Genomic DNA, 72,089 nt, shown 5'->3' with positions numbered 1-72,089 from the left:
CCGGCGTGGAAATAATAATAATAAAAAAAAAAAAAAAAAAAAAAAGGTAAAAATCAAAGCCCTTAGCGAGTTTATTATCCTTAAAAAAAAAAAGTTTCCTGCCATTTTTTCGCCCGCCGAAATGAATAATTCACAAGAGACGGGATGAAAACAACAACCAGCCTCCGGACTGACGTGGGCGCGACAGAACGGCGACCTCTGCTTCTCTGACGGCTGATTGGTCGGTTTCCGGAAGCCTTTCGCCCGGTAAAAGGGAGTTTTACCGCCGATTGTTCGACACCGACCTGCCGCCCTGAATCCAGAGGTAAAAGTTAGCCTTTCTCCCGCTGAAACATCTGCTCAGGGAATTCAAGGGATTCTCTGAAGTCCGGCAATCGTCATGGCGACGCTGCTCATCCGCCATCGCGCTTTACGGCGCGGAAAATAGGGGGCCTCTCCGACCGACATGTGCGACGGCGAGCCTTCCCCCCTCGCTCTTCCACCCTTGAGCGTGAGATGTTCCCGAAGTCTTAATTTCCAGCAGACTCCCGACGCCCGGAAAAAAAAAAAAAAAAAATCCCCCTCCCGACAGCGAACGAGCCCCGAGGACCCCGGGATTTAAAGTGCGCCTGACTTTTAATGACTTTGCGAGACACTTCTTTTTAAGTTCACCGAGTTGCGCGCCACGTGACCTCCAGAGCGGCCGCCCGCGGGGGGGCTCGGCGTGCGGGAAGCGCGAGAAGTCGACGCCGAGAAGGCCCGGGAACTGGAAATCAGAGGAGATCTCCATCAGGAGCAAGTTCCTCGGCGTGATGCTGCGACTGTTTTCGGCAGAAACGACTCGTTTTAGCTCGGAGGCTAAAATCGACCCAGATCAGACGCTGGAACCGTCGCCCCCGGAGTTTCCGCGAGAACTCCGACGCACATCGGAAACAGGACGGCGATTTATACGAGCTAATCAGACGGATGGCGAGCGGTGACGGCGGCGGGGGGAGGGAAGGGGGGGGGGGTTCTGGAATCCGCCGTGTTTTCATGTCGACGCCGGCGTGCAGCCCGTTCGCGGCGCCGCAGATGACTCGTCACGACGGTAGCGGTTAGCCCGGTTCGTCGCGCCGCGGCACATTGACTCCCGGTGAGTGTATTTATCTGGCGCCAATGTTGTACCCCCAAAGCTGCACATTGGGAGCGGGACTAGCGGTGCGAATAATCAACAAGGGATATTTAACCGAGCTGCTAATTGAAGCAGAGAAGTAAATATCATTCCCCATAACTTTATGTCTCCATTAATGGCAAATTATACATGGTCTTGCTGTGAGGGTTTGGAACAAGTCCATGTGTCGCAACAGCTAGAACTGCTTGTTTGTTGATGTGTGTGTGTGTGTGCATGTGTGTGTGTGTGTGTGCGCGCTGCAGGTCACCATCTGCTGGTAAACAGTCAGAAGGAACGTAGCTGAAAATGAAACTGACTTGCTGACATCGCTGCCCACTTCCATCTGCCTCGGCTTGTAAGGAGGTGTCAAAAGTCTGGTTCTCGCGCCGCGCACCTCTGAAACAGAAATTAACAACCCGATCCAGTCACGGGCGAAATACCAGACCCTCAACTCCCTTACATTTACCTTTGGATCCAAACAAGGGCTCAGTGCGCATCAAAAATAAACTTTTCCAGAGTCTACATCGGTATGACACCTCCTCTGCCGGCGTGCCGCATAACTTAGCAAGGCAGAGTTTTCTTATTTTTGAAAGAGCGCCGTGAACGGTGACGGCGGGAGGACTGCCGCATCAGCTCCGCGTCAAGACTCGGCGCCTACACCTGCAGGATAACCGTGAGGAAGAAGCCGAGGCCGTTCCAGAAATCTTATTTGTTTTTCCTGCGTTTGTATCTGCGGGCGTTTTGGTTTGATCCGATCCGAACTACAACCCGGTAAATAGGAGCGAGACATTCGGTGTCCAGGGGCGATGCAAACAGTCGACCGGCGGATCGCGCGACACGAAACTTCTGTCGCGTCTCGGCCGGCCGCCCCCACAAGGCGATGGCATTTGAAGCGCCTGGAAACGGAGAGATTTGAAAACGCCTCTGTCTCCATAGAGACGGGGGAAGGGATACAGTTGGAAAACAGGCATGCATACTAAGGTTCCAATCAATTGCCAAGATGAGGCGGGTCGACCAAAACAACGATGTCAGACGTACTCGGGGGTGCTCGGAGCGTTTGGACCACCACGATTCCAGGTCTACATCCTTTTGGGGGCCACTCCAGGACCGACAAAGTCCATGCACGAACTCGTTCTTAATGTTCGTTCAGACTCCAGAGTACTCAAGAGTACTCCGACGGGTCAAACTCCCAGGGTACCATCTCTTGCAGGGTACCGACCTTGTCATTTCACTCCAAACGGTAACTCCGTCTTGCCATCAGTACGTACAAATCTTGCCGTTGTTGATGTTTATACCCGCTGCGGTCCCAGTAATGCCCTTCCGGACGGGAAGTGTCTAGTGTCTCGTGACACAATCGCAGTGTGCACGGTGTTTCTGGTGGTTCCTACGGTCTAGTCTGGTGCAAGGAGGTCTTTTTTCGAACCGGTTTGAAAAAAGGAGCGAACACCCAGTTTCACTTTATCTCCAGGCGACTCGTTTTGTATCGAGTGCCGTCTTATTCGAAAGGCGGCGAAGGAGAAACGGTTCCCGTCGATGTTTATCCAAACTCTTGTGCCGCTAAACGTCTTGACATCCGCCTTTTTTAACCCAAAGTGGCCCGAGTCTGCTGAAATCTCGGCGGGGTTATTTCAGCCTCCTCCCTGGATACCCATTAATGCGGGTCTATCAATCTTGGGAAAGGTTTCTGCGCGGGGTTTCGGAGTTTGACTCCTTGCAGTCGCCGCCGCCCGGGTCGGCAACCTTTTGATCGACTCGGCTCGGGGGAGGACGACTCCGATTGGCGGGACGGGGCAGGATTCATTAACATGCACAAGATTAAGTCTGTTACGGGTTCTAAATGTCAGAGTCAACGTCTTTACGGTTAATTACCGACCGGGACGCCCTCCGCCCGCTCCATTGTTGACCGAAATGTCACTCCTCCCTCCGCCGGCGCGACAGAAAACAAAACCGCGCCTGAGATGACCGGGAAGCGCGAAAGGCAAAGCCGGTCCGGAGACGTCCGACCCAGCGATCTTGTTTTCGGCGTTTTCTTTTTTATCATTATTCATTTCCAGAGGAGGCCTCCGCCGCCCTGCAGGCCCAGACACGTCACGCCGCTTAAGTGGAAATCTCAGACACCTCGGAGAAGCCCGGGCTCTTATCAGACTTTAAATAATTAGGTTCACGTTCGGGGGGCTCCCCGAGGAAATTTCACAAGTGCCAGAGCCAGACTTCCCTGAATGACTGATCAGTTATTCCATCAGAACTCCTCCGCCGCAGACGCCGGTTCGCGTTTCGTATCCGGCCGTTCCGCCCTGCTTCATCTTGCATGGCGAGGGCCGTCCTTTCACGGCGTCTTCTCCGCAAACGCGGTGCTTTTCTGGAGCTTCTCGGGCTGTTTGGAACCCCGGCTGGGATCCACGCGGGCCTGTTTGTGGGATGAAAGACTGGATTCATTAAAAAGCCCTAAATGCTTGTTGAGGGGAGACATCACATTCAGCAAAACATTCCCGTCGCTCCGTGATGTTTGTGTATTCGTTGTTTTGCGCTTTCCTTTGGGGACGTGGAACCGGTTTGCTGAAACAAATCGGGGAATTAATGTCTCCTCGCCGTCTGAGAGCCAGAAATCCGACCGAATCTGTCTTCCGGAGCTGCGATAGCTTTCTCATTACGCCCGGAAAAGTCCGCCGCGCAGCCGCGGCGGCCTTGAGTTCAAGCTAACAGAAAAACCATGATTCTCCGTCCGGCCGTGGCACGGCGACATTAGCGGCCGTCCGTCAGCCGGAACCGGCGGGGTGTTTGCGCCGCCGGTACATCCTGTACACTCCCGTGCCTTAAAAACTCTATCAGTTACTCAGCGGTTATTAAAATGTCACGGCGCCGTGGAAATGGATCTGCAATCGGAGGCTCGGCGTGAGGGATGGAGCGGCGGCGGGGCGAGGAACGCTAGCGCTAAAACTTTTAGCAACTTCGCGGGAAGTTTACGGAAGGGGACGTCAATTGACATCGGGGAGTCCTTCCTGGGTTGGGTTTTTTGGGGTGTCCTGTCATGCTGGCTTCCAGGTCTGGATCTTCTCCCTGGAACAAGATGTTCTGCCGGCGCCTGGACGCTAACCACCTAGCGTCTCCCGCGAACTCGGACGTCCATTAAAACGCCATAAAACTGCAAAAAAGGGCCGATCCCGGCGAAAAACTGGAAAGCGTTTGCTGCTAAATTTACTTTTGAGAAAAAGCCAGAGTAAAACGAGTAATTCTTCCCCCGCCAGTGTTTTATCATTACAAATAATAATAGTGTTTTTACTGCTGTATTACTGTGATTACTCCGGTTTACTGCAGTACATATTTCCAGCTGAGCTTATTTAAACCACTTTAGCACACTGGGGTCGCTTCAAAAGGAGCCCTATCAGACTCCATAAAGTGTGTTTGGAGGGCCTACGCCGACGTTCATTCCTTCAACAGCCCTGAAAGGCCCTGCCATGAGCTCAAAATCATCTGGGAGAGTTTTAAAAACCCTTTCGCCGGCTTAGAAATTACAGCCCTCTCTTACCGATAATCAGTTTAGAAATCGTGGAGGATGTAGAGACGGCAATGTGAGGCGAGATCGCTCCTGCAGTGGTGTTAAATGTAGCCCGTAACCGGGGCAACGCCAGGCAATCAGCTTCTTTTAGGGGCGCAAGGACAGGCCGGCTCAAGTTTCATGGTAGAACTAGCCTCTTCCGGAAGGACTTTTTAGCATTCCCGCCGGCAGTAAGGGACCAGGGAGACGAGACTGACTGCCATCCTCAAAAACAAGCCGCTGGAGAAGAAGAAGAAGAAGAAGAAGAAGAAGAAGAAGAAGAAGAAGAAGAAGAGGAGGAGAACATGGACAGACTATCAGATGGGTTGGCATGTTCTTATCTTCTCCCTGCACGCCGTTAGCCATTCGCTAACTCTTGTTCACCCTGAAAAGCCCTCTGAGGCGTAGCAGGCCAGAAGAGCTCTGGCGCTCCATTTCTACATCCGTTTAGTTGCAAGAAAACATCTGAAAGTGACCACAATAGTTCTTGACTTGGCAACTGGACCCGCATTTCTTCCCTAGAAGATGTTTGACCTCTGATCCGTGAGGGTTCTTCAGTTCTGACGACCTGTTGGGAGTTTCCGAATGCTACACAGTGATCCCTCGCTAGAACGCGGTTTACTTTTCACGGTTTCGCTACTTCACGGATCTGCATGGTGCATTGTGTTCTGCATTCTGATTGGCTAAAAGGTCACTCCGCTTCTTCTCCACCTGTGCGTCAATAACGTTGCAGTTTAATATGTACACGTACGTAAAACAGCTTGACAAATTTACATGACGTACGTGCAAATTCTCTCGCAATTTCCAGTTTCTCTAAAACCCATAATGTTGACAAAACGCTCTGGAGCGACAAAAGGGCCCAAGAGGCAGCGGAAGATGCTATCTATGGCAGATAAAGTTAAACTTCTGGACATGCTAAGGGAAGCTAAAAGCTATGCGGCTGTAGGTCGGTATTACGGAATGAATGAATCTTCCGTTCGTTCCATAAAGAAGGAAGAAAAAAACATAAGGACGACAGCGGCGATAAGTTTTAATAAGGATGCGAAAAGGGTCGCAACTGTCCGCAACAAGACCATGCTAAGGATGGAGTCTGGATTAGCTCTGTGGATTAACGACTGCATTAATTGTATGATAATTGTAAAAAAAAAAAAAAAAAGGTTTCTACTTCACGGATTTTGCCTATCACGGGTTCTTTTTGGAACGTAACAAGGGTATACTGTACACTACGCTTTACTCCCTGTAGATCTGAACTGAAGAAGCCTCTCGGATCAGGGGTTAAAACGTCTTGAAGTGAAGAAATCCAGGTCCGGTTGCCAAGACAAGAAGATTTCGACAAGAATTCACCTTGATGATGCCTGAGGACCTCCTCAGACGAGACCACGATAGTTCCACTGTCAGGTCACGGACGTCCACTATCGCACAAACTGGAGCTCAGATGGTTCTTGGAGCTCAGGTCCACGCTAACCTGGCTCCTCTGCTGTCCAAAGGCAGCGAAGACGAAAAAAACGAGAAGGTTCTTGGAACCGCGAAAAGTTCCTCCAGCGCCAAAGGGGCTGACGTGAATTTATGGAAACCGAAACATCACCCGGCGCTCGTCGCGCTCCGCTAAAGAGACACACTCGAGAATACACAATGTTCTGTGTTTACGTAAATCTGCGGGAGGAGCGGCCCTAATCCGAGTCTAATTCTTCTTTTGCACGGCGCCGGATGAGCCGCTCCCGCCGCGGCGACTCGACCAGAAGCCGCCGCGCCCTCGTCCCGATCGTGACTAGCATAGGAATCAAACCGAAACAATTCCGGGGGAATAACAATGCGAGCGCGACCGCGTCTGTCGGCTCGAATTTCGCTCGAGTGCAGCATTTCAGTAAATGCACTTAGTTAAATCGCCTGGCTGCAGACTGCTAAGACTCTTGTGTGTCATAAAACCTAAGCGCGGAAAGGAACGCTCTGAAGGGGGGGAAGGAAAATGCGAGCGACGCGCTGACGGCGGCGCCGGGCGAACGTCGCGGCCGGCATTAATGTATTCAAAAAAGAAACAGCGCGGTGATTTAATGCGCCGCAGCCGATGGCCGCGGAGAGGTGGCCGGCGCTCCGGCGGGCAGGTGAGGGGAGGGAATAATCTCGGCGGCGGCGGCGAGATCGATGGGCGGCTGTCAAGGCTGGGAAACAAGCGGCGCGGCGAGTAAACAGCGAGGGGGGAAAAGACATGAGCGGGATTAGAGGGCCCGGTCCACGCCGGTATTAAAGAAGGAATTCAGCCCGAAAGAGCCGCGTACAAGGGGATTAAGTAAAAACATTAAACTCCACATACTGCTAATACTTCACGGGAATAAAAGGAGCGAGGCATCAAGAGGGATAATACCGCGACCGCAGAGCTCGGGACCGGAGGAAAACATAAAGGGACACGGATCTGGAGGAAGCCGAATGAAAAGAAAATCAAGGGGGGGAAACAACAGACGGCTGGAACGCTCAATATCAAGTCTCGGCGCTAATCGTGCTTCTAGCAATTACCCAGAAACAGTAATCTTTGAAATATTATGATGTAAGCTCCCCGAGCGTTTGCGGCGGAGCGGGTGGACCTATAAAAACGACTGCGACGTTTAATTCGTTCGCTCATTATCTACAGCTATGGCGGCGACCTCGGGGCGAGGGGCGGGGTTTAAACCCCAGGACGGGAAGCGTTCCCGAGGTCGGAGTTCTCTCGATGACCCAAGTGACCGAAGACCCGTCGCCCCCCCCCATGCGGGCATACAACTCTTGAGGAACCCTGTGCAGATACAGGAAGCTACATGTAAACTCCACGTAGAAGCGAGGCCTCTGGGAATCCGACCGGGGAGCTTCTTGCTGCGAGCGCTAACCGCCGCGCCGCCGTCAAAGAAAACAATTAACCTCCGATATCGTTTCCTCTCCGCGGCGAGAGGCTTTAAACCTACGTAATCAGAGACAACAAGGGAGCGGCCTCAGGACGTCCACCTGCGGTGACCCCGAGTCCTTGCGCGAGGACGCCGGGCTTCGCGGCCTCTGCGTTCTGTACTCGCTGTGGCGCCCTCGGTGCGCCGGAGCTGCAAGACAATAGCTTGAGGAGATAATCGAGTCTGAGTGGATTTAAGCCTTTCTCTTCTGAACTGTTGGACAAAGGAAGGCCAGACGCTAAGAGACGGAAATGAGTTGGACCGAAGCTTACGTAAGCTAGTTGTCATGGCGATTGACCGGCGGCGGTTAAGTTCATGACTGACACGCTACGAGCAGGTCATGTTAAAAATCGATAAACCTTCTACAGGTTTCTTTTTTCTGCTTATAATTCTGTGTAATTTTTTGGTTCTTTTGTATCTGGACGGCGCAGCAGATTCACTCAGACATGGATGATCAAACTCAGCGAGGTCAAGCCGATTGGCAGGACATCTACAGATATATTCTTGTCCAAACTTGTCCTGGCGACTGGAAATTTTCTTCTCGAAGACGTTCCTCCTCTCTAGTTTGACAAAGACGCCGTCTTTGAGTCCCCTCTCAAAGCATCTGTCTTCTCAGAATATGAACTTTGTTGTCTCCAACGGAGGACCCTTGTCCTTCAGGTGGCCGTGGACCACGGGATCCTGACTTGAGGAGGTGGCTCTCCTGTGTTGGTCCAGGGTTTTGTCTGTCCAGTGTCAAGGTCTTCACAATCCTTGTTGCCCTTTACAGCATACCGCTCATCCGCCATCTTGCGTCTGTCCTAGAACTAAAGAAGCCGAGGGGAAGAAGAGGCGTGAAAACAAGCACTCCAGGTGCCACGGCAGGATCTGACAAGGAGGGACCAAGACATGTATGACCGAGAACCTTTACAGCGTGTAAAGGGGTGCTGCCGGATCCGAAGAGCGGCCTCAGGACGGACGTCTCCTGGTCGAGGAACACTGCCCGGTGAAGCTCGAAAGCCGGAGGCATCTCGGACGGGGACCCGAAGGACCGCGGAAGGAAAAGTCAGACCGAAAACGAGGACGAGTTAGCAGCAGCTGTCCAAAACAGACTGGGACTGGATTATACCAGCAGGTCCAACGCAACTTCGCTCAGTCACTCAATATTTATCTTGACGGCGGCCTGATAAACTCGCGCCTCCCATAATTGAGGCAAAACGGCAGCGCGAGCTTGTCGCCTGCAAAACATCTCAAACGCAGGGACGATCCCAGGCAAGTCGTTTTGTTCGGCGCGGCGGTCGACGGCGTGACAATAACAGTCAACGGCATATTTGTTTATGTTTATGACATAAAGCATGGGGTGTATTAGTCTGCGGGGTGTTACAGATAGCAAGGATGTGTGTGTGTGTGTGTGTGTGTGTGTGTGTGTGTGCGCGCAGGCATACGTGTTCGCCTGTCATCGGAACTGTTGTACCAGCTGATGAAATACTGATGTGCCAGACAGGAGACATCATGTCAACTGTGGAGACACAGCTGTCACTGCACAGACCCATTGGAAGAAGAAGAAAAAAAAAAAACAAAAACCAGATACTGGAGATTGTTTTCACGCTTTAGAAATGTATGAAACTCCACGGAGCAATTTCCTTTGAAATTATTTGTTTTTTTCCCCCCAATAAAAGGTGAGTGAGTCCTTGTGCTTCGCCGCCGCTCGGGGAGAAATGAGGAGGTTTTCAGAAATTATCGTGACAGCAGGGTTTTCCGCCGCATACTAACGAAGCAAACAAAAGCACCGCCGGCGCCGACGACGACGACGGGACCGTCGATCCAGAAGGTGGCGGGACGTGACGGGGCCGGACCCCCGACCAAACGCGACCTCCGGGACCCCAAGACCCGAGACAAGTCCGCCTTTGAGAAAGTGACACCAGAAGGGATGGAAGAGTCGGCCTTGATGGGACGGTAGCGATCACAGGGAGTTGCTGAAAGATAAAGAGAGAGAGCTACAAAGTCCCTTTGACGGCTTGTAAAGATCAATCAGCTGTTAAATGGCCGCTACCCGCCATCGTTTTTCACTTCCGACGTTGTTCCGCATACCGGCTTTCAAATAACGTCCGGGTCACGAATTAGCATCGGGTCTGGCGGTTCACAGTGCAGCCGCGGGCCGACGGACAATAGCCGGGTCCGTGCGGTATGTTTCTGGCATGGCACTTTTTTGCGGTTCAATCACCCCTGAAAGCACTTGAGTGGACGTTGTGAGAGTGAAATCGGAGGGTGTGTGAGCAGGTGGGAAAAAGAAAGGAAAACCAAGAACGAGAGAACCCGCAATCGCGGGGGGTTCCTCGGGTGAACCTCGCCTGATAAAGCCTTTCGCTCCATTTGTTGCGCTTACGATGGCAATGCATAAATGGGGATTTCTGTGCCGGCGCTAGCCAGCTGGCTAACGGTCACGCGTGGTCCTGAGGCAGGAAGTGCAAAATCGCAGTACTCCCAAAAACAAGATCAGTAGGAGGAACCCTCTCGGGACAAGGAGGAGGCGACGCAACTTATATAGCGCGTTCAACACCTAGCATAGCATTCCCTAAGGAGCAAAGCCGGAGCAGAGTTTCACGTCTAAAACAGCCGTCCGTCGCACTTCCCTACGAAAGACCCTTTCCGTTCCAGTAGGACAAAAAGGGAGGGAAACAGTCCATAACTCCTCTCATCGCAACCCGAGGTCATCTTCACAGGTGTGTCCTTTTGTCCACGAAAACAGAGAAGATGGTTTAAAAAAAAAAAAAAAAAAATCTCTCTTAACAGCTTGCACTTTGATAGATGATGTTCATACTTGTTCAATACGCTACTTTTCACCCTCCTGGCTGGAATCCTTTGTAATTTAGTGCTGCTGGGAACACGCTGTTCTGTCTGAACCTGGATCTGACACTCGCGGAAACCCGGATCGATATGTGAGAAGCTGCGGCGTGGAGAACCGACCGGCCGGCCTTTCCGGCAGGACGCCCGGGTTTTATCCCGTGTGAGAGTGTGTGTTATTCTGAGGTCGTCTGATCGTCACACCAACGCCTGCCGGAGAGCAGATGATCTGCTAAGGGCGGCGCGGCGGCTCGCGCTAACAGTCCAGACGTGCAGAAGGCTGGACATTGTCCCAAATTGTATACGACGCTGGAATCGGTACCTCAGCGCCGATGGGACTGTAGCCTAGGAGCATGGTTTACATCCCCGGTGGTTTCTGGATCGATGTGTTTGAGGAATAAAGTTGAAGCCTGCCTTCGTCATCTTTCCTCATCCTGCCACATTGGTGAGCTTGTTTTGAACACATTGGTGAGCTTGTTTTGAACGTGTCCGTACCTACTCCGGAGACATTGCCCAAACTCCCACGGCCGGACGCTCTTGCAGGAAGCTTCCGGAGTTCTGTCAGAGCGACATGGCCTTCTGGCTCCGGCATGTTGAAGCATTTTTTTTTCACCTCAGGGAGAACATCTAGATACCTTTTGGTTCACCGTGCAGCTGTCGAACACGACAGATACATTGCCCTCAAACTCCTGCTCTGGAGGTACAGACTCCCCGCCGTGGAGCTCGTGGACGGCGCGCTATCGCTGCTAGGCTCCGACGAAGGCGGCTTCCTTTTCCGGCACGTCTTCCTGCGCCAGCTCGCATCTTCTTTCGCCCGTTTCGGCAAAGCTCCTCAGGTGGTGTCAGAGGTCTAGTCGGCACTTGCAAGATCATCGGGTGTGAAAGAGCATACAACTCTCAGACCAACAGCTCGTACAAACGCCGCGCTCTCGGACGGCAACCGAGTGGACCGTTTACCTTGGGTTACGCTTGGGTTGCCTCCTGCCCCTCAGGAGTACCTTGACGCACAGCTGGCCGAGCTGGTTCCCGAGGGAATTTCAGCTCGAGGGCTCTCCTCCACCCCGTCCGGCTGCTCATCCTTCTCTCCAACAGCGCTCTGGTTCCAAGCCACTCGTTGTGTTTGTAGGGTGATGCTCACCACTCACTTCTCCAACCGCCAAACCATTCAAAGTCCTTCAACGTGGTTCAACGTGCTGTTTCTCCTGCTGTTCTTATGGGTTTCCAAGAGTCCCTTCTGGGGACACTAGCAGCAGTGCCTGTTCCCCCAAAAAGGACAGGAGCTGTGTTTCCTTGTCAGATAGTTTAAGCCCACCTTCGTCTCCATCATGTTTCCTCATTCTGATGGACCCGAGGGGAACCCCTTCGGTCACCTGGTCACCCCGGGATGACCTGCAGTCCACCTGCAACCCTGAGTGCAGGGTAATCGGTGGAGATAATGAATGGACGAATGAATACGTGAATAAAAAGGAGAGCTCACGTAAGCCAGTTGAACTAATAATCCTGCCTTTTTTCCTGACAAAGGATGATAAAGAGTGCTGTAGTTTTGTGCTCAGATGTTGCCGCTAACAACCAATTTGCGGCCCACTCGCTAACCCCTGCCTTTTCCCCCCGACTCGAATGAAAGGCCGCTTTCAGTCCGGCGTCTCCCTGATTCCGGGCCAAAGCGGCACAATTCTTCCCCGCCGTCAAACGGCGGTCCATTAGGTGTTCTGCGAAGGCTGCTGGCCCCAGTCACCAATTCAGAAACACAAAACCCCAACCACAAAGAAGTGCTGCTGGACGGAGCACTTTTAGAACAAACCCCTGGAAGCTCAGGAGCCGCCGAGCTGGAGGAGGTGCCCTCCTCCGCCGCCGATCGATGGAGGAGGTATTTCAGAGGAGGCGGGCTTTTTGTTGCGCCTCGGGGGGGATTACAGAGGCGCTGAGGACCCCCGTTGCTTACCGGGCAAAACACGAGGGGTCCCGGGGGCCGCCGTCCCCTCCGACGGCCCGGACGAGCGAGCGCCTGCAGGCGGGTGGCCGGGTGAAGCTTCCTTTCACGGCGCAACACATTTGTCCGGGCTTCCGGAGAGCACGATTTGCCGGGAGATGAAGGAGAGGGAAAAAAAAAAAAAACACAACAAACTTTCCTCGGTTCTGTTCTTCTGCCAAGACAACAGAGTGCTACACCTTTCAGTAAAGACCAGGGATCAACGCTCGGCGCCGCCAAGCTGGCGGGGTTGCCAGGTCCCCGAGGCAGCTTCCAGCCCAATTACAAATTAAAACCGGCGGATTTTCTGTCCGAAGAAAAAAAAAAAAAAAAAAAAAAAAACAACACGGAAGACGAGACCTCGACAGGAGCCGGCGGAAAAAATATGGACAAAAAAAAAAAAAAAAAGACCGTCCTCCAACGCTTCGGGAAACAACAGCAGCCCGCAACGAATCAGCAAATGACCACTTTGGAAAGTCTCATAAAGGGATAGGAAACAAATTCACTGCGAGTTCTCCATCTTTCAATACGCTGAGCGATAACAACAGTGTGTGTGTGTGTGTGTGTTGGAGACAGAGCACTCTGCTAACATCTGATTAATTACCGTTAGCCGGACAGCAGCTGTGAAATCGGTGCACTTCTAGTCCAGTCCCTTTCAAAACCAAATTCCCGGGTCCACTTCCGGCGCTGCCTCGGGCGGCTGCCTGCCAGAGTTGCTCCTCACCGAGCGTCTCTCTCGTAAATCTTCTACTTTTCTTTTTAATTTTTATCCACTCTTCTCCTTAGTGACAATTTAGTTAAGGTTTTTGCCTCAGCACTAGATGATGTTCCATTCGCTCTTTCTTGTTTTCGCGGTGTTTGGAGCACTTTTTTCGAGCCGGATCCCGGTCCTGGCGGAGCGGCGCCATGGCGCAATGGCGCAATGGCTCAATTGTTTACACCCGGGACCAGCTGATGGAGCTTCGACACAGCGGCGAGATGGGGGAGAGGCACGAAATCCCTAAGGAGCTACGGAGGAAATACCGGGGCTGCAGGGCCGGGAGGAGACGGTGGGTGAGGAAGAGGAGATACAGACCGTATCTCCCCTCCATTGTGATGGGAAACGTGAGATCGCTGGGCAACAAGTTGGAGGAGCTTACAGCGCTCACACGGAGCGACGGTGTGTTTCGTGAGGCCTCGGTGTTGTCCTTCACTGAGACTTGGCTAAACAACAACATACCGGACTCTGTGGTGAGTTTACCCGGCTTTCAGTTGGTGCGAGGGGACCGGAGTTGTGCCGGCAGCGGCAAGAAGAAGGGAGGAGGTGTCGCTGTGTTTGTAAACAACAAGTGGTGCAACCCCGGACACGTTACGGTGAAGGAGCGTGTTTGCTGCCCGGACATCGAACTGTTGGCGGTGAGTCTCCGGCCATACTATCTGCCCAGAGAGTTTTCCCATGCAATCATGATCACTGTTTACATCCCACCGTCGGCCGATGCACCGCGGGCTAATGACGTCATCAGCTCCGCGGTCGCGAGACTCCAGACCCGGCACCCCAGTGCCTTCATAGCCATCTCTGGGGATTTCAACCACGCCACCCTGTCATCATCTCTGCCCACTTTCAAACAGTTTGTGGACTGCAAGACAAGAGACAATAAAACTCTGGACCTGCTGTACGCCAATGCCAAGGACGCATACAGCTGTACAGCTCTCCCTGCTCTGGGCAGGTCAGACCACAACCTGGTCCACTTGAAGCCTCGCTATGTCCCTGAGGTCCAGCGGCAACCTGTGATCACCAGAACTGTCCGGAGGTGGTCACAGGAGGCAGAACTGACTCTTCAGGGATGCTTCGAGACGACGGACTGGGTTGTGCTCTGCGAAGACCAGGGAGATGACGTCAGGAAACTCTCCGACTGTATAACTGACTATGTTAACTTCTGCACGGACAACATCATCCCCACCAAGACTGTGCGTTGTTTCTCAAACAACAAACCCTGGGTGACTAAGGACATTAAGGACACGCTGAACAGGAAGAAGGCGGCATTCAGGAGTGGAGACAAAGAGGAACTGAAGAAGGTGCAGGCGGAGCTGAGGGAGAAGATCGCAGAGGGGAAGGACAGTTACAGGAGGAAGCTGGAGAGCAAACTCCAGCAGAACAACATGAGGGAGGTGTGGAGTGGGTTGAAAACCATCACTGGCCATGGAAAACAAGCAAGCCAGGTGATGATGGAAGGAGACCTGCAGGAGGCAAACAAACTAAACCTGTTTTTTAACAGATTTGATGAAGGTGCCTCCGCCCACCCTCCCCCCAGCTCCTCTCAGGACTTTCCTTCCCCTGTGCCCTCACCCCTCACTCTAAGGAGCTTTCCCCCTCCCCCACGCACCTCTCCTGCTTCCCTGGACGACGTCTCGTTAACACCTCAGCCCTCCTGCCCCCCAATAGGACTCTCTCCACCCCCTCCTGTTGCCTTCACCGCTGAGGAGGTGAGAAGAGAGTTCAGCCGCCTTCGTCCCAGGAAAGCCGCCGGCCCTGACGGCCTTAGCCCCAGAGTGCTGAAAGGATGTGCCTCTCAGCTGTGTGGGATCTTCTCACATCTCTTCAACCTGAGCCTGACCCAGACGGTTGTCCCTGACCGGTGGAAAACCTCATGTCTGGTTCCAGTGCCCAAGGTGAAGCATCCCAGCACACACAGCGACTACAGACCAGTGGCCCTGACATCACACGTCATGAAGTCGCTGGAGAGGCTCGTCCTGAGGCACCTTCGCACAGTCGTCGGACCTTCGCTGGACCCCCTGCAGTTCGCATACCAGCCCCGGATAGGAGTGGAAGACGCCATCATCTATCTGCTGCACAGAATCTACACACACCTGGAGGAGGCAGGAAGCACTGTGAGAGTCATGTTCTTTGACTTCTCCAGTGCTTTTAACACCATTCGACCTGCCCTGCTGAACAGGAAGCTTCTGGACATGCAGGTAGATGCTCCACTCGCGGCCTGGATCAACAACTACCTCACAGGCCGGCCGCAGTACGTGAGGCTGGGGAACATCACGTCGGACACCATTGTGAGCAGCACGGGGGCGCCACAGGGGACGGTCCTGTCTCCCTTCCTGTTCACGCTCTACACCTCAGACTTCAGGTTCTCCTCGCAGTCCTGCCACCTGCAGAAATTCTCAGATGACTCTGCCATCGTGGGCTGCATCAACGGAGGCCAGGAGGAGGAGTACAGGAGCGTGGTGGACAGGTTTGTGGAGTGGTGTGGACTGAACCACCTCCAGCTCAATGTCACAAAGACAAAGGAGCTGGTGGTGGATTTCAGGAAACAGAGGACCCATCCGACCCCAGTCACCATCAGGGGTACAGAGGTGGACATTGTGGACAGTTATAAGTACCTGGGTGTCCACTTGGACAATAAACTGGACTGGACTATCAACACCAACGCCAGCTTCAAGAAGGGTCAGAGCCGCCTGTTCTTCCTCAGGAGGCTCAGATCTTTCAACGTCTGCAGGACCATGCTGCAGATGTTCTACCACTCGGTGGTGTCCAGCGTCATCTTCTACGCTGTTGTGTGCTGGGGCAGCAGGCTCAAGACAGCTGATGCGAACAGACTCAACAAGCTCATCAGGAGAGCTGGGTCTGTCCTGGGCGTGGAGCTGGAGTCTGTGGTGCAGGTGTCAGAGAGGAGGATGCTGAAGAAGCTCCTCAGCATCATGGACAACATCCATCACCCCCTGCATGCCACACTGACGTCCTGTAAGAGCTCTTTCAGCCGTAGACTGATACCACCGAGGAGCTCCACTGAACGCCACAGGAGGTCTTTCCTCCCCGAGGCGATCAGACTTTTTAATTCCTCTCCATTCAGCCGCCGGCAACCATAACAACCTATCTTTAACTTAAAAACAAACAAAATGTGCAATATCTCATTTCTGTGCAATATTCGGAACTGTGCATTATTTCATCTCATAACAGCTACACTGTGCAATATTTCATCTCATCTCATAACTGCTACATTATAATGTTAAGACACTTATAGGTTTATCACTGCTAACTAAGACACTTTATAGTTTCACTGAAACACTTTATAGTTTATAGTTTATTTTTATTTCTAATTCTGCCTTTCTTTTATTATTTATTACTGTTTTATATTCTGTAACTCTGGCACTGCAATTTCCTTCGGGATTAATAAAGTTGTTCTGATTCTTATTCTTATTCTTATTCATTACTGGCACCGACATTTGCTTGCAGAGCAAACAGAACCTCTGGACGTTGTGGGAGGCTGGTGCTTCGGCCAGTTTCATGCGGGGGGTTCGTTCCAGGAGCGGACAAAACTCACGCTTTGGAAACCCGAGAACGTCGCGCCAAAACTGGTCGACAGCTAGCTAACTCATTTAGGACTTCCTTGTCCCTCCGGGAGTCGGCGCGACCCTTCCGGTCTTTGGCTGAGGCTACGGGTAAACTTTGGCTGCTGCAGATCCACAAACTCTGATTTTGCTTACTGATGCAAAATGTAGCCGGTGCGCCGCCACCAGAACCCAAAGCTTGTTTCCTTGAAACCCCGCCGCTCGTTCTCTCAAACGCCGCGACTTCACCGGGAAGCGGTCGGAGCTCCACGACGGGGTCGGCGACCCGACGGGACCCGATGGGAGATGATCCGGGAGGGTGAGATCACACCCGGACGGACGCCGTGCGAAAAGGTCACGGCATCATCGCGCCGGAAACATCCCGGGCACAAACGCGCCCGGCCCGTCTCCGGGCAGAAGGTCTTAATGACACGGCGCCCCGAATTATGGACTACCCCCGCCAGCGGATCCGGGGCTAAACGGTTCACTGACTCCGCCGCCACCTTTTAATCTGTGCTGTGTCGTTTCCCGCAGACAAAATCTGCCCGAGCGGCGGCGGGAATTACATTTCACGCGCGCGCAAACGAAGGAAAAATAAAATGTCAACACGCGGCATCCCCACTCCGCCGCCTCCTCCTCCTCCTCCTCCTTCTTCTTCTTCTCCTTCTTCACGCTCCGGCGCCGGCCCGGCGTGGGCAGCGTCTTTTCCCCGTCTGGTTTCGTCCTCGCACCTCCGATCATCAGTGGTCCGTTAGCGCCGCGTTTCGCCGCCCGCGCAGGAACGGCGGTTTCAGAAGTTCCTTCCCCAGATGCAACGCGGGAGGCTTCACCTCGTCGGTAACTGGAAAAATCTGTAAAAGCGGAGAGTCGGCTAGCGGGTGGCGGCGGCGGCGGCGGGGGAGGAGGGAGGGGGTCCGCCGAAGCGGGGAGGCCTGAGGACATCTTGAGGACATCTGCCCGGCTCGGGCAGCTTCAGGCACGGTGAGGAGCAGAAGGGAAAAAAAAAAAACAAGGTCCAGGGTAAGAGCGGCTCGCCGAGGTGACCGTATCGTTTTCTACGACCGGAGAGCGAAAAGCGAGAAAACAAGCCGTACATGACTAATTCATGGAGATGGCGGAAGAATTAAAAACGAAAGCCAAAACAAGAAATCATTGGGAATTGACGTTATTTGGAGAGGAAGGCGGGGGGGGGGGGGGGCGAACGGCCCCGGGCGCCGATTGGCGATCGAGAACGGACGGTCTGCGGGATCGTCAGCGTTTCCGCGCGGTTCGATTAGCGCCGCTTCCGGTGACTTTAGGCGTTCGGAGAGAATCAAATAAAATCCCCAAAATACCCCGCCGTACGTCACGCTCCGACATAACAAGCCCTCGGATGTTCCCTCCCGTCCAGTAGCACTACCGGCGCCGCTACTGAGCGGGCCGATTAGCGCGGCGACCCGAGGCTCAATCGGCGGCGTCCCGACGTCCGACGGCCATCCGGAGCGGCGGGTCGCGGCATCTTACTCCGGGATTTCACGGCGAAGAGGCGGATTGGGAGAAGCCCCCCCTTCTTTCCCCCGTGAGAAAGGTATTTAACCTCTAACTACTTCCCTTAATGTCACCTCCGCGCAGACGCCGGCCGCAACCGGACGCGGGAGGAAGGCGGTTTGAACCTGTGGGGCAACACTGCCCCCTGCTGGACGCTGAGGGAACTGCGCGGCCTGGAGAGCAGACGTTTAAGTGTCCGCAGACGTTGTTTTACGCCCCCGAAAAATAAAAATAACACAGCTCAGTAGGGTTTAAGCTCCGCCTCCGAACAGGAAGGCTCAAGGAACCCCCTGGTGGCGACGAGCGGGACGACGAATGGACCGACCTCACGCGTCGCTTCAACGCCGTCGTTCGGGTTTTTATTGGTCTGCCCCGTTTTTTACGGGGTGACTTTGGATCACTTTCACCGTCAGCGATTCATTGCTGGAACCCGGAGACCGAAGGTTATAGAAGACGATCGCTGGACGCCGGAGAGGAAACGGCATGAACAGTAGCCAGAAATCAATAGGGATTAATGAATTCATTTAACAGGCCAGGAGATCAGCGAGACCTTTGGACGCCGTCTAAACACATCTACTATAATTAAAAATAAATAAAGGGTTTTTTTTTCCCCGGCCGGTGGATGTCGACGGAATAAATAAACAGCGGCGTCCACGTGGAGACGTGAAGTTTCCTCCCGAGCGCTCGCAGATGGTTCGCGACGTGATAAAGCGGCGTTAAAGCCTCGCCGCCTGTCGCTTCTTCACGCCATCCCGGCTGAGAGGCGGCACCTTTGCACCGGAGATGACAAGGCAGGACGGAGCTTCTCGGGAAGCGAGTGGTCGGCGGCGCCGGCCAGAAGAAAACGCCGCCGCCGACAAGCACCGACCGCCGGCCAGGCGCAACATCTGCAGCTAAATCTGGAAGCGCTTCTCGGACAGGACGAGGCCATCCGTCAGGGCGGGGGATGCAAAGTGCACTTCCTGGAAGGACGGCGTGGAGAGATCGGCCGAGCGTCAGATTCACAAGTGGCTGATGATTTATATTTGAAAAGAAACGTCCCGCGTTTCGCGGTCGACCTCCAGACGCCGATCCTTGTCTGCTAAATCTCTCGCCGGTTGTTCGTCCACTTTAACAATTCCATTGCTCTATTTTCTCCGTCATCAGGATCGCGGGGAGAAAAAAAAAAAAGAAAGAAAAAGAAAAAAAGGGCTCGGCTGAACCGTCTCGCGTTCGCCGCCTCGAACATCCCAACGTCCGCTGGAGATTTTAGAAAAATGGGTGAACTGCCCCCCAAAAATAAACAAGAAATCAGGACGGCGCTGCGGCGCGGGGGGTTAGCGCTTCTGCCTCGCAGCAAGGAGGTCGCCGGTTGGATTCCCACAGGGAATGTGAGTCTCCATCTTCTCCTCACATCTACGTGGGGTTCCTCAGATTCCACCTACAGAATACACGACGACAAATGAAACAAGAACTCACCTAACGGATGAGCGAATAAAAAAACGGCGACCGACGAAAGACCGGTCGGCTGAAGACGTGCACGAAGACGCGAGTCGACGGTCCGTAAAAAAACAGAAGGGCTTAAACAACAGCGGCGTCTGAAAATGAGCGAGAAGAACCTGCCAGAAATTCCACCCGGATCAATAGGAAGTTACCGACGAATCGATGAATCACATCACAATCTGCCGCGATCACAAATAACAACAACGGCGGGGGAGAAAACAGCCGGCGAGGCCCTAATTGTTTCAAACGTCTCCTCGCTGATTGGTTATCCGAAGGCGGTCCGAGCGAAAGCCGCCGTCCTTTACGGCCTGTCGGCGAACGTGGCTGATATGAGGACGCCGCCGTCGCTGTCATTACCCGCCGGCAGCTCAACCGCACCGGGGAATTCTGCTTCAATCTCACGGCCGGCCGACACTCCGGGGAAGGATCTGTGGCGTGGGCGGGCGGGCGGGCGGGCGGGGGTCTGACACCAGGATGACTCATTCCCGCCTCCTCACCGGAGATTCGTTCCCCCCGAAACTCCCCGACTCATGAGCTCCGAACCGCCGTTCCGTTTGGCGCGAATCAATTATTCATCCTGGGGGGGGGGGCTCCCCGATCTTGGAAAATGGCGTTTCGATTAAACAATGCGTGCCGATGTTGCGGGTGATTGGAAGAGATGTGGAATCCATTACTATTATTATTATTATTATTATTATTCGCCCCCCACCGAGGAAGAGAATGTGGTACGGCCGCAAAATAAAATAAAAATCAATCATTGTATTTTCAGTTTCAATTATTATCTCTTCTTTCGCACATCATCCGTCCCCTCCGGGTCCCCCGGGCGCCGCTAGTTATTCCGCCATCTCCATCACTTCTCCTCCTGTGAGGCGGAAGGGGAGGAGGTTCCCCCGGGTGTCGTGGAGTCGAGGGCGACCGGGAGACGGGACGCCCACGTGCTTGTCGGCGGAAATTCGAATTGTGATTTTTGACAAAACGCCGCTCCCTGTAAATCCATTCCTCTGTGTTTTTCCCCCCTCGGTTTAGCTCGTAGCGCTACATGCTATCGACGACGCCGGCCATCTTTAGCGAGGTGAGCTAACGTCAGATTGAGCGGCAGTACTGTATTAAACCAGTTCGGTAACAGAACTGGCTAGCGCGGCTAGCGCTTCCACGTCTTAGCAAGAAGGTCTCTGATTGGATGACAGCAAGGGGGGGGGGGTTCCGAGAGACAACGAATGAATGACGAATGACTTCATTTAAGTCGCACGCTCTTAAAGTATCTTGCCCAAGATGGACCTGCCATCTTTCAGCACCGACCAATCCGGACCAGAGTCCTGTTGCAGGATCACACGGCGGCGGCGGCGAAAATGGAGTCACTCCTGATTGGAGCTGACGAGCGCGACAACAACCCCGCCAATAAAAAGAAAAAAAAAAAAAAGGAAATGAAAATGCGTCGCGCCAAACATTCACCGGAGAAAATTAAACAGGATCGTGTCGCTGTTTTTGAAGATGACAAGCGACACTACACACACACACACACACACACACACACACACACACACGGCGGCAGCGAGAGCGCGGAGCTGCCACTTTCAATGACAGTCCTCTTCAGCAGACGATGAATTTGCTTGTTTGGCTGACAATGTGTCTGTAATCTCTGGTGAACACCAGCCGGAGAGGCTGATTCAGCGCGTCTGCATGTGACATGTAATCCCTAAATACCTTCAAAACGGCATGACGGCTTTAGCTTCCCCCGACGCGCAAACAACAAACAACCGTGGACAAGGGCAAAAGTGGGCTGTCAGATCAGTGTTTTTGTGCCCACCCCTCCCTCCCGCTACTACCCATTTTTCACACGGACAACATCTAGGACGACAAAAAAAAAAAAAAAAAAGGACGCCGCTGTTTCCGGGACGCCAAATATAACCGGTCGCCCAACGGAAGGGGGATAGTAATCCAGGTGGTGTTAGCCGGATACATCCTGTCAAAGGCCGGAGTGGCTTGTTAGCGTGTTCGGCTCCAAACGTGGAAAAGTGTGGCGGGAAGGAGAACCCCGAGGTCAAACCCGACGTTTAATCCCTTTAAACTCCTTCCCGAGCGGACGACGGCGAGCAGAAGCTGGAAACGACGCGCCGTCGTCTCCGGCTCTCCGGGGGGGAAAAAAAAAAAAAAACACTTTTTTTTTTTTGTTTCATGCGCGAATTTTTAATTCAAACCAAGATTCAAAAATAGATTAGAAGAGAAAAATTATCTGGAGTTGAATCCTCCCCTCGCCGCCTCCGAAAAAACAAAAAAAAGCAAGATTGGTTGAATTTGTCAGCAGGTTTGTGGGCCCTCAGGAGGCGAGGAGCTAAAAGCTCCTCCTGCAGACACTGAAGCTCATTCTTCTCAGCAAGATGAGCGGGAAATAGAGAAAACAAACATCCGCCCGTCCCCGCCGGAGCGTGAATCACAAAGAGATTCTATTTGCATTTAAAAGAAATGTAGTTTTAACTGACGTTTGTTCTTCCGATTTTCCTTCCCGGCTTTGTTTCGTTCTCTTTTCTTTCCCGGGGACTTGAACATTTCTTCCGGCGTTCTCGCGGCGAATCCTCCACGGCCGACCCCGGCCCGAACCGGCGCCACGTTTACAAGACTAGCTTCCGTCCGAGGTTTCTCGCTCATTAGCTTAGCACGACGAACGGCGATCCACGGGAGCGGTTGACCTCCGCCCAAGGTCACCAAACCAAGTGCGGAGACTCTTTCTTCATCGCCAATGTGGACTTTGGTGACGTCAAGCCGTAGGTGAGGTGGACGGCGACCACGTTGGCCTCGAGTAGGAACGAGGTCCCCGTCAATGCATGACGGGACTTTCCGAAAAAGCTTTGGGCCAATCAGCTGCAACCAGGAAGTGAAGGGCCTTTTTTTGTGCTTCTGTGATTGCAGCTATTTATTCACAGTCTGGAGGCAACTGGAAGATGTTTCACCTTCTCAGTTCCCGATCTAACTGTGCAGGTCTAGGTTGTGTAACTGTGTGGATGGTCGGAAGCTAGTCTGATGGACGACCTGGACCGGGATGTGAAAAGGTAAACAAAGGAGAGAAATCTGTTGGATCCCATGAACCGAGACGCATGTGGACGTTGCACCGCTTCCGGAGGTTCTGGCCTTTCCTGGTTGTTTGGAGGGTGCAGAAGGTCCTGGTCACACGTTTTCACAAACACCACACTGGGATCAGGATCCTCAGGTGTTTCAGGTTCAGGATCTGGAGCCTCCTGGTTCTCCGTCTTCCTCCCACAACAAGAAAATCCACTCCGCCGAAGAGCGTAAAACGTCCGTCGGCGTCTCGCTACGCGTCCCCGTGATTGACAGCTGGCCCCGCCCCTCCGGCTGACCTTCACACGACCCGCTCCGTCCCGGCGCCGCCGATAACCACTGAATAACACCAGCGTGTTTTCACACCGGAATCGGTCGCGAATTGCGTCTCGGCGCCGTTCCCGCCTGCCGTGGAGCGGGAAGCGGCGGGTCGAATCAGCGCGGGAGGCGACCCACGGCGTGGCCGCCGCTCTAATTAAGTGAAGTGCGGCGCCACGTGCGTGCGCATCGGCGAGGGGGGGGGGGGGTTTATTGTTTGCCGGCGTTGGCGGCGGCTCGCAGCGAGAACCGTGCTGACCCCTGCGAATTCCCCAAATGTGGGAATCTCGACTGCATAATTTCTGGTAGTGGGGGACTGCGACCGCGCTCTCCCCTGTCGTGCTGTTCAAGAGCAAGTCTGTGTCGCTGGAGGCCGGGTTCACTGTTTATGGTCGCGCGCGCCCACCCTCCCTGGCCGGGCTGTGACCCAACCAGGGAGTCGTCGTTGCACATGGCAGGTGCACCGCAAAAGCGTGGATTTACGATCGGGCCAGAAAACAATCCAGAGTGTCCAAGTCCCTGAAATGCTCCTGCTTCTTGATCTCCACTCCCTGTAGCCTCACCGTTCCACCCGAGTTCCTCTCATCCCCACACATGTATGCTGTCTTGCTGCGACTAACTTTCGTTCCTCTCCTTTCCAGAGCATACCCCCACCTCTCTATAGTTTCACCGAGACACTTTACAGTTTATAGTTTATTTTGATTTCTAATTCTGCCTTTTATTATTTATTACTGTTATATTTTCTGGAACTCTGGCACAACAGTTTCCTTCGGGACTAATAAAGTTGTTCTTATCTTATCTTATCTTATCTTATCTTATCTTATCTTATCTTATCTTATCTTATCTTATCTCGACCTCCACCTGTTTTCTGCTCTCACTACAGATCACAACGGCATCTGCGAAGGTCACGGTCCGTGGAGATTCATGTCTACCCTCATCCGTCAGCCCGCCCGTGCGTCACCATTGCGAACAAGAAGGGGCTCAGGGCCTATCCCCGACGGAGTCCCGCTTCCACCTTGAACTTCTCTGGTACCGTCTTACAGCACACCGCACGCACCACTGTCTCCCAGCTAGCATACATGTCCTGCACCAGTGTAACACACTTCTCTGCCGCTCCAGACTTCCTCATAGGATACCAGAGCTCCTCTCTTGGCAACCTGTCGTAGGCCTTTTCTAGGTGTACAAAAAGGCAATGCGGCTCCTGCCGGCCCCCTCTGTACTTGTCTATGAGCATTCTGGGCGCAAATACTGCATCTGTGGTACTCGTCCTTTTTCTCCATGTGTATTTTATCTATTTTTCTCTTTCTCTTGTCATGAAGTGTCCCGCCGTGCATACCAGTCCTGGTATGGCCTTTGGCAGCTCCCCCTTTACCTTAGGCTGCAGCCGAAGGTAAAGAGTGTCTGATGATGTTCGGTTCGAGTAGCCTTGGGCGCCACTGGCTGTAATCATGGCGACTAAATAGAAGGAGCTCCTGACAGATGTGGAGATGAATGGAGGTGGAAAAGACAGAGGACGGCAGCTTATAAAGTGCCCTTCCACGCAGGCCTCTCTTGTTTACGGCCATACCACCCTGAACACGTCTGATCTCGGAAGCTAAGCAGGGTCGGGCCTGGTTAGTACTTGGATGGGAGACCGCCTGGGAATACCAGGTGCCGTAAGCTTTTTCATGGTCGTCCTCTCTGTCCGCAGCAGGGGGTGCTGTCTCTCAAGAGCGCCAACATTTCACACACGGACACACGCCGCTCATTCCCTTGTGTCTGTCCCACCGGAGTCACCGTGAAGCCCGGCGCCACACGCGCTCAGTCATAGTTCCCCGCCTTACTTTCGGGTCACTTTCCGTTGTCTCGCCGCCTCCGTCCGTCGCTCGCCGCCTTTCTCGTCATCCCCGTACAGTATTTCTCCATGTGTGCTGTATTTCTTTTTCTCTCGTTTGTACCTGTCGCTGTTGAATAATCCAACCGCTGACCTCCGTACCGCTGGCTCTCCTAGGCACTTCCAGGCCTCCACATGTACGGTACGTCATCAGGACCCACTGCCTTTGAACTCCTCCTCCTCTTCGATGCCCTCCTCGCTTCTTTTTACACTCGTTTCTGCTCCTTTTGCGATCGCCAGTAATCAGCGCTTCTACCCTTGGCTCTCTTTCATTTTTCCCCATTCATTCATCATATTCCTAGTAGTCTGGTTGTTGAAGTCCTGGGTTTACTTTGATGCTTCGGCGTCCTGTCGGGGGGCCGTGCACCACGTGACCGGGCAGATGCGGAAGATGCATCTACCATGTTGTTTTTTTTTAAAGCAGGAACATCAGCCTCCACCGAGACCTCCGTGTCCAGGACGAGACGGAGGTCTTATCTTATCTTATCTTGACCTCCACCTGTTTTCTGCTCTCACTACAGATCACAACGGCATCTGCAAAGGTCACAGTCCGTGGAGATTCACGTCTACCCTCATCCGTCAGGCCGTCCGTCACCGTTGCGAACAAGAAGGGGCTCAGGGCCTATCCCCAACAGAGTCCCGCTTCCACCTTGAACTCCTCTGGTCCCGTCTTACAGCACACCGCACAACTATCTCTCAGCTAGCATACATGGCCTGCACCAGTGCAACACACTTCTCTGCCATAGGATACCAGCGCTCCTCTCTTGGCAACCTGTCGTATGACTTTTCAAGGTGTACAAAAAGGCAATGCGGCTCCCGCCGGCCTTCTCTGTACTTCTCTATGAGCATTCTCGGCGCAAATACTGCATCTGTAGTACTCTTCCTTTTTCCATGTGTATTTTATTTAATTTTCTCTTTCTCTTGTCATTAACTGTCCCGCCGTGCATTTGAGTCCTGGTATGGCCTTTGCTAGCTCCCTCTTTACCTTAGGCTGCAGCCTAAGGTGCAGTGTGTCTGATGATTTTTGGTTATAGTAACCTTGGTTGCCACTGGCTGTAATCATGGAAACGCAATAGAAGGAGCTCCTGACAGATGTGGAAATGACTGGAGGTGGAAAAGACGGAGGACGGCTGCTTATAAAATGCCCTTCCGCATAGGCTTGTCTCGTTTACGGCCATACCACCCTGAACACGCCCGATCTCGTCTGATCTCGGAAGCCAAGCAGCGTCGGGCCTGGTTAGTACTTGGATGGGAGACCGCCTGGGAATACCAGGTGCCGTAAGCTTTTTCATGTTCGTTCCCTCTGTCAAAAGCCGGAGGTGCTGTCTCTCAAGAGCGCCAACATTTCACACACGGACACACGCCGCTCATTCCCTTGTGTCTGTCCCACCGGAGTCACCGTGAAGCCCGGCGCCACACGCGCTCAGTCATAGTTCCCCGCCTTACCTTGTTCGGTCACTTTCCGTTGTCTCGGCACCTCCGTCCGTCGCTCGCCGCCTTTCTCGTCATCCCCGTACAGTATTTCTCCATGTGTGCTGTATTTCTTTTTCTCTCGTTTGTACCTGTCGCTGTTGAATAATCCAACCGCTGACCTCCGTACCGCTGGCTCTCCTAGGCACTTCCAGGCCTCCACATGTACGGTACGTCATCAGGACCCCCTGCCTTTGAACTCCTCATCCTCTTCGATACCCTCCTCGCTTCTTTTTACACTTGTCTCTTCTCCTTTTGCGATCGCCAGTAATCAGCGCTTCTACCCTTGGCTCTCTTTCATTTTTCCCCATTCATTCATCATATTCCTAGGAGTCTGGTTGTTGAAGTCCTGGGTTTACTTTGATGCTTTGGCGTCCTGCCGGGGGGCCGTGCACCACGTTACCGGGCAGATGCGGAAGATGCATCAGCCATGTTTTTTTTTTGTAAAGCAGGAACATCGGCCTCCACCGGGACCTCCGTCTCCGGGGCGAGACGGAGGTCTTATCTTATCTTATCTTGACCTCCACCTGTTTTCTGCTCTCACTACAGATCACAACGGCATCTGCAAAGGTCACGGTCCGTGGAGATTCACGTATACCCTCATCCGTCAGGCCGTCCGTCACCGTTGCGAACAAGAAGGGGCTCAGGGCCTATCCCCAACAGAGTCCCGCTTCCACCTTGAACTTCTCTGGTCCCGTCTTACAGCACACTGCACAACTGTCTCCCAGCTAGCATACATGTCCTGCACCAGTGCAACACACTTCTCTGCCATAGAATACCAGAGCTCCTCTCTTGGCAACCTGTCGTAGGCCTTTTCTAGGTGTACAAAAAGGCAATGCGGCTCCCGCCGGCCCCCTCTGTACTTGTCTATGAGCATTCTGGGCGCAAATACTGCATCTGTGGTACTCGTCCTTTTTTTCTATGTGTATTTTATTTATTTTTCTCTTTCTCTTGTCATTAACTGTCCCGCCGTGCATTCGAGTCCTGGTATGGCCTTTGCTAGCTCCCTCTTTACCTTAGGTAAAGAGTTTCTGATATTTTTTGGTTAGAGTAGCCTTGGGCGCCACTTGCTGTAATCATGGAAACGCAATAGAAGGAGCTCCTGACAGATGTGGAAATGACTGGAGGTGGAAAAGACGGAGGACGGCTGCTTATGAAATGTCCTTCCGCATAGACTAGTCTGGTTTACGGCCATACCACCCTGAACACGCCCGATCTCGTCTGATCTCGGAAGCCAAGCAGCGTCGGGCCTGGTTAGGTGGTAAAAAGGAGAAACAATAATACCGAATTTTTTGATAACTTAAACTTATTTATGCTTTTTGATTATAGCGGTGCCGCCATCTCCTAAGGATAAAATATGAATTAAGACAAACACAGATCTCTTTAAGTACAAATTTAAAGTTTAGTTTCACAAAATTAAAAGAAAGAAAAATGAAATGAAATTGGTAGTGCGTTCATTTGAGATTTTGTCGCTTTGCAACTACATAAACATATTCAAAAACCATGTACATCCCTTCAAGTTCAGTCCAGTTCAAAAACCATAACCTTAAAGTCCGTTTTGTTTTTCTCAGAAAGTTCAATCGTGGCAGGCCTGATTCGATGCTCGGGATCGTTGGACCAGAAAAACAGAAAATGTCCATTTCACTTGTTCACAAGCCCCAAAATAAAATGCATGTGCTTTGATGTACTCACTAATCCTTTTGGTGTTGAAGCAATGGATAGTCAAATGTTGTCCATCACCATGCGATTCCCTCTCGGCAAACGGGTTAGCAATGACTCGGCATCATGGCATCACGAATTGCACTCGGTGAAACTCATCGGTTAAGCCTCAGCAGAAACGTCCAGAGAATTCCTCTCGGTCCACTGAGCATCAAAGGTCTCCAATTCCAAGCTCATATACTTTACATACAGAGTATGAAATTAACTCGCGGTAAAATGCTAACAATGCTAACGCTCGATTAGCATCGCATATGTGCACTTCAACATATCGTCTAAGCATAAAAATCATATACATCGAGTACTCACTCATCACAGGGTTAAATAGTCGAAAACAGCAACGTAGACTCTGCATCCACAATGTTTTATGACCATTCTCCTTTCAGCTTAGCTTCACAAACTTCCCTCGGCAAACGCAGCAGTCGAATGCCTCGCGCCTAGATGTTCTATTGCCTTCCTCATTCAGATCCCGCCCTCACGCATGGGATTGGACACTAAGTGTACATCAACCAATACAATTCAAGAAAATACCATATTGACACTTAACAAGTTCGGATGCAAACAAAAGAACATGTTGAGCCGTACGTTTCACACAAGCTTGCGGCGATTAAAAGCACAATCCCCAAATAAATGACAAAAACCTTAGATAAGATTAAACCTTGTTTTTAACCATTTATGAACACATTTTAAACATGAAATATTAAATGTTTTACAGCCATTTCAGTCTTATTTAATTTTACTTAAATGTTAAAACATCTTTACATTTTAGCCTGTATGGTCTGTAATGAAATTTTAGACCGGGCTACATCCTCCCCCTTCTAAAAGGTGTAGATGTCCTCATCTAACTGTACTGTTTAGACTTAGATCTGTAGGGGCATGTTTTCGGATGTTTCACAAGATCAGGGTTTCCTCTGGCACTGAGGTTCAAGTGAATGACCATGCTCTGGTGCACAATAGTCACAGGTTCCCCAGCTTGAGTTCCAGGTTTATCATAGGTCAAGCGGATCACTGGTTTTACTTCACGCGTTGACTTTCTGCTTCTAGGGCTGGTTTGAGTTCTCAACTCCACATCAGTGTCTTCAGCTGTATCATTAGTATCTGCGTCCTCGTTGGAGGACTGATATTCCTCTTCCTGTGAACTGACAGAATGTACTTTCTCCACCTCCGGTTCACTCTCAGATGAGGGGAAATTTTCAAAGGGAGTATGCTCTGGGGTGGTTCGGTCTGGTATGGACAGTGGTTTCCTGACCTTATCATAGGTTGGGCACTCGTAGACACGCTCATCCTCAGATTCAGAGTTTGAAGAGATGTCAGATGTCTGATCATTTTGGTGATGTGTTTGATGTCTTAGAGTATGTTGTCTCCTGGTAACTGGTGTTCTGACTCTTTTAGTTTGTTCAGAATTATCGGGAATCCTGACAAGATAACCAATTTGTAGAAGGTGGTCTCTGTGTAGAGTTTTGACACTTCCAGTTCCTTGTTCGGGTTTGACTCTGTATACAGGTAAGTTGGAAAACGTTTTAATCACAATATAGGGTGTGGATTTCCATCTATCTTGTAGTTTATGTTTCCCAGTGAGGCCAACATTTCTTACGAGGACTCGGTCTCCTTCTTGTAGAGGTTGGTCTTTTACTCGTTGATCATAACAGGTTTTGTTTCTCAGATGGCTCTTGGTTGCACACTCTGCAGCTAAATGGTAAGCTTTTTGGAGTTCTTTTCTCATTTTGTCCACATACTGTAGGTGAGACGTCTCTGAATTACCGTCGAGAACTGTACCAAAACAGAGGTCAACAGGCAATCTGGCATTGCGCCCGAACATTAAGTAGTATGGGGAATATCCAGTGGACTAAATTTTAGTGCAGTTATACGCATGTACTAACTGACTGATATGTTGACTCCAGTTTTGTTTCTGCACATTTTCAAGAGTTCCAAGCATTGAGAGAAGTGTTCTGTTGAAATGTTCTGGTTGAGCATCACCTTGCGGATGATAAGGTGAGGTGCGCGACTTTCTTACTCCAAGCATGGATAAGAGTTCTTTTATAAGGCGGCTTTCAAAATCTCTACCTTGGTCTGAATGTATTCTAGCGGGTAGTCCATAATGAACAAAGTACTTTCCCACAATACTTTGGCAACTGTAACTGACTTTTGGTCCTTTGTAGGAAATGCCTAGAGCATACCTTGTATAACAGACCTGGGCATTGTACGACCCACGGGCCACATCCGGCCCGCGGGATGGCACTGACGGGCCTGTATGACAGACCTGGGCATTGTATGGCCCGGGCCACATACCAGGACTTCAACAACCAGACTCCTAGGAATATGATGAATGAATGGGGAAAAATGAAAGAGAGCCAAGGGTAGAAGCGCTGATTATTGGCGATCGCAAAAGGAGCAGAGACAAGTGTAATAATGAGTCCATAATGAACAAAGTACTTTCCCACAATACTTTGGCAACTGTAACTGACTTTTGGTCCTTTGTAGGAAATGCCTGAGCATACCTTGTATAACATACCTGGGCATTGTATGGCCCGGGCCACATACCTTTGGTTGACTCTGACCGCCAGTGTAAGGTTAATTGGAAATTACAAAATAAACATACTTTCTAATTTCACCTCATTCATGGGCTAAAGCTGCACTGCTTTTATTCTGAAGTTGTTGTTTTTTTTTTAATTCACGCACATAATGACGTAATGCGTATATCAAGACATGTGCGCGATTGAATCACAAGACAACTTTCACCCTCAAAAATGTCCGCTCAGGCAAAAAAAAGAAAGGTAGATGCCGAATGTAGGATTTTCAACAAAAATTGGACGGCTAAGTATTTATTTACTGAAGTTGGAGGTAAAGCTGTGTGTTTAGTTTGCGGGGAGCAGATTGCCGTGTTTAAGGACTACAATTTGAGTCGGCATTACCAGACGAAACATGCAGAGAAATATAAAAACCTGACTGATGACGAAAGAACGCGGACATTGGAAGCTTTGCTAGCTAAGCTGCAAACGCAGCAAGGCTTTTTTACCAAGCTTCATACATCCAGGGATGCAGCAACCAAGACCAGCTTCGTGATATCCCACAAAATAGCCAAAAACAGCAAGCCATTCGCAGAGGGGGAGTTTGTGAAAGAGTGCTTGGTAGACTCTGCAGCACTAATATGCCCTGAAAAAAAGCGGCATTTGAGCAAGTCCCGCTGTCCAGGCGAACCGTGACGAGAAGGATCGAGGACATTGCGGGGAATCTGGAGCTACAGCTGCAACGTGAAGTGCCAAGTTTTGACTTTTTCTCCTTGGCTTTGAACGAGAGTTGTGATGTCCGCGACACAGCCCAGCTACTCGTATTTGTCCGTGGGATAGCGCCGGACTTCAAGATTACGGAGGAGCTGGCAGCAATGCGGTCGTTAAAAGGGATGACGACAGGGAGCGATCTCTTCACTGAGGTAAATGCTTGTATGGACACGTTGGGACTGAAATGGGACAGACTGGCAGGTGTCACCAAGGACGGTTGTCCAAATCTTACAGGGAAAAATGTCGGACTTTTAAAACGCATGCAGGATAAAGTGACTGAAATTGACCCTGATCAGAAATTGGTATTTTTACATTGCATTTTACACCAACATGTGTTGTGCACATCAGTGCTAAAAATTAACCATGTTATCGATGTTGTTACTATAATAGTTAACTTCATCAGGGCGCGGGCACTGAATCACAGACAGTTTATAACACTTCTGGAGGAGCATGAGAGTGAGCACAGTGACATTGGCTACCACACTTCTGTGAGATGGCTCAGCCTGGGCAAAGTGCTCAAAAGAGTCTGGGATCTGAAAGCAGAAATCCAGGAGTTTTGTGAGACAAAAGGCAAGGCCATCCCAGAGCTTGCAGATGAGGACAGGATGGCAGATTTTGCATTTGCTGTTGATGTGACTGCACTGATGAATGAACTGAACACCAAGCTGCAAGGCAAGGGCCTTTTTGTGCATGAAATGCACAGCCTGGTGAAGGCTTTCATGAGGAAGATACAGTTGCTTTCAAGACAACAGGAGAGCAACACTCTCACTCTCATGCGAACCCTGAAAGAAGTCACACCATCAGCTGATAACCTCTGCAGGTACTCATCCATGTGAGGAGCATTGTATGGTGAGTTTTCAGGGCGATTTGAGGATCTTAGAACAATGGAGGATGACATGCACATGATTTCTTCTCTCTTTACTTTCCGTGTGGATGATGCACCCAGTGATTTTCAACTGGAGCTCATCGACCTGCAGTCTGATGTAGTACTGGCAGAGCACTTTAAGTCAGGATCTCTGCTGGATTTCTACTCTTCTCTCAAGGAGAACTTTCCAAACATTAGGAGACATGCTCAGAAGATGTTTGTTCTCTTTGGCTCTACCTACATTTGTGAACAAACATTTTCAATAATGAGGTTTACAAAATCCAGGTATAGATCCTCTCACTGATGATCATCTGTCAGCTGTGCTTCGCATCTGCACTTCAGACATTCAACCTGACTTCGATGCACTCGTTAAAGCCCAGCAGAGATTAGATTTCTCTCACTGAACAAGAAAAAAGAACTTTAAAACACCAAATGAGGTAGTTAGACCACAAATGTAGGCATGTTAAGGCACCAGATAACAGTGAACTGGGACACTTTTTCTCAAAATAACAGTTCAGTGACAGTCAATATGGAACTCAAAATGTGTTTTGAAGTGAATGTGACTGAAAATGTTCACTAATATGAGTCACAAATAGTAAAAAATTTTAAAATTTGTCTACCATTGTGCTGAGAAATTTGAATGAATAAATTTTTGTAAGGCAACCTCATTTTTTCATTGCTTAACTTTAACATATACTCTTGCCAGCTTGTCAAAACAGTGCTATTTACTGCTTTTTAGAAATAAATGAAATTAATATTATGCAGAATTGAGTTCAGCCTTTTGGCCCGGCCCTCCACAATATTTTATGTTTCTTATGTGGCCCCATGGAAAAAATAATTGCCCATCCCTGGGCTAATGGGTTGTATGCCATGAGTCATGTTATGCTCTGGTATAAAAGTCATGGCGCTTCCTAATTGGCCCAAATTGCATGTGCCACACCAGTGTTGGGGCAGATACAGAAATGCTCGTCTGCAACAATTCCATACATGTGTTTTTGGGCATGGATAACCGTATTTATGTGGGAATGCGAAAATCTTCCATGGTGGAATACCAAATTTGGTGAGGTTTGTTTCAATACCCAATAATGGCTTGAGGGCAGTCAGATTCATGGCGCACGCATCCATTCCCCACTTTCCAACCTCACATATACTATTACTATAGTAGTCATAAGTTTTCCTAACTAGTCTATCCCTTTCCATATTTAGCACAGTGTCACACTTAAGTTGGCCCAGATAATGATCCTTTTTACCACTCTGTCGTTTCATGCAAAATGGTGGTGTCTTTTTCATTTTAATTAGAATGAATCCCTCAATGACAGTTTTGTTGGTTGCCATAGAATAATTAGCTGGTAATCGCCAATTTGATGGATTGTAAGGCAGAAAGGGAAGGACTGAGGTATTTGTTATATTCTGAAAAATTCAAAATCTCTGATTCGGTCCTTGGGAATACACCCATATTATGGACAAGGTTTCACTTTCATTAATTGGATAAGGTTGTATAGTCGGGTTAGGAGACACTGATATTGGCATTACGGTACAAACATAGCAATCAGTTTGGTCTCCTGCTGTTATATTTATCAATCGCCACCAGAGACTGTCACGGTGTGGAGCATTGTTCTCATTTCATAGTTCTTTATAAGTTTGAGATAGGCCCTTCTTTACTCATCAGACTTGTCATTGTTTGTCTCTGCCTTCTCCTGCTGGGTTGGGTGCTCCTGTTTTGGCTGGCTCATCCTGGATCCTTCCAACCTAAACGGTTAGGGATCTGGTGGTTTCTTCACTAATGCAGCCGATGCCTTGAGACGAGTAAGACTATCCCTCTTACTCCCCTTTGTAGTCAGCCTTCCCCTCTAGCCAGTGTTAGTAGGATCAACAGGGAGTACCTTACAGTGTGATTATGAATCCAAGTGGATCGTTCCGCAGTTTTCACTGCAGTCGGCGTGGTCAGAAGTACTTGGAATGGTCCTTCCCAGCGTCCTGAACTCCAACAGCTTCTCTTCATGACTTTCACGAAGATCCAATCACCAACTCGGACCTTCACCTGTGGAGCAGATTGAGATTCAGGCAGATCATTTGCGTCTGTTACATCTCGTTGCCTTAGTGTATTTCTAATGTATTCCACTAAGTTTCTTCTGTGTGGGCCTTCTCTAGGTCTGGATGTGTCATCGGTAACCTGAATGGTCCACCATGTATTATCTATAATGGTGTCAAACCATTCACTGTGGTAACTATGTGCATATACATTTTTACCATATATATGCACTCTCGCCATGTCTTTCCTGTATGTTCCATACATTTTCTTAGTCTGTTTTTTACTGTTTCATTTGTTCTTTCCACTAACCCTGCAGTTTGTGGATGATAAGAACAATGTCTCTTTAAGTCAATGTCCATAACTTGAGGTTAATGGTGTAGAAGTGTTTTGACATAAGTACCTCCAGCCCTCCTGTTGACACATGGGAAGGCCCATGAGTCAAAAGAGCTGCTGCTCTAAATAATGATTTGGGTAGGTTCAGTTTTGCATTTGTCACCAAATTCCAGAGAAGTTTGATGCTTCTCAGTATTGTCTTTCAGCAGCTGACGGGTTTTCCTGTCAATCTATTAGTACACAATTGTCAGTTGATTATGGTGTAGTAGCCAGTTTCTCAACATGCATGTTGTGTATTTCTGTTTACTTAGCTATTTTGTCAGCAAGGGCATTTCCTTTTGTAAAATTATCTGTTCTACAAACCACACACAACCATTAGGTAGTGGTGTGTCTTGCAAATCTGGTCTTGGTAGAACTACTTGTGATGTTTCTGTTATGCAATCATGAGGTGTGCCATCTATTGGTAAAGGTAAAAATGTAGCTGGATTGAGTTGTGTACATCGTTTGATGGTAAGATGTGGTTGACTTAGCAGCACCGCTGTAAAATTGATTTGTCAATTTGAGACAATTTGCTTGCAGTAGGAGAACATCAACTGCATGTGATACTGATAGTTCAAATGGATGAACTACATCAGCCGAATTTTCTACAGCTAGAGCGGCTGCTGCTACTGCTTGTACACATGATGGGAAAGCCCTAGCGACACTGTCCAGCTGTTTTGAGTGGTAAGCTACTGGTCTAAATTTATCCCCACATTTCTGTAAGAGTAAGAACGTCATGTGTGACTGTTTACAGTCCACAGTTAGGATACATGGGTTCTTGTTGTGTAGATGTGCAAGTACGGATACACTACAAAGTTGTTGTTTGATTTCCGCAAACACTCCATCTGCTTCTGGTGTCCAGGTGAGAAAACATCATTCATAGCCAATGGGTTTTCACATACCACTTTCAAAAGCGGTGATGATTGCAAATTCTGCGATGAATGCTGTACAATAATTACATAAACCAAGGACAGACACCATTTCTTTCTTTGTTCTTGGTTTAGGAGCTTTCTTCACAGCGTTTTTTCCTGCTTCAGGCCGTAAATCAGCAATGACCTTTTGAATTTCTGCTGCAAAAATTAATGGACTTTCTACATACCCCTGTGGCATTCAGGTGTCCCGTGGCGGAAGCCACAAAAACGGACAGAAGCCACAATAAATGCCTTTATAGCAAATGTATGCGACACATGCAAAAAACCCAACCTTATAAGCTTTCCGTATTATTAAGGAAAATAGCAGTATTTTACTCACTCAAATTCTGATGATTTGTAGACAAAATCCATCCTCCTTCCTTTCCTCAAATAAAGTTCTATTATCCTGTCGCACAGATCATCCCTGCGCTTCGTCTCCAAGCACTCCCAGCAATACAATTTGCAGTGTACCTCGGAGCCTGTGACCCAGGGGTACCGGTCGTAGTTCGTGGCTTGGAAATGTTGGACAAATCCTTTTCCTGTTTGTGACAGGTTCACGAGCCTAGGAGTTGCCCGACCTTTCTTTACTATGTCCAGCTTTTCTTCAAAAAGAAAATCACTTTAACAATATGTTAGTAACTAAATCCGTTTCTTCTCCTCCTGCAGCCATTGTGGGTTGAAAAAAAACAAATTAAACAAACACAACTATATTTCTGTTCACAACTCGCTAGTACGCTTCTCCTCAAAATCTACGCCAGCTCATAATCTGATTGGTTGAAGCAACAGCATCATCAACACTTTTTTTGTGTAAAGGGCTTGCAGAACCGATTGTGCAGGCCCCCCCCAGGCAGACTCCTTTGACTATGACCCTGCCTAGCAACAGATTATGGCTGAAAAGTGTTTGGTTAAAAGCTTTAGTATGAAAATGCTTGTCTGGAAGCGGCACAACCAGGAGAAAAGCTATGAATGGAAGTGAACAGACCGTTTGGAATTATTTAATAAGTATTCATGGACAAATTTTAATTAATGTTTGTGATTCAGGTATTTTTTTAGGCCAGCAGAGAAGGCCTTGCAGGCCCTGACAGACCACCACTGGTATATGGTTTAGAAATCCCTTTCTTTACAAGTCTCATTTAATCTTGAAGTGCTTTTCTATATTTTTCAATACCAATTACTTGTTAAAGTTTTGTGCCTTTGTAAGATCAGTGGGATCAGTTGCAATGCATACATGTGAATGATAAAAGTAAATTACACTTTTGTCTCAGGAAATATTTGGTGTTTCATGAAATGTTTTGTAAAAGGATTGTTCATTAAATTCCAAGATTTTCCAAATGTCCTTGTACTTCCTCACACCAAAACAGAGAAAAGATATGACATTATGATTATCTATTGCTGAGTATGCTATTTTTTCAATGTTCCGGCCCACTTGAGTTTGACCCTCCAGGTCTAAGGGCAGTTTTGATGTAGGGTTGATTAACACCCCGCCTGTCGAGCTTGCATTTAAACAAGAAATAATTATAACCCACAATATCCGTTTAAACCAGATGCAGCAGAGGGTATCCGTGAGACCATAGCCGGTTTGATATCGAATTAGTGGGAAGCAACACACCAGCTTCTATCAAACACCCCATTGCTGCCAGTTAGAAAACCCGATGGATTCTGGCGAATAGCACACGGCTTGAGGGAAGTCAATGCTCAGTGTGTGAAGGCTTTAGAAGCCGTTCCTAATCCACTGCTTATTTTTGGCACAATAATGCCAGCCCAAACATGGTTTAAGGCGCTCGATTTATCCAATGCTTTTTTGTATCCCACTGCATGACAACAGCCGAGACCAACTCACGTTTACGTGTTACAGAAACATGAATAAGTACACTCGTCTCCCTCAGGACTTGGCTAATTCTCCAGGTATATTCAATCGTTGCGTACGTGCTTTGTTGAATGACGTACAAATCCCTAATGAGGTTGAGGTCATCCAATATGTCGATGAGATCCTAATTGAAGCTACAAATCCCCAATCATGTCTTGAAGCCACCAAGAATGTCCTACAGCCCCTAGCGGCCCATGGCTACAAGGTGTCTAGGAAAAAACTTGAATGTGTGCGTCAATCAGTGCTATTCCTCGGACGCCTACTTTCCCCAGCAGGGCTATCCCTTACAACCATCCAAATGACCTCGATTCTGCACTATGCTAGGCCAGAAACTGTATGTGATATGATGGGATTTCTTGGACTTCTCAACTATCACAGCCACCACATCCCTAATTTCGTGGACTAGACGGCTCCCATTAGATAGATGATGGCCAAGGCAGGATACTCAGCTCCCCTTTCGTGGACTACACAAATGGAAGTGCATTTCATCAAAAATTAAAGGCCTGATTAGCCAAGCAATCGCCCTTGCCGTTCCAGATTACTCTAACCCTTTTATTTGGAAGTGGCTGTCAACGCCGTTCTTTTTCAGCAGAGAGGGAGTGGACAGGCAAAGGATCAAAAATAAGTGTTGATGTACTACAGCTCAAAATTGGACCCCACTGAAATGTCGCAGTGACAATGCATCACCCATTAATAGTGTATACAACACATGGGGTGCAAGCGTTCTTGGAGTCCACAGCCTTCTCCATGACATCGTTAAGGTGTCAAAGCAAAATATTGCTGAGGCCAAACGTCTCATTCCAAACACCTGACGTTCTGCTGGCAGATGAGATCTCGCTGTTTCCATTGCACAAGTGCACCCCAATTGTGCGCCAAGACGTGAAGTTCCGAATCGACCTCCGAGCTGACTCGCCACAAGGCATTAGGAGAGTACTGTCCATCGATGGCTGTTGCCACCGCACAACGTGTAGCACATACGACTTGAGAGCAGGCTACGCAATTGTGGAGAGAAGAGAAGGAACATTGCAGGTGGTTAAAGCGAAAATGCTGGAAGAGGATGAGAAACTCTCAGCCCAGAGAGCTGAACTAGAGGCCATGGTGGGAGCACTCATAGAGCTCAAAGGTCAGAGAGGAGAGATCTGAACAGACTCCCAATATTTATATGGTTTATGCCATATAGGATCGGCAGGAATGTCCAGGTCTGGACGGACTATATCAGCAGGAACACCATGTAAGCACAGAGACCTGGTGATACGACTGGCACGAGAAATCCTGGAACCAGATGAACTGGCAGTCAGAAATATAACAGCACGCTCCGGGGGCCTGGATGAAGATTCACAAGGGAACGAACAAGCAGACAGATATGCGAAATTAGTTGCAGGATTTCCAGCGGATGGTGAACTACCGCTAATGCTAAATGAGATGGATCAGGAAGCCTCCCAAGCGGAAATAGAACAAAGCTCCTGGACAAGCGTGAACCCTGACCAACTAAAGCAGCTGCAAGAACCAGGCACCCCATGGGAAAAGTCTGTCTGGACGGGGCACGGAGCAAGAAAGAACAACGAAGGGTTCTGGCAGACACCGACGGGAGAAATGGCGCCCCCTTTGGAAGCCGCACATGGTGTATTTCGAGAAGCACACGGCCCAACTCACAATACAATAAAACAATAAGGTGGTTCAGGGGTTGGTGGTTGCCATATTTCAAACAAAAGGTAAGGGAAACATTGGATGGTTGTACAGTATGTAGCCAACACAACCCCAAACCAGGACTAAGGACAAAGAAAGATCTGTTCCCACTACAAATTGACATGGCTTGAAGCATTAGTCATCGCACTGCATAATATCAGAAATAAAGCCCAGAATGATTGATATTGGTACATGCCGCACCAGCTTCCGACTAGAAGAGGGTATGTACATCCTGCTGGTGGGGTCCGGACAATGTCAGGACCCCTCCCGCTGTTAAAAAAAGCATATTGGGCTGCAGTAACAGAATCTGTAGTGTTTCTGTCTTCTCAGGGGGCGGACTCAGGCAGGGAACCACACCACCAAGGCTGAAATCAGGGTAGGAACTCTTTTATTTAGGTAGGCAGGGTGTCGCAGGCAGAGTTACAGGAAGGGTCACATTGATAATAGCAGTGATCTCGAATGGGCCAATGTATTGCGGAGAGAGTTTCTTGGGGGATGCGTTCAGAGGAAGGTCCTGGGTGGAGAGCCAGACTTTGTGACCGGGGGCGTAGATCGGCGCCTCGGATCGGCGGCGGTTAGCTTGTGTCTGAGTTCAGAAGCACGGAGGAGGGCGGCGCGTGCCTGGTGCCAGGTCAGAGCGCACCGGCGGAGATGGACGCCGACCGAGGGAACCGCAATCTCTCGCTTGTATTCGGGAAACAAGGGAGGCTGATAGCCGTTCGCACAATGGAAAGGCGAGAGCTGGGTAGCGGCGCTGGGGAGGGTGTTGTGCGCGTACTCCACCTAGGGAAGGTGATCACTCCAAGAGCTGGGGTTTCTAGAGGTGACGCAGCGGAGGGCCGCCTCCATCTCCTGGTTCAGCCGCTCCGTCTGGCCGTTACTTTGGGGGTGGAACCCGGACGACAGGCTGACCATGGCCCCAATTACTAAACAAAAGACCTTCCAAACGCTGGACGTGAACTGGGGACCTCTATCGGAAACGATGTCTACGGGGATGCCATGAGCGCGGAAAACGTGAGAAACTAATAATTTAGCCGTGTCTAGTGCAGAGGGAAGTTTGGGAAGTCGAATAAAGTGCGTGAATTTAGAAAAACGATCAATGATGGACAGGATAACTGTGTGCCCCTTAGAGGGGGGTAAACCGGTTACGAAATCTAAGGCAATATGGGACCAAGGTCGCCAGGGAATCGGGAGGGGCAGTAGCCACCCCGAGGTAGGTTGAGTAGAGGACTTAGACTGCTCTTAGACTGAGCAGGCTGAAATGTACCGGCACAAGGACATGGAGGGCCACCAGAATCTCTGCCGCGCCACCCTCAGAGTTCTGTACCTCCCTGGGTGGCATGATAGCTGGCTGGAGTGGGCCCACCGGAGGACGTCGGCCCGGGCTGTCTCCGGGACGAACGTCGTCCCCGGGGGACCGGCCTCCGGAAATACCTGGTTCTGTTGAGCCTGTCGGACCGCGGTTTCTACATCCCAGACCAAGCAGGCCAGGTGGCATGGAGACAGGATGGGCTCGGGGGGCTCGGAACCCCCCTCTTTAGAGTGGACACGGGACAGGGCATCAGGCTTAATGTTTCGATTACCAGGTCGGTATGACAAAGAGAAACTAAAACGATCGAAGAAGAGTGCCCACCTGGCCTGTCTGGGGTTCAATCTTTTGGCGGTCCGCAGGTACTCCAGGTTCCGGTGGTCGGTCCAGACCAGGAACGGCATCTCCGCCCCCTCCAGCCAGTGTCTCCACTCCTCCAGCGCCAGCTTGACGGCCAGCAGCTCCCTGTTTCCCACGTCATAGTTCCGCTCAGCCGGCGATAGTTTTTTCGAAAAAAAAGGCACAGGGATGGAGCTTGCTGTCCCCGCGGGAGGGCTGAGACAGCACCGCCCCCACTCCGGTATCCGAGGCGTCGACCTCCACGATAAACTGACGTGAGGTGTCAGGCTAAGTGAGGATTGGGGCGGTGGTGAACCGAGTTTTGAGGGTTAGGAATGCGTTGCGGGCGGCCGGGGTCCATGAGAAGCGAATCTTGCTGGAGGTGGGTGTGGTGAGGGGTGCGGCAATTTAGCTGTAGTTCTGAATTAAGCGGCGGTAGAAATTGGCGAAGCCCAAGAACCGCTGCAACTGCTTGCTGTCCCCGGGCTCCGGCCAGTCCCTCACCGCCGCTATCTTGGAGGGGTCCATCCCGATCTTTCCCGCAGTGATGATGTAACCCAAGAAGGACGCCCAAGGCACATGAAACGCCCACCTCTCCGCCTTTACGAAGAGGCGGTTCTCTAGAAGGCGCTCCAACATCTGTCTCACGTGCCGCCGGTGCTCTTCCTCGCCACGGGAGAAGATCAGGATGTCGTCTAGGTAAACAAAAACAAACCAGTCCAAGAAGTCCCGCAGGACGTCATTGACGAGATGCTGGAAGACGGCGGGGGCGTTGGTTAAGCCAAAGGGCACTACTAGATACTCAAAATGCCCCAGGGGCGTATTAAAGGCCGTCTTCCATTCCTGAAATCCAATTTTGTGAAAATCTGGGCTCCGTGGAGGGGGGTAAAAGCCGAATCGATAAGGGGAAGTGGGTACTTGTTCCGGATGGTGATCCTGTTCAGACCCCGGTAGTCCACGCAGGGTCTGAGGCACCCATCCTTCTTCCCCACGAAGAAGAACCCCGCCCCGGGAGGTGGATGGTCGAATCAAGCCCGTCGCCAGGGAGTCTGTAATATACTCTTCCATGGCGGTTCTCTCGGGTCTTGACAGATTATATAGTCGACCTCTGTGTAGAACTGTGTCCTGCTGGAGGTCTATGGCGCAGTCATAAGGCCGGTGAGGGGGGAGGGTCAGGGCTTTGTCCTTGACAAAGACCGGGACGAGGTCATGATACTCGGAAGGGACGCAGGATAGGTCCGGGGTTGACGGTCGATCTGGGGCTGCGGAACTACTGGGGGTTGGGGCGGAGGTCAGGCAGGTTGAATGGCATGATGTGCTCCAGGTCCAGATTTTGCCAGTGGCCCAGTCGATGTGGGGATTGTGTGTTGCAGCCAGGGGAACCCGAGCACCAGGGGGGAGTGAAGTCCAGACAGGATGGCGAAAGAGATTGATTTGGAATGGTTACCGGAAATCCGGGTGCGGACGGGCGCGGTGTGGCGCTGTACATGGGCCAGCCGGCGGTTGTTCAATGACAGGGCGCAGCGGGGTGGTTGGATAGCTGTGGTGGGGATGAGGAGCTCTTTAACCAGGGCCTCGTCTATGAAGTTGCCTTCTGCCCCTGAGTCTACCAGCGCCGAGACTGAGTGCTGGTGCATGCCCCACTCCAGCGAGGTTGGCACCCCTAGGTGGGCCAGGGGGGAATCACCGTACGACTCACCAGGACCCCCCGAGTCACTGGCGAGCCTTGGCTTTTCCCAGCTTGGCTGAGCAGGTGGCAGCGAAGCGGCCCACCTCACTGCAGTAGAGGCAGGCATTCCGGCACCGCTGGGCAGTCTTCTCCTCAGCGGTGAGGTGCGCTCGGCCCAGCTGCATGGGCTCCTCCCCCAACGCGGCGGGACCTGAGGCTGAGGGCAAAGGATGGGCAAATGAACTCGGGCGGAGTGGAGAAGTGGGGTTACGGGAGCCGGGATAGGGGCGAGGCAGGACTGGGGTTCGGGCTCGGTCCGAAGGGGGTCCCTGGGCTTTCTTCTCCCGCCGCCTCTCGCGGAGACGATTGTCTATCCGGATTGCGAGGTTGATCAATGCATGCAGGTCCGGAGGTCCGTCCCTCGCCGCCAGCTCGTCTTTCAGCTCCTCATTGATTCCCCTCAGAAAGGCGTATTGTAGTGCTGGGTCGTTCCAGTCACAAGCTGCCGCAAGGGGCCAAAACTCAACGGCATACTCAGCGACACTCCGCCCCCCTTGGGTGAGGTCGCCCAAGCATTTCGCTGCGTCGTCTCCCTGGAGAGGGTGGTCGAACACTTCTCTCATCTCGGCGGTGAAAGCGGCATAGGACCGACATGGCAGTCCGCCTCACCGCCGACCCCCAGCGTAGTGCAGCTCCGGTAAGTAAACTGATGGTGCAAGCTATTTTCTGTTCATCCCTCTGGTAGGTCATCGGCTGCAAGCCAAACACTAGTGAGACTTGTAGCAAAAATCCTCCACATTTGCCTTGGTCTCCGGAGTATCGCGGGGGGTCTGGTACATGCGGTTCCTTTGCGGGTTGATGTCGAGGGGCGGGGGCTGGTTCCGGACCAGGGGTCGGCGGAGCGGAAGGATTCTGCCGCAACAATCTCTGGGCTAGGACAGAGGAGATCTGGCTCAACCGGGCGAAGATGTTTTCCACTTGCCCCTGAGTCTGGTGTAGAGAGGCAGCCAGGTCGCGTAGTGTCTGGTTGTGCCTATCTAAGGTGTCCGGGGTGGTGGCTAGCTGCGCAAGCCTGTTGGAGATGGACTCCAACCTGCCATGGGCCTGACATCTGGCATCTGCTAACTCTCCCAGAATCCTCTCGTGTTGTCCAAGCACTTGGCTGTGTATGGTCAGGGCGGCTTGGAGATCCATTTCGGGGCTGAGACCGGGTCCCGGTGGTGGGCTCCCCGAGTCCATATTGGCCAGAGAGTTCTGTCACGGGGCGGGGGTGGACTCGGGCAGGGAACCACACCACCAAGGCTGAAATCAGGGTAGGAACTCTTTTATTTAGGTAGGCAGAGTGTCTGGCAGGCAAGCAGGCAGGGTGCCTCAGGCAGGCAGGCAGGCAAGCAGGCGGGGTGTCTCAGGAAGGGTTACAGGACGGGTCCCAGGCAGAGTTACAGGACGGGTCCCAGGCAGAGTTACAGAAAGAGTGTTGCCAGACAGCATAGGATGGTGGTTTGTAGGATGACTCTGGTGACAAGGTAGATGAAGAGGACAAAGGCAGAGCAGAGGACAAAGTGGTGGGAGCTGAAAAGGGAGGAGTGTTGCATGGTTTTCAGGGAGGAGTTGAGAAAGGGTATGAGTGGTCAGGGTGAGCTTCCAGATGATTAAACAACTACAGCTAGTGTTATGAGGGAGACAGGTAGAAGAGTACTTGGTGTGTCATCTGGAAGGAAAGTAGATAAGGAGGCTTGGTGGTGGAATGAGGAAGTGCAGGAGTATATAGAGAGAAAGCGGTAAGCAAAGAAGAAGTGGGATACTGAGAGGACTGAAGAGAACAGACAGGAGTTCAGGGAGATATAGCGAAAGGTAGAGATAGAGGTAGCAAAGGCAAAACAAAAAGCGTACGATGACTTGTATGCTCGGTTGATAGTAAGGAGGGTGAGAATGATCTATACAGGTTGGCGAAACAGAGCGATGATGATGGAAAGGATGTACAACAGGTCCAGGTGATTAAGGATAGCGAGGGAAATGTATTGAGAGATGCTAGAAGAGTGATGGGAAGATGGAAAGAGTACTTTGAAGAGCTGATGAATGTGGAAAATGAAAGAGAGGCAAGGGTAGATGCCACAATTCTGCACATCCCCTTTATTCTTAAAAATAGGCACCATCACACTTTGTCTCCATTCTTCAGGCATCTTCTCACTCAAGATCATGTTACATTACATCACATTACATTACATTGCATTTGGCAGACGCTTTTATCCAAAGCGACTTACAATAGAGGACATAGGGACTGCAAATACACTTGCAAATACACGATGCACAGGAAATATACAGAACAGTAAGCTTGGGTTAGTGAGTTTTTTTTTTTTTTTGACAAAGACATACACAAACATACACACACACACACTGCATAGCCTAACTTGCTGCCTAACCTGATCTGGGGCATCAGCGCGGTAAAAAGTCCTGAAAGAGAACAGTTTTTACCTGTTTCTTGAAGGTTGAGATAGATGACGCTAGACTTGTTGCTTCTGGAAGTTTGTTCCACCGCTGAGGTAGTAGAACTGAGAACAGTTTTGCCTGAGATCGCTTGGGGCGAGCAAAAGGTACTGCTAGTAGGTTTGTATTAGAGGAACACAGCTCTCTGCCGGGAGCATCCGTCGCTCCACCGAGATGCACCGATGATCATCTCCATTGCCATGGTAAAGGCTAGAGGGGATGTGACGCAGCCTGCCCTGAAGCCCACTTCCAATGATCACCATGTTTTGTACTCTGTGGTTGTTTTACAGAATAAGAAATGCTGGAGGAAGCTTCTGACCAGGTTTGTGGTGGTTTCATGCACTTGGAAGAGGTTGAAGGCCTCCCAGATGACAGATGTGGGGATGGATTAAGAAGCCTTGGCTCGGTTGAGGAATAAAACATGCAGGTCTCTTCTGTACCCTTTGAAGATTTTATTTGTTATTGTGTTTCAGGTGAGTTTGGAGTGAGAAGTTATGACTTGTTATCGTGAAGACATGCGTTTAAAGAGGATAGAATTTACGCAGAGGTGCACTGTTTGTCATAGCTTAATTTTGACATTGATTTTCAGTCCAGTCAAGGTGCTGTGAGACTTCAGTGTGTTGTTGGTGCTGATTGCCATCACCCTGTTCATAGGTGAAACTAAAAACTTGAATGTTGTATTTGAATATTTGACAATTTGATTAAAATAAGCTCAAAATGATCATTACAGTCTAAATCAGCTCATTTTAAAATGTTGATTTGAATAGGTGTCAGTGCCCAATATCCAGATAAAGTGGGGCAAAACAGTATTTAGTCAGCCAACAATCGTGCAAGTTCTCCCACTCAAAAACATGATCGAGGTCTTTAATTTTCATCATTGGTATACTTCAACTATGAGAGACAGAAAGCACATTGTCTGATTTTTAACAAACTTATTTGGACATAATGATTGAGAATAAGTAGTTGGTCAGGAACAAACATTCATTGCAATACTTTCTTATATACCTTTTGCTGGCAATGACAGGTCAAAGGTTTTCTGAAAGGCCTCATAAGGTATTCCAGGGGCGGGCAAACTTTTTGGCTCAGGGGCCGGATTGACTTTTAAAATTTGACAATATGATACATGTAAAACAAAAAAATGTATTTGTGAACAGTACATATCAGACTCTTTTGATATTCGCTTTGAAAATAAAACCAACTTGGTTTTGAAGGCTCTGACATTTGCTTGCATTTCATTCACAAACCGTTTTTTTGGTTGGATCTTCACGTCCAGCTCATTCATGTGTGTCAGTAGGTCCACAGTAAATGTTAAATAACAAAGCCAATCCGTGTTATTCAGTTCAGGATAAATTCTCAAGAGTTCTGAAGTAGCTCCAAAAATTGATAATCTCCAGTTTGAGCTCCCACATTCGTTGATCCAATCATACATATCAAGCATGAATTCTGTACCAATCTTTGATGGGCCAGATGTGGCCTGTTTAAGAATAAGAATAAGAACAACTTTATTTATCCCAAAGGAAATGGTTGTGCCAGAGTTTCAAGTAAAACATAACAATAATAAATAAAGCGAGGATAAAAAATGGATGAACTTTTCCTTGTTTCATTCATAATGAACATTTTCCATCAGCCGTGTTACAGGCACTGCTTTTCCAGGACATATTTGCAAATGTTAACAGTATGTATTTAATTAAAAGTAAAAAAAAAAAAAAAGGTTAATGTGTAAATATCTCGTTACAATGTGAACACCTGCAGTTTACAGACAAGTGCAGCTTATGTGTTTGTGTTTTTACCCACTGTGGTTTATATTCAGATGAGCTCCAGATGTCCAGATGTCACTTTCTAGGACTTTCAAGTTGCACAACAGTCCTCATTATCACGGCATCTCCTCTGGTCCTGCTCACTCTAGGTGAACAGCAGGGGGTCCAGGGCGGGTCGGTGTTGGATCTCAGGTAAGACAGAACAACAAGGTGCTCAGAGGACGTCAGTCACTCCTACAGAGCCAGGATGGGAGATCTGTACCCAGGGTCCTGTGGTTCCTTGTTTTCCTGCAGACGGGGATGATTTTGGAGGTCTTGGAGCAGACCGACGCACAGAAGGAGACTCCTGGGCTGCTGGGTGACTGGACTTGGACCTGATTCATCAACAGTGTGTCAGAACTTCTCTCCATTCAGTGCATTTAAAAACCTCTGCATGTCAACAATGGTGGTCTGGCATCAGTTAAGCCATAGAATGCCAGTATAAGAGTTCAGAGAAGCGGGACTCGGGATGAAAGTGTCCACGGAGGGGATTCCACAGGTCCCACATCTCTTTTCTTAATTCATAATTTAAATTACAGTTAATTCATATGGTTAGAATTAGAATTAATTCATATAGTTTGAAGTAGAATTAATTTATATAGTTCGAAGTAGAATTGAACCGAAGAGTTTATGGCTGTTTTCCGAACATACCCCGTTAACGGAAGTGAAGAAGGGAGCTGTCGGTCCCTGAAGGCTCCGGGGTTCCGCGATTTGTTCCCGGTCAAAAGCGCCGTCCAGCCCCGCGACGTAAGTTCACTTTTACAGAGAATAGTGACGATTTCTCGACCTACAATCGGATTGACCGTGTTTATAACAACTGTGAAGCAACTCCCGGTGATTTTTCACGGTAATTGAGGGCCTTTCGGCCGAGAAATCTTGACAACGTCACAGATTTCGTGAGCTGAGGTAAGGCTAGCTAACAGCCTAGCTAGCGGCCTTCCGCCATCTTGCCTCGGAGCGCGTCGGTAATTGAGTGTTGGCGACTCAAACGACAACGATAAAGCGGTGGTCTAACCGAGCGCGATCGGCTCCGTCCGACCAGCAGTCGTCGTAACAGCCGGTATTAGCCGGTGCGGGGCGGGGTTAGCGTTCAAGGCCGTCGAAGGCTGTTTGGGGTGCCGGGGTCCAGTGGGTGTTCGCCACAGGACGAGATGATTTACCGTCGTGTTTAGAAATTGTTCTGCTGGTAGTGACGAAAACATGAATGTAATTAAATGTAAATGTGGATTTAAAACCATTTTACTGTTGTCTTGTGTTCGTGCCGTTTTTTGAATCGTGTTTCCCGGCGATGAGCGGCGAGTCTCTGTGAGAGCTGGTCGCATCGATACGGTAACCAGACGGGTTCACAAGATGGCGCCCGTTTGCCGCGCTGTGTATCGTGAGCGGTTCAAACGTCCTGTTTCCACCTGTGTCTTTTCTCCTCACGGGCGACTTTTTGCCACATTCCAGGTTGATTTGAAGGGGACACGATTCCTAGGAGTCTGCTTGTTGAAGTCATGGGTTTACTTTGATGCTCCAGCGTCCTGTCGGGGGGGCGTGCACCACGTGACCGGGCAGATGCGGAAGATGCATTAGCCATGTTGCTTCTTGTCAAGCAGGAGCATCGGCGTCCACCTGGACCTCCATCTCCGGGGCGATGGGGGCGATGGGGGCGATGGGGGAGATGCGCCATCGCTCCGGGCCGAGTGGCGGAGACGGGGTGGGGGTTTATTTGTGAATGAAGTCGTGAGTGAAGCTGACGGTGCGGGGAATGCGCCGCGTCGAGCGAGGGCGCGGGGCTATCGCTTTTTCGGCCTTTTGGCTAAGATCAAGTGTAGTATCTGTTCTTATCAGTTTAATATCTGATACGTCCCCAATCTGGGGACCAAATATTAAATTGATTTTTGGAACAGGGAGATGGAATAGGGGTTGCTCCGTCCACTCCACGAATCGACCCGGTATTGCAGTACCTCTGGGAACGGTGCACCCCCCGCTTTTGTGTCCGATGTCAAGGTTGCCGTGTCCTCCAACAACGTCATACGTAACCAACATACACGGGATCCAGATCTTGTCTGTGCCCTGTGTGACCAGCGACACTGGCCCGGTTGTTTCTGCCGGTAGGGAGCGGTAGATAGCGACACATGAGCGTGTCTGCCTGAAACCCTGTCCCTACCATTCGCCCCGTGCAGCCCAATAAAATCCCACTATGGACCAGAATTGAGCCTAAATGGATCGCATTTGAAACGGATGGATTGCCTTGTATAGACTGTGTCAGACTGGGCTCAGGGGGAAGTTCTCCCGGTCGTAGAGCGGCAGAAACCCCTCGCGGCATCAGGAGGACGGACGGAACGTGTTCCGGTTGTCCTCTGACTTCTTCGTGAAAATTGAAGCGCCCGTGTCGTTTTCGGCGTCCCGGCCCGTCAGAACTCAGAGTTGACGTTTTTTTTTGACGGAGTGTGTGTGTGTGCGTGTGTGTGTGTGTGTGTGTGTGTGTGTGTGTGCGAGAGGGATCGTGTGTGAGCTCCCGGAACAGTCCGCGTGGGTTCCCCCCCGACTGAGAACGGCGTGCGTGTGAAAGCGGGACGCGTGCGACTCATACTTACCTGGCAGGGGAGATACCATGATCAAGAAGGTGGTTCACCCAGGGCGAGGCTCAGCCATTGCACTGCGGCTGTGCTGACCCCTGCGAATTCCCCAAATGCGGGAATCTCGACTGCATCATTTCTGGTAGGGGGGGACTGCATCCGCGCTCTCCACTGTTGTGCTGTTCAAGAGCAAGTCTGTGTCGCTGGAGGCCGGGTTCACTGTTCATGGTCGTACGCGCCGACCCTCCCTGGCTGGGCTGTGACCCAACGAGGGAGTTGTCGTTGCACATGTCAGGTGCACCGCAAAAGCGTGGATTTACGATCGGGCCAAAAAACAATCCAGAGTGTCCAAGTCCATGAAATGCTCCTGCTTCTTGATCTCCACTCCCCGTAGCCTCACCGTTCCACCCGAGTTCCTCTCATCCCCACACATGTATGCTGTCTTGCTGCGACTAACTTTCGTTCCTCTCCTTTCCAGAGCATACCCCCACCTCTCTATAGTTTCACTGAGACACTTTACAGTTTATAGTTTATTTTGATTTCCAATTCAGCCTTTTATTATTTATTACTGTTATATTTTCTGGAACTCTGGCACAACAGTTTCCTTCGGGATTAATAAAGTTGTTCTTATCTTATCTTATCTTATCTTATCTTATCTTATCTTATCTTATCTTATCTTGACCTCCACCTGTTTTCTGCTCTCACTACAGATCACAACGGCATCTGCAAAGGTCACGGTCCGTGGAGATTCACGTCTACCCTCATCCGTCACCATTGCGAACAAGAAGGGGCTCAGGGCCTATCCCCGACGGAGTCCCGCTTCCACCTTGAACTTCTCTGGTCCCGTCTTACAGCACACCGCACCACTATCTCCCAGCTAGCATACATGTCCTGCACCAGTGTAACAGACTTCTCTGCCGCTCCAGACTTCCTCATAGGATACCAGAGCTCCTCTCTTGGCAACCTGTTGTGCGACTTTTCAAGGTGTACAAAAAGGCAATGGGGCTCCCATGTGCCTTCTCTGTACTTCTCTATGAGCATTCTCGGTGCAAATACTGCATCTATAGTAATCTTCCTTTTTCCATGTTTATTTTATTTAATTTTCTCTTTCTCTTGTAATTTACTGTCCCGCCATGAATTCGAGTCCTGGTATGGCCTTTGCTAGCTCCCTCTTTACCTTAGGGTGCAGCCTAAGTTAAAGTGTGTCTGATGATTTTGGTTAAAGTAACCTTGGGTGCCACTGGCTGTAATCATGGAAACGCAATAGAAGGAGCTCCAGACAGATCTGGAAATGACTGGAGGTGGAAAAGACGGAGGACGGCTGCTTATAAAATGCCCTTCCGCGTAGGTTAGTCTCGTTTACGGTCATACCACCCTGAACACGCCCGATCTCGTCTGATCTCGGAAGCCAAGCAGGGTCGGGCCAGGTTAGTATTTGGATGGGAGACCGCCTGGGAATACCAGGTGCCGTAAGCTTTTTCATGTTCGTCCTCTCTGTCTACAGCAGGGGGTGGTGTCTTTCAAGAGCGCCAACATTTCACACACGGACACACGCCGCTCATTCCCTTGTGGTTGTCCCACCGGAGTCACCGTGAAGCCAGGCGCGACACGCACTCAGTCATAGTTCCCCGCCTTACCTTTCGGGTCACTTTCCGTTGTCTCGCCACCTCCGTCCGTCGCTCGCCGCCTTTCTTTTCATCCCTGTACAGTGTTTCTCCATGTGTGCTGAATTTCTTTTTCTCTCGTTTGTGCCTCTCGCTGTTGAATAATCCAGCCGCTGACCTCCGTACCGCTGGCTCTCCTAGACACTTCCAGGCCTCCACATGTACGGTACGTCATCAGGACCCCCTGCCTTTGAACTCCTCCTCCTCTTCGATACCCTCCTCGCTTCTTTTTACACTCATTTCTGCTCCTTTTGCGATCGCCAGTAATCAGCGCTTCTACCCTTGGCTCTCTTTCATTTTTCCCCATTCATTCATCATATTCCTAGGAGTCTGGTTGTTGAAGTCCTGGGTTTACTTTGATGCTTCGCCGTCCTGTCGGGGGGCCGTGCACCACGTGACCGGGCAGATGCGGAAGATGCATCAGCCATGTTGTATTTTTTTAAAGCAGGAACATCAGCCTCCACCGAGACCTCCATGTCCGGGACGAGACAGAGGTCTTATCTTATCTTATCTTATCTTATCTTATCTTATCTTATCTTATCTTATCTCGACCTCCACCTGTTTCCTGCTCTCACTGCAGATCACAACGGCATCTGCAAAGGTCACGGCCCGTGGAGATTCACGTCTACCCTCATCCGTCAGGCCGTCCGTCACCGTTGCGAACAAGAAGGGGCTCAGGGCCTATCCCCAACAGAGTCCCGCTTCCACCTTGAACTTCTCTGGTCCCGTCTTACAGCACACCGCACAACTGTCTCCCAGCTAGCATACATGTCCTGCACCAGTGCAACACACTTCTCTGCCATAGGATACCAGAGCTCCTCTCTTGGCAACCTGTCGTATGACTTTTCAAGGTGTACAAAAAGGCAATGCGGCTCCCACCGGCCTTCTCTGTACTTCTCTATGAGCATTCTCGGCGCAAATACTGCATCTGTAGTACTCTTCCTTTTTCCGTGTGTATTTTATTTAATTTTCTCTTTCTCTTGTCATTAACTTTCCCGCCGTGCATACGAGTCCTGGTATGGCCTTTGATAGCTCCCTCTTTACCTTAGGCTTTAGCCTTAGGCTGTAGCCTAAGGTAAAGAGTGTCTGATGATTTTTGGTTAGAGCAGTGTAGCACCCAACCTCTTAGTTATTGCAGTGATAGTACAATGGTTTGGGCCCTGGGAACGTTACTTTGATGAAATTTTCAATGGTAAACAGGAGAAACAATAATACCTAATTTTTTGATAACTTAAACTTATTTATGCTTTTTGATTATAGCGGTGCCTCCATCTCCTAAGGAGAAAATATGAATTAAGACAAACACAGATCTCTTTAAGTACAAATTTAAAGTTTAGTTTCACAAAATTAAAAGAAAGAAAAATGAAATGAAATTGGTAGTGCGTTCATTTGAGATTTTGTCGCTTTGCAACTACATAAACATATTCAAAAACCATGTACATCCCTTCAAGTTCAATCCAGTTAGAAAACCATAACCTTAAAGTCCTTTCTGTTTTTCTCAGAAAGTTCAATCGTGGCAGGCCTGATTCGATGCTCGGGATCGTTGGACCAGAAAAACAGAAAATGTCCGTTTCACTTGTTCACAAGCCCCAAAATAAAATGTATGTGCTTTGATGTACTCACTAATCCTTTTGGTGTCGAAGCAATGGATAGTCAAATGTTGTCCATCACCATGCGATTCCCTCTCGGCAAACGGGTTAGCAATGACTTGGCATCACGGCATCACGAAGTGCACTCGGTGAAACTCATCGGTTAAGCCTCAGCAGAAACGTCCAGAGAATTCCTCTTGGTCCACTGAGCATTAAAGATCTCCAATTCCAAGCTCATATACTTTACATACAGAGTATGAAATTAACTCGCGGTAAAATGCTAACAATGCTAACGCTCGATTAGCATCGCATATGTGCACTTCAACATATCGTCTAAGCATAAAAATCATATACATCGAGTACTCACTCATCACAGGGTTAAATAGTCGAAAACAGCAACGTAGACTCTGCATCCACAATGTTTTATGACCATTCTCCTTTCAGCTTAGCTTCACAAACTTCCCTCGGCAAACGCAGCAGTCGAATGCCTCGCGCCTAGATGTTCTATTGCCTTCCTCATTCAGATCCCGCCCTCACGCATGGGATTGGACACTAAGTGTACATCAACCAATACAATTAAAGAAAATACCATATTGACACTTAACAAGTTCGGATGCAAACAAAAGCACATGTTGAGCTGTACGTTTCACACAAGCTTGCGGCGATTAAAAGCACGATTCCCAAATAAATGACAAAAACCTTAGATAAGATTAAACCTTGTTTTTAACCATTTATGAACACATTTTAAACATGAAATATTAAATGTTTTACAGCCATTTCAGTCTTAATTAATTTTACTTAAATGTTAAAACATCTTTACATTTTAGCCTGTATGGTCTGTAATGAAATTTTAGACGGGCTACATCCTCCCCCTTCTAAAAGGTGTAGATGTCCTCATCTAACTGTACTGTTTAGACTTAGATCTGTAGGGGCATGTTTTAGGATGTTTCACAAGATCAGGGTTTCCTCTGGCACTGAGGTTCAAGTGAATGACCATGCTCTGGTGCACAATAGTCACAGGTTCCCCAGCTTGAGTTCCAGGTTTATCATAGGTCAAGCGGATCACTGGTTTTACTTCACGCATTGACTTTCTGCTTCAAGGGCTGGTTTGAGTTCTCAACTCCACATCAGTGTCTTCAGCTGTATCATTAGTATCTGCTTCCTCGTTGGAGGACTGATATTCCTCTTCCTGTGAACTGACAGAATGTACTTTCTCCACCTCCGGTTCACTCTCAGATGAGGGGAAATTTTCAAAGGGAGTATGCTCTGGGGTGGTTCGGTCTGGTATGGACAGTGGTTTCCTGACCTTATCATAGGTTGGGCACTCGTAGACACACTCATACTCAGATTCAGAGTTTGAAGAGATGTCAGATGTCTGATCATTTTGGTGATGTGTTTGATGTCTTAGAGTATGTTGTCTCCTGGTAACTGGTGTTCTGACTCTTTCAGTTTGTTCAAAATTATCGGGAATCCTGACAAGATAACCAATTTATAGAAGGTGGTCTCTGTGTTGAGTTTTGACACTTCCAGTTCCTTGTTCGGGTTTGACTCTGTCTACAGGTAAGTTGGAAAACTTTTTAATCACAATATAGGGTGTGGATTTCCATCTATCTTGTAGTTTATGTTTCCCAGTGAGGCCAACATTTCTTACGAGGACTCGGTCTCCTTCTTGTAGAGGTTGGTCTCTTACTCGTTGATCATAACAGGTTTTGTTTCTCGGATGGCTCTTGGTTGCACACTCTGCAGCTAAATGGTAAGCTTTTTGGAGTTCTTTTCTCATTTTGTCCACATACTGTAGGTGAGACGTCTCTGAATTACCGTCGAGAGCTGTACCAAAACAGAGGTCAACAGGCAATCTGGCATTGAGCCCGAACATTAAGTAGTATGGGGAATATCCAGTGGACTAATTTTTAGTGCAGTTATACGCATGTACTAACTGACTGATATGTTGACTCCAGTTTTGTTTCTGCACATTTTCAAGAGTTCCAAGCATTGAGGGAAGTGTTCTGCATTGAATGGCCCGGGCCACATACCTTTGGTTGACTCTGACCGCCAGTGTAAGGTTAATTGGAAATTACAAAATAAACATAATTTCTAATTTCACCTCATTCATGGGCTAAAGCTGCACTGCTTTTATTCTGAAGTTGTTGTTTTTTTTCCTAATTCACGCACATAATGACGTAATGCGAATATCAAGACATGCGCGCGATTGAATCACAATAAGACAACTTTCACCCTCAAAAATATCCGCTCAGGCTAAAAAAAGAAAGGTAGATGCCGAATGTAGGATTTTCAACAAAAATTGGACAGCTAAGTATTTATTTACTGAGGTTGGAGGTAAAGCTGTGTGTTTAGTTTGCGGGGAGCAGATCGCCGTGTTTAAGGACTACAATTTGAGTCGGCATTACCAGACGAAACATGCAGAGAAATATAAAAACCTGACTGATGATGAAAGAATGCGGACATTGGAAGCTTTGCTAGCTAAGTTGCAAACGCAGCAAGGCTTTTTTACCAAGCTTCATACATCCAGGGATGCAGCAACCAAGACCAGCTTCTTGATATCCCACAAAATAGCCAAAAACAGCAAGCCATTCGCAGAGGGGGAGTTTATGAAAGAGTGCTTGGTAGACTCTGCAGCACTAATATGCCCTGAAAAAAAAGCGGCATTCGAGCAAGTCCCGCTCTCCAGGCGAACCGTGGCGAGAAGGATCGAGGACATTGCGGGGAATCTGGAGCTACAGCTGCAACGTGAAGTGCCAAGTTTTGACTTTTTCTCCTTGGCTTTGAACAAGAGTTGTGATGTCCGCGACACAGCCCAGCTACTCGTATTTGTCCGTGGGATAGCGCCGGACTTCAAGATTACGGAGGAGCTGGCAGCAATGCGGTCGTTAAAAGGGATGACGACAGGGAGCGATCTCTTCACTGAGGTAAATGCTTGTATGGACACGTTGGGACTGAAATGGGACAGACTGGCAGGTGTCACCAAGGACGGTTGTCCAAATCTTACAGGGAAAAATGTCGGACTTTTAAAACGCATGCAGGATAAAGTGACTGAAATTGACCCTGATCAGAAATTGGTATTTTTACATTGCATTTTACACCAACATGTGTTGTGCACATCAGTGCTAAAAATTAACCATGTTATCGATGTTGTTACTATAATAGTTAACTTCATCAGGGCGCGGGCACTGAATCACAGACAGTTTATAACACTTCTGGAGGAGCATGAGAGTGAGCACAGTGACATTGGCTACCACACTTCTGTGAGATGGCTCAGCCTGGGCAAAGTGCTAAAAAGAGTCTGGGATCTGAAAGCAGAAATCCAGGAGTTTTGTGAGACAAAAGGCAAGGCCATCCCAGAGCTTGCAGATGAGGACAGGATGGCAGATTTTGCATTTGCTGTTGATGTGACTGCACTGATGAATGAACTGAACACCAAGCTGCAAGGCAAGGGCCTTTTTGTGCATGAAATGCACAGCCTGGTGAAGGCTTTCATGAGGAAGATACAGTTGCTTTCAAGACAACAGGAGAGCAACACTCTCACTCTCATGCGAACCCTGAAAGAAGTCACACCATCAGCTGATAACCTCTGCAGGTACTCATCCATGTGAGGAGCATTGTATGGTGAGTTTTCAGGGCGATTTGAGGATCTTAAAACAATGGAGGATGACATGCACATGATTTCTTCTCTCTTTACTTTCCGTGTGGATGATGCACCCAGTGATTTTCAACTGGAGCTCATCGACCTGCAGTCTGATGTAGTACTGGCAGAGCACTTTAAGTCAGGATCTCTGCTGGATTTCTACTCTTCTCTCAAGGAGAACTTTCCAAACATTAGGAGACATGCTCAGAAGATGTTTGTTCTCTTTGGCTCTACCTACATTTGTGAACAAACATTTTCAATGATGAGGTTTACAAAATCCAGGTATAGATCCTCTCACTGATGATCATCTGTCAGCTGTGCTTCACATCTCCACTTCAGACATTCAACCTGACTTAGATGCACTCGTTAAAGCCCAGCAGAGATTAGATTTCTCTCACTGAACAAGAAAAAAGAACTTTAAAACACCAAATGAGGTAGCTAGACCACAAATGTAGGCATGTTAAGGCACCAGATAACAGTGAACTGGGACCCTTTTTCTCAAAATCACAGTTCAGTGACAGTCAATATGTTGTATCTTGCTTAATGTTTGGTTCACAAAGACAATATTGTGATGTCTTTAAAATGCTCAGAACCTTTACACAACTATCCAACAGTATATGGAACTCAAAATGTGTTTTGAAGTGAATGTGACTGAAAATGTTCACTAATATGAGTAACAAATAGTAAAAAATGTAAAAATTTTGTCTACCATTGTGTTGAGAAATTTGAATGAATAAATTTTTGTAAGGCAACCTCATTTTTTCATTGCTTAACCTTAACATATACTCTTGCCAGCTTGTCAAAACAGTGCTATTTACTGCTTTTTATAAAGAAAGACAATTAATATTATGCAGAATTGAGTTCAGCCTTTTGGCCCGGCCCTCCACAATATTTTATGTTTCTTATGTGGCCCCATGGAAAAAATAATTGCTCACCCCTGGCCTAATGGGCTGTATGCCATGAGTCATGTTATGCTCTGGTATAAAAGTCATGGCGCTTCCTAATCGGCCCAAATTGCATGTGCCACACCAGTGTTGGGGCAGATACAGAAATGCTCGTCTGCCACAAATCCATACATGTTTTTTTGGGCATGGATAACCGTATTTATGTGGGAATGCAAAAATCCTCTATGGTGGAATACCAAATTTGGTGAGGTTTGTTTCAATACCCAATAATGGCTTGAGGGCAGTCATATTCATGGCGCACGCATCCATTCCCCACTTTCCAACCTCACATATACTATTACTATAGGAGTCATAAGTTTTCCTAACTAGTCTATCCGTTTCCATATTTAGCACAATGTCACACTTAAGTTGGCCCAGATAATGATCCTTTTTACCACACTGTCGTTTCATGCAAAATGGTGGTGTCTTTTCATTGTAATTAGAATGAATCCCTCAATGACAGTTCTGTTGGTTGCCATAGAATAATTAGCTGGTAATCGCCAATTTGATGGATTGTAAGGCAGAAAGGGAAGGACTGAGGTATTTGTTATATTCTGAAAAATTCAAAATCTCTGATTCAGTCCTTGGGAATACACCCATATTATGGACAAGGTTTCACTTTCATTTATTGGATGAGGTTGTATAGTCGGGTTAGGAGACACTGATATTGGCATTACAGTACAAACATAACAATCAGTTTGGTCTCCTGCTGTTATATTTATCAATTGCCACAAGAGACTGTTACAGTGAGGAGCATTGTTCTCATTTCATAGTTCTTTATAAGTTTGAGATAGGCCCTTCTTTACTCATTAGACTTGCCATTGTTTGTCTCTGCCTTCTCCTGCTGGGTTGGGTGCTCCTGTTTTGGCTGGCTCATCCTGGACCCTTCCAACCTAAACGGTTAGGGATCTGGTGGTTTCTTCATTAATGCAGCCGATGCCTTGAGACGAGTAAGACTATCCCTCTTACTCCCCTTTGTAGTCAGCCTTCCCCTCTAGCCAGTGTTAGTAGGATCAACAGTGTGATTATGAATCCAAGTGGATCGTTCCGCAGTTTTCACTGCAGTCGCCGTGGTCAGAAGTACTTGGAATGGTCCTTCCCAGCGTGCTGAACTCCAACAGCTTCTCTTTATGACTTTCACGAAGATCCAATCACCAACTCGGACCTTCCCCTGTGGAGCAGATTGAGATTCAGGCAGATCATTTGCGTCTGTTACGTCTCGTTGCCTTAGTGTATTTCTAATGTATTCCACTAAATTTCTTCTGTGTGGGCCTTCTCTAGGTCTGGATGTGTCATCGGTAACCTGAATGGTCCACCATGTATTATCTATAATGGTGTCAAACCATTCACCGTGGTAACTATGTGCATATACATTTTTACCATATATATGCACTCTCGCCATGTCTTTCCTGTATGTTCCATACATTTTCTTAGTCTGTTTTTTACTGTTTCATTTGTTCTTTCCACTAACCCTGCAGTTTGTGGATGATAAGAACAATGTCTCTTTAAGTCAATGTCCATAACTTGACCCATTGTGTACTACTTCATTTATTCTCTGCAGTATGCCATGGGTTGGCAGAATGTATTTACAGATAGGATTAACTACAGCTTCTGCATCAGCTTTTGTAATGCTGTGACCGTGTCTCGGCAAACTAATCACACTTTTCCTTATTTACAAAACCAGTATAGCAATTGCTCCCATTTCCCCTCTGTACACGTACATTTACACACATTCCAAACCGACACTCGGCTCCAATACACAGTAGTCCCGCCACGAGGCTACAGTTAGCTAGCGGCTAGCGATCGCATGCTATTAGCACTACCCAAGCTACTGCTGACCTCAACCCTACAAGTTAAACGGCCATTCACTCACTTCACCGGGACTCTTTCGCTCGTTTTTACCTATTTACGTGTCGTTATAACTCTTTACCTGTAACGCAGACATTAGCCACATTACTGGCGTCCAACCTCTTTGCCGCCGACACAGCACTGAACTAATGCTGTGACCGCGTCTCGGCAAACTAATCACAGTTGATTTCACGCCATCCTGTGGTGGAATGTGGTACTACATACTTACGAACAGTGAGTGAGAGGAAAGGAGCAAGTTGCCAACTCAGGAAATAAAATACATTAAATATAAAAAAAAAGGGAGGGGGATGTCTGGTCTTTGCGCTCTCATAGTTGAAATTTCCACCCTTTTGCCGTGGCTGTCAATCATTACCAAACAATATCTATATTTTCCTACAGAATTGAATTCAATAAAATCCATGTCCATCACTTCTAAAGGATATTGTGGATCTGGAAACCTTCCTTTCTTTGGTCTTAGTTTCCTTGAGTATCATTTTTAAGGCATGTTATACATTGTGCACACAATTTTTTTTAAGTAGGAATTTAGGATAATGGTATAGAAGTGTTTTGACGTAAGTACCTCCATCCCTCCTGTTGACACATGGCAAGGCCCATGGGTCATTTTCATTTATCATCAAAATTCCATTGAAGTCTGTTGCTCCTCTCTTGAGCCAGGATTGTCTTTCAGTAGCTGACGCATTCTCCTGAGCATCTTTTAGTACATCATTGTCAATTAATGATGGTGTGGTAGATAGTTTTTCAGCATGCATGCTGTATTTTTGTTTTTCTGTTTCCTTTGCTATTTTGTCAGCAAGGGCATTTCCTTTTGTAAAATCATCTGTTCCTGAGTGATGTGCTCTGCATTTTACTACTTCTAATTTTCGTGGGAGCAGTATAACTTCTAGTAGTTTTGTTAAGAGTGCTGCGTGTGTCACTGTTTTTCCTGTAGTCGTCACCATGCCTCGCTGTTGCCACATTTTTGCAAATACAAAGAGTGTGGAATAGGCATATTGGCTATCAGTGTAAATTGTTACATCAATCCCTTCTGCTACTTGGCAGGCTTTTATCAATTCTATAATTTCAGCTGCTTGGGCTGATAGTGATGTTGGTAACGCCCTTGAAGTTATGACCTGGTTCAGGAGTACTACCACAGCACAGCCTGTGTGTGTGACTCCTCTGTCATCTTTAAAAGATGATCCATCTACAAACCACACACAACCATTAGGTAGTGGTGTGTCTTGCAAATCTGGTCTTGGTAGAACTACTTGTTATGTTTCTGTAATGCAATCATGAGGTGTGCCATCTATTGGTAAAGGTAAAAATGTAGCTGGATTGAGTTGTGTTCATCGTTTGATGGTAAGATGTGGTTGACTTAGCAGTACCGCTGTAAAATTTATTTGTCTAGCTGGAGATAGAAAAGACAATTTGCTTGCAGTAGGAGAACATCAACTGCATGTGGTACTAATAGTTCAAATGGATGAACTACATCAGCCGAATTTTCTACAGCTAGAGCGGCTGCTGCTACTGCTTGTACACATGGTGGGAAAGCCCTAGCTACACTGTCCAACTGTTTTGAGTGATAAGCTACTGGTCTAAATTTATCCCCACATTTCTGTAAGAGTAAGATCGTCATGTATGACTGTTTACAGTCCACAGTTAGGATAAATGGCTTATTGTAGTTTAGACGTGCCAGCACGGATACACTACAAAGTTGTTGTTTGATTTCCACAAACGCTTCATCTGCTTCTGGTGTCCAGGTGAGAGAACATCATTCATAGCCAATGGGTTTTCACATACCACTTTCAAAAGCGGTGCAGTTATGATTGCAAATTCTGCGATGAATGCTGTACAATAGTTACATAAACCAAGGACAGAAAGCATTTCTTTCTTTGTTCTTGGTTTAGGAGCTTTCTTCACAGCATTTTTTTCTTGCTTCAGGCCTTAAATCAGCCATGACCTTTTGAATTTTGCTGCAAAAATTAATGGACTTTCTACATACCCCTGTGGCATTCAGGTGTCCCGTGGCGTAAGCCACAAAAACGGACAGAAGCCACAAAAAAAATGCCCTTATAGCAAATGTATGCAACACATAAAAAAACACCAATAATAATCTTATCAACTTTCTGTATTATTAAGGAAAATAGCAGTATTTTACTCACTCAAATTCTGATGATTTGTAGACAAAATCCATCCTCCTTCCCTTCCTCAAATAGAGTTCTATTATCCTGTCGTACAGATTATCTGTGCGCTTCGTCTCCAAGCACTCCCAGCAATACAATTTGCAGTGTACCTCGGTGTCACGACTCATCGGGTCCCCGGGCAAGCGGCACAGCAATGACAGCAATTATCCTCCGGAACCTGGTGACCACGCCCACCAGGGAATAATCCCACTGATCAGGCCTGAGTACAAAGGCAGACCCAAACTTTCAGTCATTGTCTGATCTCGTTAGGATGAGAAGTTCGTATTGTCTTCAACTCCACTTGTGTAGAAAGTCCCAGACTGAAAACCCATTAAACTACCTGCAATCCTACGTGCCTGTGTCTGTCCTCCGGCAGTCCAAAGTTCCGAAAGACCTGGGTGAAGAGGGCCTCTGATGTCTCCAATGCTGCAGGGACTCCCCTCACTTGCATGCCTTGGAGAAGCAATCCACGACCACTAGGATGCTTGGAGGGGGGAAGGTCTGTGGCATAATCAATGCCGAGATGGGACAGGGTCTATTTGGGATTGGTAAGGGTTCCAGTTTCCCTGCTGGTAGGTGACGAGGGGTTTTCGCCATGGCACAATCGGGGCATTGGCTGAAAATCTTTGGACGTCTCTCGACATACCTGGCCACCAGTACTTGCCTCGAAGAATGTTCAGCGTTGCACTTATACCTGGATGCCCTGTACCTGGTGTGCAGAGGTGAGGAGAGAGTCCCGGATGGTTTGGGGTACATAGGTACGGTCGGCAGGAGTGTTGAGTGGTGCGGGGTCGGACACTGATGCGTCCCAGATTTCCTCATCCAGGCTCCACCGGATGGGGCTCACGAGCACCCTGTCAGGCAGAATGTTCTCTGGTTCTTTAGGGGCATTTTCAGGTGAGTGAATACGTGAAAGAGCATCTGCCCGGCCATTGAGAGTACCGGGGCGATATTGGATGGTGAACTGAAATCTGGTGAAGAAGAGAGCCCATCTGGCCTGGCGGGGGTTCAACCTCTTTGCTTCGCGTAGGTATTGCAAGTTCTTGTGGTCAGAGAGCACAATGAAGGGATATTTCCTCCCTCAACCCAGTGGCGCCCTTCTTCTAAAGCCAACTTGATGGCCAGGAGCTCTCTATCCCCAATATCATAGTTGCTCTCAGCTGAACTCATCTTCTTTGAAAAAAAGACACAGGCATGTAGGATTGCAGGTAGTTTAATTGGTTTTCAGTCCGGGACTTTCTACACAAGTGGCGATGAAGACAATACGAACTTCTCATCCTAACGAGATCAGACAATGACTGAAACTTTAGGTCCGCCTTTATACTCAGGCCTGATTAGTGGGATTATTCCCTGGTGCGGTGTGGTCACCAGGTGCGGAGGATAATTGCTGTGATTGCTGTGCCGCTTGCCCGGGGACCCAATGAGTCGTGACACTCGGAGCCTGTGATCCAGGGGTACCGGTCGTAGTTTGTGGTTTGAAAATGTTGAACAAATCCTTTTCCTTGGTTGTGACAGGTTCGCTAGCTTATGAGTTACCCAACCTTTCTTTACTATGCCCAGCTTTTCTTCAAAACTCCATCTAGAAAACAGTTTTAACAATATATGAGCAACTGAATCCGTTTCTTCTCCTCCTGCAGCCATTGTGGGTTGACAATGCCAATATTAAACAAACACAACTATATTTCTGTTCGCAGCTCGCTAGTACGCTTCTCCTCGCTAATATACTTGTCCACTCTCTGACTATGCAATCAGAGGGTGTGAATATGCTGATGTTGCTATGGCCTGCTAGAAGGCTTTGATGTCACCGACTCAAAATCTGATTGGATGAAGCAACAGCGTCATCAACACTTATTATTTGCGTAAAGGGCTTGCAGAACTGATTGTGCAGGCCCCCCCACAGGCAGATTCCTTTGACCTTGACCCTGCCTGACAACAGATTATGGCTGGAATGTGATTGTTAATATGAAAGTATATGTCTGGAAGCAGCACAACCAGGGGAAAAGCTATGAAAGGAAGTGAACCGACCATTTGGAATTATTTAATAAAAATTCATGGACAAAATATAATTAACGTTTGTGATTCAGATATTTTTTTGGGCCAGCAGAGAAGGCCTTGCAGGCCCTGACAGCCCACCACTGCTTGGATCAATGATTATCTGCACTTGGCATGATCAGCTTGTATTTGGATGTGTCATATTAATCTTTTCAGTGAGTTTTTGCGTTTTGGTGTGTCCATGGGCACTTTGAACTTTTATCTTTGTGTTTGAATAATTTATTTTTGGAGGTGCTCTTGTCAATACTGTTTTGCATGCTCCTGTATCACACAGGAATTCTGTTAAGACTCCATTAACTTCCAAATTCATGTAGGGTTTTACTGTCAAATTATTCAGTAGTTCCCATGCACTTGCTATATTTATACTTTCAAGTCCTTCCTCTTCTTCATCATCATCATCATCTGAATGAGTTGGGGTGCGTGCACTTGGTAAGGGTGCACGCTCCTCACTTCACCTATCTCCCCTGTCATTTCCTCCTTGTCTCTTTTGCCCACACTGTCGTGACCAATGGCCTGTTTTACCACAATGCCAACATGAGTCATCTCTGTCTATTTTGTCTTTTCTCAATTCCACTCTGATATCTAATTCTTCCTGTACTCCCTCTCTGGGGTCTTCGTCCTCTACGACCTCCTTGAAACATTAACAATCCTTCATCGTCATCATCTTCCATTTCATAAACTGATGTTTCTTTGGCTGTTTGTAATTCCTCTGCATGCCTTGCATACGCCATAACACTGTCTACTGTCGCTGTTTCCCCATCAAGCAGACATTTAAGAATAAAAATAAGAGCAACTCTGTCTCTCTGTGGCACTCACTGTATCACTCTTTTGTTTGAGAAAGTACACAAAAATTATAGTGGAATAATCATCAGTAAACGACAATGCAAATCTGTGTCCATCTATAGATATGGGATCTACTGGCCCTCCCAGATCTGTATGCATTAAATCAAACACCTCTGTTGCTCTTGCATCAGGCTCTCTGTTTCTGATCTGCACAAACTTCCCTTGAATACACACTGTACATGGTGATACAGGTTTTTCAGTTTTCCCTTGGATTACCATACCATCAACCACTTTTGTACATCGCTATAATTACAATGGCCGAAAATGTCATGCCATGTTTGTAAATCAAAACACCCTTTGCATTTGTCATTACTTTCATCTGCTGTAGATAGGTAGTAAAGTTTGTTCCTCACATTAATAGGAAATACAGTACCGTCACTCATTTTGACCATGTCTTTTCCTACATTGAAGATTACCGTTGCTCCGCTTGCTGTGGCGGCCATCACAGAAAAAATGTCCTGTGGATAGGAAGGGATGAACAGCGCGTTTCTCAGTGTTGCTGTGTGGTGACGTCCTCTGCTGTCTATGAGGATCACCTCTGCCTCTCCCCGCTGCTTCCCCACGCCTTGACACTTGGTCCCGTCTACCAGCTCAACATGGTGTGTGTCAGCTCTGAAAGTCTCATCGAAGCTCTTGAACTTTGTCTCATCCGTGATGATGTGAGAAGTAGCGTCCGTGTCCACCATTAGGCCTTTCATCTTCACACCACGCTCTGGAACGATGTCCGCTCCCCGGTCTTCGGTCAAGAAAACATACGATGTGTTGCCCTCTCCCTCTGCGGCTTGTCTCGCTTGTTCACTTGTTAGACGACGCCTGCAGTTTGCATCTCTGTGCATCGAGCTTTTGCAAAAACCGCACCACTGTCTTCTTTGGCATGTTCTTGCTTTGTGCCCCTTCACACCACATTTAAAGCACACCATATCCGCCATTGTGTTTTTGTCATTGCCCCTCGGAGTGTCATTTACTTTCGTGTTCACTTTCATAACATTATCTGACGCATGAGCGCAGAGTTTTTCAGTGTCTTCATGTGAACGCAATCTCGTTTTAAAATCAGCAAATTTGAGCTTTTCTTCACTTTGAGTCACATGAACTGCAAATGGTTTGAACGATTCTGGAAGTCCCTTTAGCACCATAGCTATGAGAAGATCATCACTCATGACTTCCTCTGCATTTCTTAGCGCCGTGATTATAGTCTCTGCCCTAATCACAAAGTCTGTTACGCTTTCACTGCTTCCTTTCTGCAGTTTTGTCAGGTCAGTATACAGGTTTATAATGCGAGGCTTCCCTTTACCTGCATAATACTCTCGTAGCATCTTCAGTGCCTTTCTCCCATCATCTGCAGCTTCGCACATGACCAAGCCTAGACTTTTGTCATCTGAAAACTGGATCAGCTGGGCATAGGCCATTTCATTCTGCTCCTTGTCCTTCACCTCCTCGTCATCGTCATCAAATTCTGGAGTTTCACTCAGAATTGTGTCTTTGAGCCCCTGCAGCCGCATGTAGGCCAAGAATTTAGTCTCCCAGAGATCATACTGCTTCTCATCTCCGGTAAAAACTAGCCGTGACCACCTACTTGGCCGCTCCATGGCTTGCTAGTTAGAGCACGTGGTAGCACTGTTAGCAGCTGCTAGCTAATCAAGCTAACCTTCACGCCGAGTTCACAGTATCGTCGCTCTTCTCAGCGGCTCCAAACTGTCTTCAGCCGTCTTTGGGGGTTTCCTGGGCCATTAACCTGCTGTCAGAGGTTATCTCTGCAGTAGATCTGCGTGTTACCCCTCAATACCGACTGGGTCTTTTACAGAGGAATAATATGTGTGACACATCTCTTGCTTTGCGGAACTGGAAGAACTTAAGTTTATTTTCAAGCAAATAAAAACACAACGGACAGACCGGAAGCTGGGACTGGCCCTTCAAAATAAAACGGAAAATAATTGAGAGCATATTTCTCAGTTAACAACAAGAACAACTTTATTTATCCCGAAGGAAATTGTTGTGCCAGAGTTTCAAGTAAAACATAACAATAATAAATACTAGTAGGAAATTGTGTAAACAGTATAAAAAAAAGGTGGGGAGAGTAAGAAATACAAGTAAAACTATGAAGTGTCTAAGTAGCAAGTCAAGGCTATAAAGTGTCTTAAGGTCTTAAGTACAAAGATTTTGAGATTCCCTGTGGCTGAAGGGAGAGGAATTAAAAATTCTGATAGCCTCAGGTAGGAAAGACCTCCTGTGACATTCATCAGAGCTCCTCGGTGGTCCTCTCAGCAGACCAAGTTTCAGATGTAGTTGGTAAGGAGAATTATCCTGCTCATTGAATTCTAATCCACTATGGTTTCCAAATTTCCCTTCATTGCGGAATTGAAACTGTGTAACAGTTTCTCCTGTTTCTTGTTTGCATGCTGCTTACTGTGCATGGGCTGTGGTGGCTGCATGCAGTGGTCTTGCTCTATTTAATACTGCTTGTACAGCAGCCAGATAATTTCCAACAATAGGACCATTTGTTGGATGTTGACAAATCTCTTGTTGGAGATTTCCTCCTTTGTAATCACCTCGATATCTTGCCCATTTTAATAGAAAGACAAGTTTGAATATTTGTTCTAACTCCAATCCAATCAAACTCTATGACTCAGCTAGATGGAAAACTGCATCTTGGAATGGCCCCCAGCCATTATCTGCAGCTTCTTTTACCTCAGTATGTGATATCTTTACACATGGGGGTTTTCCACATCGTGTGGATTCGGAACTTGTATGATAGGATATAATTTGGCCTCATCTACAATATAACTTTTGTTAAGGTTCTTTCTCCGTGTTTTGTATGGATGTGTTGGTTTTACTTTTACTTGTTCTTGTTTGTCTTTGTGTATGTCCTCATATGCTGGCAGCTTTTTAAGATCTGGGTATAATGGCTCTGGAACCCCTCCCACTGCGCCTTGTGGCATCTCCAGTGGTGGGGGTTGCTGCATCACAGCTTTGTCGACTGTTCCATTATCTTCCTTCTGCACAAACATAGTTTCTTTACTCTGATCTTTAATTTGTTCTTTTCTTCTTCTTTTGTATACTTTGTGTTCGTGTAGAGGCTTGTTTGATCCATTTTTCAACTTTTCTCACTTCGTCTAACTTTTTGTCACTCTTTTTCTTGTTTTTGCATTTTTCGTGTTCATCCATAAGTTTTTAATGATGCTAATCTTAATTTTCCATCCCAGATGTATTTCTTTTTCCATTTTCTTTAATATTTTATATCATCTGGATCCAATTTGTGCATGAACTTCACATCCCCTTCCAAGGCTTTTTCATTTTTACTACTACAATAGTTTCCCATTTTTTTTACACTACAGGTTGTTGTGGTTAACTATCAGTCACAATGTTCACAGAGATCTTTGACCGTGCCAAGCTCTTATAGAACCTAATATTCTGCAGACACAGCTGTCACTGCAAACCAACTTTCTCAATTTTAACCACAACCTAAAAATTACACTTACTTCAGAGACTGACTTTAGTCAGTATAAAAATCTCTTTGAAGTGACAACACACACATATATTCCAGTGCACCCTGCTGTTCTTTCTTTTCTTAGGGCTAAAAGTATAAACCTCTGTCTACTTTCTTTTGAAGGAAAAAGTATGAACCACACCTACTTTCTTTTCGCGGACAAAAGTATAAACCACATCTACTTTCTTTTAATGGACAAAACCATACTCAGTCTGTTAATTTGGTGTTTACTCCTTGGCCTTCTCGGTCCAGTCAGATCCTGTCAGTCCAGCGATGGCAGGTGTAAGGAGGAAGTTCTAACCACCGGTCTTTCTCTCAGATCACTAGATCTGGCAGTCATTTGGATATAATATCTTTATCTCACCAAGTTGACAGTTTTTGGCACAAGTTGTAATTCTTTAAAGCTGGTGTCTGAAGCTCAAATTTCCCGATAAGGATGTGATTATACACAATACAGAATCTAAACAATGTATAAATTCAATCAAATCCAACCGCAAGAATGAAAGATAAAGCCATTTATTCAAAAATGTTTATCACCCAAATAGAAGGTTTTTGGAACAAGTTGTAAATTACTTTGGAATTCTTTGAAGCTGGTTTCTGTTGTTGATATATGTTAAATAGGATTAGAACTTACACAAAATATGTCAAATGTATAAATATCATGTTGCAGGTTTAATAGATGAAGCAATTTGGCCATTTGTTTTTTTATTCACCAAATTGAAGGTTTTTTAACAAGTTGTAAATTACTTTGGAATTCCTTAAAGCTGGCACCTGTGGTTGAAAATTATTGAATAGGATGTGATTCTGCACAGTATATATCATCTTTACTTAAATGCAGCCGACAGTTAGAAATATGAAGCCATTTGGTCAATTTTTTTATCTCAGCCAGTCGAGGGTTTTTTTGCAAAAGTTGCAAATAACTTTGTGATTCTTCAAAATTGGTGTCTGTTTTTGAAATATGCTGAATAGGATGTGATTCTAAACAATTAATGTCTGATTCACTAACATCCAGCCAGATGTTTAAACAATAAATGCATTTGGTTGAAAAGTTCTTACCTCACCAAGTTGAAGATTTTTGAAAAAAGTTTTGAATAAGAAGTGAATTGTTAAAAACTGGTGCTTGGTGCTGCAATATATTAAATATGAAGTGATACTACACAATATATGTCACATTTACTGAAATCCAGCTGCAGGTTTAAGACATAAACCCATTTGGACATAAAGTGTTTATCACACCAGTTGAGGCTTTTTAGAACAAGTTTTAAACAAGAAGGGAATTCTTTAAAACTGGTGTCTGATGCTAAAATATGTTGAAAAGGACATGATTCTACACAATACATGTGACAATTACTGATATGGAGTCACATCTTCAAAAGATAAAGCCATTTGGTCAAAAAGTGTTTATCTTCCAAGTTTAAGGTTTTTGGCAATGGTATTAAAAAACTGGAATTCTTTAAAGCTGGTGTCTGGTGCTGAAATTTCCCGATAAGGATGTGATTATACACAATACAGAATCTAAACAATGTATAAATTCAGTCAATCCCAGCCGAAAGAATGAAAGATAAAGCTATTTATTAAAATATGTTTATCACACCAAATTGAATTTTTTGGAAAAAGTTTTAAATTACTTTGGAATTCTTTGAAGCTAGATTCTTTTGTTGAGATATGTTGAATAGGATTTTATCCTACACAATATATATCAAATGTATACATCTCATGTTGCAGGTTTAACAGATAAAGCCATTTGGTAAAAAAAAAAATAATCTCACAAAAATAAAGTTTTTTTAACAAGTTGTAAATTACTTTGGAATTATTTAAAGCTGGTAATTGTTTAAATATATTGAATAGGATGTGATTCTGCACAGTATATGTCATCTTTATTTAAATGCAGCCGAAGGTCTGAAAGATAAAGCTATTTGGTCAAAATTTTGTATCTCAACAAGTCGAAGGTTTTTTGCAAAAGTTATAAATAACTTTGTAATTCTTTAAATCTGGTGTCTGTTTTTGGAATATGCTGAATAGGGTGTAATTCTACACAATATATGTCACATTTACTGAAATCCAGCCATTTGGACATCAAGTGTTTATCTTACCAATTGAAGTTTTTTAGAACAAGTTTTAAACAAGAAGAGAATTATTGAAAACTGGTGTCTGGTGCTAAAATATGTTGAAAAGGACATGATTCTACATAATATCTGCGACAGTTACTGATATGGAGCCACATCTTTAAAAGATAAACCCATTTGGTCCAAAAGTGTTTATCTTCCAAGTTTAAGATTATTGGCACAGGTTGTAAATAACTTTGGAATTCTTAATGCTGGTGCCTGGTGCTGAATTATGCTGCATATGACGTGATTCTACACAAAGTATGTCATCTTTACCTAAATCTACCCAAAGGTTTAAACCATAAACCTATCTGGTCAAAACTCTCCATGTCATGACGTTGAAGCTTTTTGGAACAAGTTATAAATAACAAGTGAATTCTTAAAACTGGTGTCTGGTGATAAAATATGTTGATTAGGCCATGATTCTACACAATATACGTCACATTTATTGAAATCCAGCAGCAGGTTTAAAAGATAAAGCCATTTGGTCAAAAATGTTTATCTCACCAAGTCGAATGTTTATGGCACAAGTTGTAAATAACTTTGGAATTCTTTAGAGGTTGTGTCTTTTGCTGAAATATGCTGAATATTAAAGAATTCTACAAAATATAGAATCTACAAAATGAATAAATTAACTCAAATCCAGACTCAACAATGAAAGATAAAGGCATTTGGTCAAAAAGTTTTTATCTTCCAAGTTAAAGATTTTTGGCACATATTGTAAATAACCATGGAATTCTTAATCCTGGTATCTGGTGCTAAAATATGCTGAAGAGGACGTGATTCTACACAATGTCGTCACCTACTGCTGAAGGTTTTAACGATAAAGCCATCTAGTCAAAATTGTTTTGACTAAGTGGCTTTATTGTGGCTTTATTGGCTTTATTGGGTCGAAGAACAAGAACAAGAAGAGGAGTGCGTGTTTGGAAGCAGAGACAGAGGAGGGAAGGAAAGAGCCTGGGAGTAGGGAGTAGGGAGAGTAGGGACTTTGAATATTGGGACTATGACAGGAAAAGGTAGAGAGTTGGTCGACATGACGCAGAGAAGGAAGGTGGATATACTGTTTGTCCACGAGACCAGGTGGAAGGGTAGTAAGGCTAGAAGTTCAGGAGCAGGCTTTAAGTTGTACTATTATGTTACTGACAAGAAGAGAAATGGAATAGGAGTTATCTTGAAGGAGGAGTTTGCTAGAAACGTCCAAGAGGTGAAAAGAATGTCAGATAGACTTATGAGTCTGAAATTGGAAATTGAAGGTGTGATGCTCAATGTTGTTAGTGGCTATGCCCCGCAGGTGGGATGTGAATCTGAAGAGAAGGAGAAGTTCTGGAATGAGTTAGATGAAGTGATGCAGAATATTCCCAGAAATGAGAGAGTGGTAATTGGTGCAGACTTCAATGGACATGTTGGCGAAGGCAATAGAGGGGATGAAGAAGTGATGGGCAGATTTGGTATCCAGGATAGGAATGCAGAGGGACAGATGGTGGTAGATTTTGCAAAAAGGATGGAAATGGCTGTAGTGAACACCTTTTTCCAGAAAAAAACAGGAACATAGGGTAACTTATAAGAGCGGAGATAGGAGCACGCAGGTAGACTACATCTTGTATAGATGCGGTAACCTGAAAGAGATCAGTGACTGCAAAGTAGTTGTAGGTGAGAGTGTAGCCAGACAGCATAGGATGGTGGTCTGTAGGATGACTCTGGTGACAAGGAAGATGAAGAGGACAAAGGCAGAGCACAGGACAAAATGGTGGAAGCTGAAAAAGGAGGAGTGTTGCATGGTTTTCAGGGAGGAGTTGAGAAAGGGTCTGGGTGGTCACGGTGAGCTTCCAGATGATTGGACAACAGCAGCTCGTATTATCAGGGAGACAGGTAGGAGTGTACTTGGTGTGTCATCTGGAAGGAAAGTAGATAAGGAGACTTGTGGTGGAATGAGGAAGTGCAGGAGTATATGCAGAGAAAGCGGTTAGCAAAGACGAAGTGGGATACTGAGAGGACTGAAGAGAACAGACAGGAGTTCAGGGAGATGTGGCGAAAGGTAAGGATACAGGTATCAAAGGCAAAACAAAGGGCGTACGATGACTTGTATGCTCGGTTGAATAGTAAGGAGGGTGAGAATGATCTATACAGGTTGGGGAAACAGAGATAAAGATGGAAAGGATGTACAACAGAGTACAAAATAGTACTTGGAAGAGCTGATGAATGTGGAATACAAAAGAGAGGCAAGGGTAGAAGAAGGGACTATTGTAGGCCACAAAGTAGCACAAATTACTAAAAGGGAAGTGAGGAAGGCCTTGAAGAGGATGAAGAGGGGAAAAGCAGTTGGTCCTGATGATATACCTGTGGAGGTGTGGAAGTGTCTAGGAGAGGAAGCGGTAGATTTTCTGACTAGATTATTCAACGGGATCTTAGAGAGTGTGAAGATGCCTGAAGAATGCAG

At 47.8% G+C, this 72,089-nt stretch overlaps 4 non-coding genes and 1 pseudogene across 4 annotated transcripts; all 5 read left to right on the top strand.

Moving 5' to 3' along the window:
* Positions 1-24,619: 24,619 nt before the first annotated feature.
* Positions 24,620-24,728, top strand: LOC147220332 (5S ribosomal RNA; annotated as a pseudogene).
* A 1,377-nt stretch (positions 24,729-26,105) lies between these two features.
* On the top strand, positions 26,106-26,224 carry LOC147220331 (5S ribosomal RNA). Its single transcript, XR_015108528.1, has one exon. It is a non-coding gene; the product is annotated as a 5S ribosomal RNA (ribosomal RNA).
* A 22,292-nt stretch (positions 26,225-48,516) lies between these two features.
* Positions 48,517-48,707, top strand: LOC147220330 (U2 spliceosomal RNA). The gene has a single exon (XR_015108174.1). It is a non-coding gene; the product is annotated as a U2 spliceosomal RNA (small nuclear RNA).
* Positions 48,708-49,310: 603 nt separating this feature from the next.
* On the top strand, positions 49,311-49,474 carry LOC147220329 (U1 spliceosomal RNA). The gene has a single exon (XR_015108252.1). It is a non-coding gene; the product is annotated as a U1 spliceosomal RNA (small nuclear RNA).
* Positions 49,475-50,657: 1,183 nt separating this feature from the next.
* Positions 50,658-50,776, top strand: LOC147220328 (5S ribosomal RNA). The gene has a single exon (XR_015108486.1). It is a non-coding gene; the product is annotated as a 5S ribosomal RNA (ribosomal RNA).
* Positions 50,777-72,089: the final 21,313 nt, after the last annotated feature.

This window comes from Fistularia commersonii, chromosome 24 (assembly GCF_037954325.1).
Source record: "Fistularia commersonii isolate RoL2024-O1a breed Wild chromosome 24, RoL_Fcom_v1.0, whole genome shotgun sequence".
NCBI lineage: Eukaryota > Metazoa > Chordata > Actinopteri > Syngnathiformes > Fistulariidae > Fistularia > Fistularia commersonii.
The sequence above is the reverse complement of the archived record's forward strand: the minus strand, read 5'-3'. Positions and strand labels throughout refer to the sequence as shown.